This window comes from Sciurus vulgaris, assembly GCF_902686455.1.
Source record: "Sciurus vulgaris genome assembly, chromosome: 8".
Classification (NCBI taxonomy): domain Eukaryota; kingdom Metazoa; phylum Chordata; class Mammalia; order Rodentia; family Sciuridae; genus Sciurus; species Sciurus vulgaris.
In genome coordinates, this window is record NC_136468.1 from 58,018,029 (window position 1) to 58,090,117 (window position 72,089).

Here is a 72,089-nt window from a genome sequence, read left to right on the forward strand (position 1 = left end):
CAAGAACAGACATCTCTCACATATAATTAAGATATTTTCCTGATCCACTGCTAAGTTACTCACAAGTCTCCATCAAGCAGGCCTCATTAAATGTAGAATCAGAACCAAAATTTTACAATGTTTATAGTTTCCTGAATTTTTATCTAGTTTCTACTGGCTTACCATGACAGCTGTTTCCTTTGCATTTGATAACTTAAATGCTTTCATTTCTAGTACTTATAGACCCCTTTCATCCTCACTCCTCTGATTTCATCTAGAATCTAATTTTCAATACAACCTTCTTTATATGAGGTAATACTAACACTTCAATCAGTTAACCAGGAATAATTTTTTACATATTTTAATGTACTAAGCACATTACTAAGTGATACAGTAGACAGGATTGAGACATTTATAGTACTCATTGCCTTCCAGAATCAGAGTGTTAGATTATGAATCTGTTCGTGGACATTTCAGATGAGGCTGTAGGGTAGGCACTTTAAAGCTCCCTATATTTAAGGACAAAGATACGTGGCTACATGAAAAGAAATCAAACAATTAAATACCAATAATTTTATGGTATCTTATTACTTAATAATAAGAAACTAGATAACATAGCATTACTATGAAGTAATGAGAAATCAGAAGAGGAGAAGCTAAACGAAAGTAATATTTGAAGAGCAGGTACAATGTACCAAGTGAAGAAGGAACCTGAACAACAGGTCAAGGTATGAATAAATACGGCAAATGAATGAAAGGTGGATAATAATTTAACTGAAGTAGTATTCTTTTATTCTTTGTATTAATCAAAATGTTTATTGAGTGTCTACCGTACTAGGCATTGTTTTAAGCACTAGTTGCACATTAGAAAAAACAAAGAAATAAACTCCCATTTTAGTAAAAGTAAGAAGTAGTAGGAAAAGAAACTGGCAGAGATGTTGCTGAACATTCAACTTTAAGGCTGTAAAATACAGGCTGACAAACCTGGCCCTTTTCCAGTTCCTTTGCACATACTGTTCCCTATGCTTTGAGAGAAAGTGTTCTTATCTTCACTGTCTACTTTATTAGTTTATTGCTACTCAGTGTTAAATTCTCCCTATGAAAGTATTTTCTTATTTACCCGAATCAGTCAGATTATTTAGGTCTGACAAACCCCTTAATTTTCAAATTGGGAAGCAAGTAAATTTCAAAAATACTAAAGCTGTAATAGAATTATTTAGTGGTTTCCTAAGCATGTGGTTAATTAAGTCTTAGGAATGTTGGGAATGCTAGCAGCCATCATGAATTCACTAGGACCAATTCCTGTCAAGGTAGTCTCATTTCCTTTTATGTCTAAATTACTAGATTCTTAGATCAAATGATTACTGAAACCATAGGCCACAGTAGTTGTCAAAACCTCTCATTTTACCCTATGGGTAAGGAAGATAAATTTGTCTGAGTGACAGAATAATTAAGTGGTTTGGTACCCTGAAGAATGTATATAGGTGGATTCCAAACTAGATGAAGTTCTTCAATAAAAGGAGTTAAGTGTTTAGTTTTTACAGATCAGCATTTTGACTAGTAAGAAGAAAAGATAAATAGAAGGCAATTATATTACATTTGCAAATGGAAAACAATGATAGTGATAGGTTTTATACTGGATACAAAATATGATGAGCTGTGGTTTAAGAATACTTTTTATGAAAATTATGGAGGTATTAATTTGATAGCTTTCGTGGCGCATCTACAGGAAAATCAATTGGCAATAAAAGCAGCAAAAAGTGTGTTAAGAATCTAGGTGCTTGTTATGGTGTAGATATAAGGTGTCCCTCAAAAGTTCAAGTGTGAGACAATGGAGAAGGTTTATAGGTGAAATTAGTGGGTTATGAGCATCTTAATCCAAAAAATGAGTTAATCCTCTGATAAGGATTAACTGAGTGGTAACTGAAGGCAGGTAGGGTTCTATTAGAGGAGGTAGGTCACTGGAGCCAAATCTTTGGGGCATATATTTTGTATCTGGTGAGTGGAGTTTCTCTCTCTGTTTTCTGATGCTTGTGGCAGAGGAAAGCATCTCAGGCATGGAGTCAGCTGTCTATGAACTGAGACAACTGGAACTGTGAGCCTCCAAATAAACTTTTCCTCCTAAACTTGTTCTTTCAGGCCTTTTGGTTACAGCAGGGATAAAGCTAACTAAAACAGTTAGTTATTCATTTTATTCTCAGTTAGACTTCAGCTTCTAACCATGATGGTCTAGCAAGGATCAGACTTGGCCTTCTGCTGTTAATGCCTAGAACATGGAACAAACTATATGAAACAATGTTTTTAATTCTTTAGACAGAAAACAAACTGATCTTTATGAGAAAGAAAACAAAGTATGTACCTTATGACTTTGACTTTCTTTCAAGATCCAGTTTCTGAACTTTAAATACAGAGCAGGATAATTTAAACACAGCCTAGCAGCAATATTGATTTGAGGTGGTAGAAAAGTAGTTTGGAAAGTCTAACATGTCTATAAATTGCAACAAGGATTTTCAGGAAGAAATGATAAAAGCGTTAAAAGGAAATTCAATTTAAAAAAAAATTGCTCTCCTTGAGTTTTGCTATCATATTTCTCATTTGGAGACTAAAATCCTAAAATCCAAGAGAAAATGTCAAGGAACTTATAGAAAAAAATCTCAGCATGCAAAAAGGGTAGGGTGACATTTGAGCTCTCAAAACCAAAGTAGAGATCCCTTAGAGTTTACTCACAGTATACATAGGAGACCCAGAGAAGTCATGTCTTAATAGAGGAGATGAATTCTCTGGATTTAAATTTTCACTAAATTTCTCTAAGGGAGTTTAAAAACAGCCTTTCAAAGGACCAAACTGTTTAGAGAATAACTTAAATGCTTATGAAAACAAACTTCATCTTTCTAAAAAGAATGATATTGAAGTCCTGACAAGTACCATCATAAAACAATATTTAGGACCCAGCCCAAACAACTATACTTTCCAAAAAGTAAGCTGTGATTAATAATAATAGAAACAAAAACAATGATTTAATAATGAAAAAAGGATATTAAAATGTCTTTATAAATGTATATAAATAAAAAGTAAATGAGAATAGAAAATGTAAAAAATAGATATTTTCATTATGAGAAACAATTTTGAAAACAAAACACGGTTGTATTGGATTAACATTATCTTATACAGTGTAGTGGAAATTATCAATAATTTTGAAAACATAAGACTAGAAACTCTCTAAAGTGAAACACAGATAAAAGACTAGAAAAAAACTCCCTTATTTTCAGGTGGGATAATCTCAAACTATATGACAAATGTATACTTGTAATAAAGTTGAAGCAGGACAGAAAAAAATTATAGAAACAATGGCTTTTGTTTTAGTTTTATGAGAATTATAAATTTAGAATCCAAGAGTCTCAACAAATTCCAAAGAGAATAAACACCTATAAGCACCCAGACACAGTATATTATATCATAATCAAATTGTTGAACACCAGTATAAAGAAGAAAAAGTAGTCATAAAATGCAGCCTATGAAGAATTGAATGATGATAAGAATTACAACTGATGTTTTTTGGATATTATGCGAGCCAACAGACAATAGAACATCATTAAAATGCCAAAAGAAAAAAGAAAGATCAACTTATAGTTGTGATTTCAGAGAAAGAAATATATTTCAATGAAAGGAAATAAGATCTGTTTAGACAAATGTGAAGTGAATTCCTCTCCAAAAGAGCTACAGTATGTAATGTGTTAAAGGAAGTTGAAGGCAGAAGGTAAGTTATGGTTGGGTTTATGTAAAGGAATAAAGAACACTATATTATAGTTTAAATATGCAAAGTTCCCCCAATCTTAGAGTGAAAGCATGATCCCCAATGCAGCAAGTTTCAGAGTTGGAACATTTGGGTAGTGATTGGATCATGATGGCTCTGCACTCATCAGTGAACTAATTCATAATGGGGAGGTGGGGCATTATAGTTGGAGGAAGTTGGTCACTGGGAGTGTGCCTGTAAGTCTTTGTATTCTCCCTAGTCCCTTCCTCCTTTACTGCTTCCTTGTAGCATTACTTGAGCAGCTTTCCTCTGCCACATTCTCTGCCACAATATTTCCACAGTAGAGCTAGCTGGCTATGGACTAAAACCTCTGAAATTATCAGCCAAAAGAAATCTTTCCTCTTCTAAGTTGTTCTTGTTCAGTATTTTGGTCACAGTACACAAAGTTGACTAATATACACCAGATATGACAAATGTATGGGCAAATGAAGACATTCTTTTTTTTGTATAGTACAGAGGTTTGACCCCAAGGGTATAATACCACTGAACCATATTACCAGGCATTTGTTAATTTTATCTTGAGAGACAGGGTCTTGCTAAGTTGCCCAGGTTAGCCTTGAACTTGTAATTCTCCTGCCTCAGCCTCCTGATAATTTTCTATTTTTTCTTTATTAAAAGAGTAATGTTACCTTAAAGAAAAAATTATGAAGTTTTATAGAGAGTATATATGTAAAATACATGAAAATAATAGCACAAACAGTGGAATTAAGGGAATGGAAACCTATTTAACTTATAATCTAAGACTTTTAGATTTAAAAATGATCCATTACTGGAAGGTAGATGGTGATAAGTCAAAGATATATATTAAAATTTTAAGCAACTACTGAATAAACCAACTAAGAAAAATAACATTGAAAAATAATTCAATTCAATTCAGGAAAATTGAATGGAGTGTACTAAGAAGAAATCTGACATATAGAAAACAGATATAAGGATGGTAGATTTACACTGGAATAGATTAATAATACATTTCATATAAATGGTCTCCAATTACAATATGAAACTGAACCAGGAGGACATACACGATTTAAACAGATCAATATCAAGATCAATATCAATATTATCATGGGCTAAGAGAATGAACAGACACTTCACAGAAGAAGATGTACAAGCAATCAACAGATATATGAAAAAATGTTCAACATCTTTAGTAATAAGAGAAATGCAAATCAAAACTACACTAAGATTCCATCTCACCCCAATTAGAATGGCGATTATCAAGAACACAAGCAACAATAGGTATTGGTGAGGATGTGGGGAAAAAGGTACACTCATACATTGCTGGTGGGACTGCAAATTAGTGCAGCCACTTTGGAAAGCAGTGTGGAGATTCCTTAGAAAACTTGGAATGGACCTACCATTTGACCCAGCTATTCCACTCCTCGGCCTATACCCAAAGGACTTAAAATCAGCACACTACAGAGATACAGCCACATCAATGTTCATAGCGGCTCAATTCACAATAGCCAGACTATGGAACCAACCTAGATGCCCTTCAATTGATGAATGGATAAAGAAACTGTGGTATATATATATACAATGGAATATTACTCAGCTATAAAGAATAATAAAATTATGGCATTTGCAGGCAAATGGATGAAATTGGAGAATATCATGTTAAGTGAGATAAGTTAATCTCAAAAATCCAAAAGAGGAATGATCTCACTGATAAGCGGATGATGACACTTAATGGGGGGTGGGAGTGGGACAAGAATGGAGGAAGGAGGGACTGTATAGAGGGAAAAGAGAGGTGGGAGGGGTGGGGGGGAAGGGAAAAAATAATGGAATGAATCAAACATTACTCTATGTAAATTTATGAATATGCAAATGGTATGCTGTTACTCCATGTACAAACTGAAACAACATGTATCCCATTTGTTTACAATAAAAATAAATTAAAAAAAAAAAAGAAAGAAAGAAAGTAGCATGTGGCCTACCAGAAGTCAATCAGATGGCAGCTCCATGCTCTTGGACTTCCAGAACTGTGAACCAAAATAAAACTCTTTCTTTTATAAACTAAAAAAAAAAAAAAAAAGAAGAAGAAGAAAAGAAAGAAAACGTGACCCTTGGGGGAAAAAAAAAAAAGAAAATGCTGATATTTAATATATTAAACACTGAAATATATGCGTGCTATCAATAAGAAATTATCTTTAAATGCACATACACAAGTGCATTTTTAAATAATGGAAAAGATTATGCAAATACAAAAGAACAATTTTTGGAATTTCAAACTATTATCTGGCAAGGTATATTTCATTATTATATCTAGCAAGGTATATTTTTTAAAAAGACATGATTTTTGATAAGGAGAGATCATTCAGAATGGTAACGGAGTCAATAAATCAAGAAAACTGTATTTCCAAACATAGCAATCCAAATACCAAAGTTTTAAAGTTTGAAAATACAAACTGATTGAATGGAAAGTAAGAAACATAAATCCTCAATTATATTTGAGAACTTCTACTCAGCCTTATGAGCAAATGATGGAAGAAAAGGCAGAAAGGCACTGAAGACATAGAGTTCTTGAACAGCAATATTAACCAATATGATAAAATGTTGCATTTATAGAACCCAGCTCCCAAGAACAGAAGAATGAGCATTATTTGAAAACATATATATGTAACATTCACCAAGATAATTATCTCCTTGATCATAAAACAAAGTTCAACAGAAGTAGACTGAAATCATAGAGTTATATTCTCTGACCACAACAAATTAATGAGAGGATATCTCAAAATTATTTTAATATATCAAAAGTGTTTTAAAAATTGACTTAATACATCCCAACAAACTTTTTTTTTTTTTTTTCTAAACAAAAGACTATAAAGACATAAACCAAAACTGTGGAGTAATACAGATTAGGGTTTGAATTTCTCTTGTGATTATCTTTAGGCAAGTTAATTGTTCTCTTTTAACTTAAGTTTTTTTAATTTCAAGGCAGAGAAAATCATGGCATCTGGCTCTTAGGATTAATGGGAGGAACAAGTGAGACTGTATGTACAGGACATAGAATAATCACTGATATTCAAAATATGATAGTATATACTTTAAAAGGAATTGATTTATCACCAAGTTCACTTCCAACATAAAATAAATTCAGCATTTCTATTCATGGTTGGATAAAATTTGACTGATTCTAGGGCTTTATTTGTGTGCATTTTGAGACATTAAATATTATTCAAGGGAAGTGCCTGAGACATCCTAGGGAACTCCTCTCAGCAGATCTGTAGAGCTGCAAATTACTTTTGTGCACAAATGGAAACATGGCTGTGATAGGAAAAGAAAAACTTTCCCAATGGGTAGCAGAGTCAGACACAGAGGTTTGTAACTGTACTTGCTGGGAAGCTGCAGTACTAGGATGCAAGAATACTGTAGCAAGTACCCAAGAAGACAAAGGCCCATATAAATGGATGTGCTCTTGTAAAGTCAAAATCAGAAGTTAGGATAATAAAATCTTACTATCTCTAATAAAATTAACTAAAGATGTAGCCTTAATATGCCTAAAATGTATGCAGAGAAATTTTTTAAATGGAATTTTGTTGTGACTAGGTCTCATTTTGCTGTTTCTCTGCATTGTTAATATTGTTGGCTATTTTAAAACACTTATCTACGCAGAGGGAGGAAATGATTGATTCTGTGGTGACTGAAGAGTTCACATTTAAGGTTTGGTAACCTATTATTTATATACCCATGCTTCAAACATTCAATATTATGAAGAAGCGGCTGTCTTCTCATTCTTTATTGATATTTGGGGGTAACTGATCATTGGTTTAAATTTTATCTTAAAGCAGTGGTCATATAAAAATGGAATATAAATATAAATATAAACTGGAAATATTAATACCATAAGTTTGATCATATTTTGATGTGAGCAAATTTGATAGCTATTCAATTTTTCAAAGAAAAAACAAAAAAATGTTTTCTTGGTAATGGAAGGAAAATAATTGTAATTCTAGGGCATTTTTTACTTCTTAAATCAAGCAACTTCTAAACAAATATATCTCTTGTAAATAAATATTTCTGGAGACCTCTTAGGTAGAATGGCTGAACTCTACTTATTTGATGAGATTTAAGTTTTAGTATTCTCCATGAAATATCCAATGTACATACTAACAATTTCTTAAAATACAGACCTCTGAAGAGATTAATACATATCATGAATCTGATTATTTTTTAGCTCGATATAATATAATGAGAAGTTAATCAATTAAAAATCTAATAAAAGAGCAATAATAAAATTATGTCATGATATAATGACAGGTATGCAAGGAAAAAACTTTCTAAATATGTTATCTATTTGCTTAAAATGACTTTGACATGTATTATTTGTTTCCTCATAGAACTTTGTTTCAAATTATAGTGCTATGTAAACAAAATGAGATTAAAATATTTTTATTTCTTTTATAATTCTAAGACATTGATTAATAATGTATTTAATGCATTAACTACAAAATAAATTATACTTTTAAAAATCAAAATTGTTGCATTAAAATATATTAGTCAGATATAAAATGTTGATAGGAAATTTTTAAAAATTTGCCATAATAAACTAATGTCAAAAATCAAGGGAATGGAACAGTGAAGACATGCTAGAATGAATCTGTCTGATACCTCAGAAAAATTAGACTCTAGTTTATGCCTTTCTTTAGATTTAACATAGGATATTTGGTTCATTTGCTTTGTTTCTTGGGACTCTGACATCACTTACATAATTCATTATCCAATTCATTTGTCTGATTCTTTCTGCAAACTATAAATATCTATGTCTCTTACATTGAATGCATAAATTTGTAATCCCTCCAAAATAATTCTCTAGTGTTTTTCTTCCCTCTGAATTCGAATTTCCGTGATATTATTTTTTCTTAGGCTTAAATGAAGTGTTTGAAGAATGTAAATATTTATTTACATAAGTCTGTTGTAAAAAAATGATGTTGCTAAGTTTCAAGATAGTAATCGTTTATTTACTCACATTAATATTAGGAAGCCAAAGTGAATACTATGCTAGGCACATAGAATGTTATTTTGAGGAACTGGAGAATAACTTATCTGGCAGATCCTATTTGGAATGATTTCAGAATTTTTTTGTGTGCTAAGGGAAACTAATGTAGGATTTTCTTTTCCTTAAAAAATTTCTGGCATCGTAACATCTATGTGTCACAATTTTATAAATCTTTGATTTGAATTAGATCAAGCAGTTGATAGAATTGTTAAAATATTATGATTATAAAGAAAAACTATTAAAATCTAAACATACTATTTTCAGAATAATAGATATCAGAAAATGTAAGTATTTGCAATTAATAATGTATAAAAACTTTAGTTTTTATTCCACTGTATTAACATGTATTATAGCAATTTTTCTGTGTCATAACAATAAGGAATATATCATTACAACTTAAAATATATTAAACATTGGGTTTTAGAATGCTTTCAGAAAAAATCGGGGCTTCTTATAGAACACTCTATTATTTTCCTTCCTCTTACATTGAATTTTTTTCTTGAGAAATCTTGGATGCTTTCATCACAATTTTTGGTCTTGCAACCCTTTTCAGACATATAAAATAAGAGAACACACTTGGGGAAAAAAGGAATTTCTCAAACTCCCTAATGTTGCACATATTGGGTTACAGTACATGTATAAGTGCTCTTTAACTTCCTTTTCTGAGAAAAAAGGTATGAAGTAAGCAGGATAATTTTCTCTGAATTTATTTTACAAGAATCTAATCATCATGGTAAATTGTTAATGACTAATAGCTCTCTAACCTGCCTTCTGTCTGTACAGCGACAGGATCAGCTTCAGTTCAAGGAAAATTTCATGGTTTTAGCATTTAATATTAAAGTTGGCAGTGAAATAGGAATATTTTGAATGCTACTTTTGGATTGAAGAAAACACATCAGAGGAATTTTCTTGTCTTTAATTTCTAATTCATTCCACATCACCAGAATATAAACATTTTTAATGTTTCTCAAAGCTTTTCTATTGAAAGAAGGAACATTAGGTTTAAAAATTAATGTAATTTTTTTTTTCTACTGAAATAATGTACTTGAAGAAAATCACTAGAGATTAGCTGGATGATTCTGACTCATGACAAGTGCTGATCTTGACAGGAGTATGATGACCTATCCTCCCAAAACATCTTTAATGAGAAAAATGTGTACTTGATATCTGGGGAGAGAATAAAGCCTTAGAATAGGAATTATAAATTCAGACAAATCTGCTCTTTTCCTCTTTGGGACCAACTAAGACATCTTAACCACCATGATTTCTGAAGTACCCTAAGCTACAGTTGCATGTGTATTCAAACTGGCAGGAGCTCTAAATATAGAATCACTATTCTATAGTACTCTAGCAGTGAATTTCAGTCTATGTTTTTATTCCTCCAAATGTGTGGAATTCACGTCCTGACATTTCTATTTGTTATTTGGACTTAGAGTATCTGACCTGTGCAGAAAAGGATTTCAGGAGATTGAATAGCTGCTTAGGGAAAACAGTCTCATGCAGTAAGGCAAAAATTGAAAGAAATGACGACCAATCTCATAGTGATTTGATTTATAAGACTCCACCACTGCAGGGAAAAGTATATACATTTTTTATTTTTTATCCTTAGGAAACATTTTACTATTTTACAGTTTTCCACAAAGCTGATTGCCCTGTGAAATTTAAGAAATTCTCTATGTTTATACATTTCATTATGCTGGAAAATTGCAAATAACTCTTTGACCATTCAATAAAGCAAAGTTTTGTGTCATTATCAGGGCACATTTTCTCTTTTTAAAAAGCAAGAGATTCCTGGAAACATCATTTGTTTATGCTTTTCTGTCTGGATTAACACTGTTTCTATTTAATTGTTTCAGTGTTATTGTTCAAATATATTTCTTTGTGAGAACCCCATTTTTGCTTAAATATTGAATTCCATTAAGGGACTCTGTCTAAATAAATAGTGGGACAGTGGTCTGAATGTAATCCAGTTTGCAGATTGACTACAAAGATTCTGTTGCTTTGTATCATCAGAAGACTTTTACAAGGTGGAAATGTTTTCTGACTTCTCTTTCACTCATTAAAGCTTTTGTGAATCTAGTCTAAAGTTTTTTTACCAAAAGAGACAGTGCTTACAGAAAGATGACAGATACTGAGTAAAGTAGTCGTCTTGGAGAACTCTAAAATAGTTTCTTAACTTTTCAGTTAAAAATCCCTTTGCGTTATCACCTCAAACCAACGTAACCAATACCCATTCTTCAAAACACACACACACACACACACACACACACACACACACACACACACACACGGATGCTTTGCATGGGAGTCAGATCATTATGTATCATTTATTGTTACAGAAAAACATTGGTTAGATTGCAGCCTTTAAAAGATATAGTTCATAACATTCTAAGTCCTTCTCAATAAAGTAAGTTATAAACTTTAATATTCTGCTTATTTTTAAAACAGATTCTTAAAATAATCAAAATGATTTAAAGATTTCTGGCATTTATTATAAAAAGAACACAGCATATTTGGTGTTCTATTAGATTTTGGAGAAGGTATTATAAATCTCAAGAGGCTTCATGCAATAATTGTAGTAATTGTTCTAATTATTGTTTGTCTCTACCAGAGCAATAAAACAGCAGTCACAAACACAATAATTGGTATTGTTAATTATGGAACCAATATCACAAATATAATATCATAATAGAGACAAATACATAATATTTAGTGATTAAAAGGCAGAAATTCTTGAAGAATGACCTTAGTTTTTTACTCCAAACATCCACAAACAACACACTCTCCAAAATGATGTAAGTATTTACAGATAATGTCCTCATATACACTCTGCAATGAGTTGGAAACTCATTATAAAACATACTTTAAAAATATATGTATATCTTATTGTAGGAACTTAAAAATATCTATGTGGCACAAATGTTGTTGACCCTTGATCATGAGGACATGCTCTCAGCTGTTTTTCTAATAAAAGTGATGATTCTTTTTGCAAAAGCAACATATTTTCCTGGCTGGAATAAGGCATCCTTGGAACAGGAATAACTGCCATGTTTTCAACAACTGAGTTAAGTGAATAACAGAAATAAGACATAAAAATTTGCCAATTATTGATTTTTTTTTCTTTTACTTAAATGTTAAAGCTTCACTAGTGCTTTTTGATGGAGTTGGGGGATTTGTTGCAATCAGTATTTGAATTTAGATGTCATTGCCACAAATAGTTGTAGTAATGTCTAATGGTGAGATTTAGAGTCTTTTTCTATAAAGTCTCAAACTTCAGAATGGATTTGGATATTCTAACACTAGCAGGCAAAAGCAAAACAAAACAACACACCAAATATTGATGGAATGAATGAAATGGAAGAGAGCAAAAACTTTAGACACCATATGACTAAAGCCAAGGTTTAGCATAATAAAAGAGTTGGAGAGATTTCATAAGCAAGGAATTGGGGTTTGAGACTGAGTTGAATGAGAGAAAATGAGCATTTTTTTTGTAGTACCAGCTCTCTGATAGCAGAAGTATTGGACTAATAAATATGGTATGAGATTCCCTAGAGGTGTTCGAATTGATGTTGGAAGTTTTTCTCCCTTTGTAGTCATCAAATCACATAATAGTTAAAAGTATAGATTTTCTTACATACCAGTAAGTAGTTTATTATAGGATTTAGGTTAGTTACATACATATATTGAAAGAACAACTTCAATAATCTTTCAAGAATCTTTTACTACAAAAAAAATCAGCAAACCAAATTCAACAATACAAAGAAATTTTCACTATGAGTACATAGAATTTATACCAGAAAAATAAGTTTGGATTAGTACACAGCAATCAATTAATGTAATATATCATATATAGAGAAATAAAGGGCAAAAGAAACCCAAATAATCTTCTCAATAGATACAGAAAAAGCACTGAAAAAGACCAAAACCTGCTATTAAAAAAAATATTTAAATGAACTAAACCTGATAAAGGCCTTATACAAAGAACCCTATAGCTGGCATTATAAGATTGTGCTGTGTACAATCAAGGAGAAACAAGGATATACTCTCACTTCTATTCTGTGTAGTTCTGAAGGTTGCTGAGTGTGAAACCAGGTGTGAAAAAGAAATACAAGGCATTTAGTTTAGAAAAAAAAAGTAAGTCTGTCTTTATTCATAATGGCATGATCTTGTATATAAAAAAATTCTAATGAGCCCCTTCAAAATATATTAGAACTAATAAGCTACATTCAGCAAGTTTACAAGATGCATTTCAGTATACGATCAATGAACAATCCAACAATAAAATTGAGACTAAAATTTCATTCATGATACTATCGAAACAAAACCTTAATAATATATTTACCAAAAAAAAGTACAAGGTGAGCACACAGAAAATTTTAAAATGTTGTTGAAAGAAATTAAAGATAACCTAAATAAGTAGGAAAACAGTTCATGAAATGGAGAAATTATTTAATATTGTTAAGATATAATTCTCCCTAAATTAATCAATATATTTAATGTACTCCTTACCAAACTTCTAGCAGGCTTTATATTTTTCTTTCAGACATTGATATGTTCATTCTAAAATGCAGGAAATCCAAAAGACTTAAACTTATCAAAATAATTTTGAAAAATAAGAACAAAGAGAACTTTCACATCCCTATTTAAAAATTATTACAAAGTCTTATTTATGAAAAGCTGAGAGTCTAGAAATAAACCCTAAAATATATGGTTCATTCCTTTTCTGCTGAGGTGCCAAAGCAATTCAATGAAAAAAAGAACTATTTTTTCAACAAACTAAGGTTCCACAAGCAAAACAAAAATTAACTTTGACTATGGTCTTTTACAACACATAAAAATTGACTCAAAAGAATCATAGACTTACATATAAGAGGTAAAACAAAAATATCTTTTGACACCTTGTGTAGATATACATATACACATATATGTATACGTATGCAAAGATACAGACAATTCACCAAAGAGGGAATATTATTGATTAGTGAGCATGTAAAAAGAAGTGTAACATCATTAATCATTGAGAAAAAGCAAATTAAAATCAAAATGAGTTCTTACTCTCCTCAACTATCATGGTGGCCGTTCTTGGTTGAGGGCAATCCCACACCTATGGCAGAAAGATGATTGTCACAAAGAATGTGAAGGTATCACTAAAATTTGTCAACTCTAGGTTTAACTTGTTATGAAAATCAGAAAGTACATCCTTGAGTAGAAATAAATTCTAAAGTTAATCAGATGAGGCTAAGTAAATCTGATCATCCTTACCAAATCTGCCCGGCTTTGAGAAAATATGAAATGGAGTACTGCACCATGTTGACCAAAAGTGGTATCCATCACCACAGTGACAATAATATTGCCTTACCATGCAGAAAATTTTACAGAGTAGGCACACTGGCTATTATTGTTGCAGGTAATTCGGATATCATTAGAAGCATGCCAGGACATAGTGACAAAAAGGAAACCAGGCAATTTTTTTCTTTAAAAAAACTTGCCAGAGCTTGTTTTAAAAAATATAATCCAATCAAATTGCATTAAGATACATTTCATGTCTCCTATATGTTTATAATAAAAAAGAAAGATAATATATGTTAAGGCTCAGAAAAATAGGTGCTCTCATCTATTGCTGAGGTGAAGTAGGGTCACTTTTAAAACAGTTGGAAGTGTCTTAAAAGTCAAGTTTACCATTCGACTCCTTATAATACACTTTTAAGTATCTACTCAAAAGAAATTACATGGGCAAACAACAGACTTACACATAAATGTTCAGGATAGAAATATTCCTGATAGTCAAAATTGGAAGCAATAAGTTTGCAGTGAGTTTACAATAGAAGAGTAAACAAAATGGTGTATATCACAAAGTTCTCATCAATGTTAAAAAGGAACAAGCTACTGATAAGTGCTAAAACAGATGAAACTAAAAAAAACCAGTTAGTAAAATGTCAGTCATAAGGGACCACCTATTGTGTGATTCCATTTATATGAAATGAATACTCTGTTTAGATGATGGTTGCATAATTCAATAAATTTACTCAGAATCATTGAATTGCATATTTGAAATTAAGATATGTAAAACATTCTCAAAGTTAAAAAAATTAAAGAAGTCATTTTGTTAAACACCTAACTCTGATTTAAACCACACAGAAAAATAAGACTGACAACATAGTGGAAAGTTCATTAGACTTGATGTCAGAACATGATATGACTGGTACCAGCTTCTCCTTGCCAATAAAAATGTTGTGTTTGCAAGTTCCTTAACATTTCTGAACCTTAGTGGCTGCATCAGTTACAAGAAGAAGTTGGAAGAGGTGATTCCTAAATTCCCTATTTGGCTGTAAAGTTCCTTGAGTTGCCCATTTCTTAAAAATTATCAGAGGCATCTATAAAATCATAAAAATGAATATTGTACTCTGAAATACTATTACCAGACTTTCACCAATTCTCTTTCTTTAATATCCCTGTGATTTCAGTATTTGGAAATGTAATTTATATTTTATTAGAGCAATAGGGTTTTCCTGAGTATCCTCTATATCTACAGAAGAGCAAAAGATGCTATAGAAACAGGAAAAAATTTAAAATGTGTAAGACTTTAAATTGAATTCCACATCATGTACAATCACAAGGCTGGTGATTAATTAGATTAAGATGTACTCCATGTTTGTATAAATAAGTTAAAATATACTCTTACTGTCATGTGTAACTAAAAAGAACAAATAAAAAAATAAATGGATAATATAACTTAAAGACAAATGTAAAAAGTGATGATTCATATAAAAGGTACAAATAAAACACTAGAGGATTTCAGGGCCAGGAGAGATTGTTATGATTAGAATATTAAAAACTCCCTTCATGAAGGAAATATATGTTTAGTGGAATCTTGATAACAGGTAAGAAATAAATATGTGAAAATGTGAAGAAAGTACATCCAAATGGGGAAGAGTATGTGAGCAAAGAAAATTCAGAGAAAATATTCCAGTTTGGCTGTAGTATGGAAATGAAAAAGTGAGATAAAGAGATATAAATTTGGACCCTAGATTTGAGCCAGATTGTGGAGGATTTTCAATGTCTTTTGACCTCTTACTGATTGTTGACAGGGAATTCCCACTGACTTTTGACCTGCAGAATAAGTTCATAATACATTTGTTTTAAGAAAATTAATATGATTTCTCAGGAAAAGGGGAAATTAAAAGTTGTAAGATTGGTTAGAATACAAGAAAATAAAAATGTGAGCATGGTTAATTGTAGTCAGGACAGAGTTTGCAGTAGATGAATGAGGTTGCATGGGGAGCAATAATAAGACTTGTTATTGTTCATATATGATCAAAAGAGAATGAGTAATAATGGGCTCAATTCCAATTTTTCTTATCTATTATCTCATTGACTGCTCTGAATAGTCCAATTTGATAAGGACTGTTGTCTCCATTTCATAGATTAGAAAATAGCCCACAGGATAATCCAAGGCTCTAAATAGTAGTAGCAGAGTTGAACTAGACTCAGGCTATTGGAGCAGTTCTCACTTCTCCTCAGCCTCCGGAAATGTGGTTCCATGGCCACAAATAGGGTACACAATTTGAGTAGAGGTAATTTGGGAGGAAATAAGAAAAACTGAATTTAAGTAACTTCTTGTCTTCCTTCACTGGGTGAATGTGTGTCTGTGTATCTGTGTGTATGTATTATATATATGTAAGTGTATAAATTTATGTGAGTCTGCTCTGAATTCCAGGGTTCTTAAGTAATATTGCATAAAACTGAAATAATACAGAATCTATGAAATTTTAAGTCAAAATTCCTGTTGAAATTCTTGTGCTATAACCTCACAAAATCATTTAGTTCATGGTTATGATCTTTACACTGGAATTTTATGATAAGCAAAGCAGACTCCTAAAATGGGGCAATAACTTCTACCCATTTCAAGTGGTATATTCTGTAATATTAAAACAATGCAGAAAAATGATAATGTGAAAACTTCTTATATTTATTGTGGAAAAAGAAGTGGATGTTCCTGAACATTTATGTTTATAAACTGTGTACATAAACATAAAATCTACGTAAAGGGTATGTGTGTAGAAATCTTAACTTTGGTTATCTCCTAGTAGTGCGATTGTGCACATTTTTTTCTATCCATTTTGGGCTCTTGGATTTTTTTAATCTGACAAGTGTTTCTTTATCCATTTTTTGTAAAGAATTTTAAAATAATAACCTTAATTAGCATAATCATTTCAGGTTCTAATGAAGTTCTGAACTGCTTCCAGAGTTATTTTGTTTCTAATTAGAATTGAAAAGTCATCTTCAAGATTTATACCTCTTACCTTCCTATGATTTTTCATTTTATATAGCTTATTCTTCCCCTCATCATATTTTACTAATTATAATTTATCCCACTGTGCTGAGGACTGCATGTTGCCTACCCAACATCTATTCTGATCTTCTTCTCTGAAAACAAAACTTCAGTGGTTCCTTGAGAGTGATATGCCACCCAGTTAAAAATAAACAACACAAAACAAAAACAGCATGTCATCCTCCCTTTGAGATAAAGTGCATGTGAGACATGGTTCAGGCCATGTGATATGTGTGACACCAATTGATAGGAGCTTTTCAAGGAAGAGTCTTAGGGTGCAAACTCAACAGACACATGCCCTAAATCATACCTTTTCAACTCCACATTTCCATATGAAACTCAGCATAATGACTAGAGATAAAGTAGAAAAATGTTTTAGTCAGCTATTTCATTACTGCGACCAAAAGACCTGACACGAACAACATAGAGGAAGAAAAGTTTATTTTGGTTAATTTTCTCAAAGGTCTCAATCCATTAACAGCCCATTTCGTTGCTCTGGGCCCAAGGTGAAGCAGAACATCATAGTGGAAGAGTATGCCAGAGGAAATCACATTGTACCTGGAAACAGAGAAATCTCTGCGCACCAGGAACAAATATAAACCCCAAAGGTACACCACTAGTGACCCACCTCCTCCAACCACATCTTGCAGGCATACATTTACCACCGAGTTAATCCCTATCAGCGGGTTAATCCACTGACTAGGTTACAACTCTCAAAATATAATAATTTCACCTCTGAAATTCTTGCATTGTCTCACATTAGCTTTTGGGAGATACCTCATATCTAAACCATAACAATTTAATTATTTACTTGAAAAATTACTGGAAAATGCATTTATTTTCATTGTGCATTCTAGATTAATTTCACAGAACTTCTTAGAGGTCATACTTCTGCCAGCTCTTGTGTACACCAACATCATGTATCATGGGTAACCTTAAGCACATGATACAACCCAACTTATGAGCAGACTGAGCACTTAGATGGTGTGTTCTTACCATGAAAAAGTTATAGAGTGACAAGAAGAAGGATTTAATTTGGGCATAAAGGATGTTGAGGAGTCTTTTCAGTAACAATTAAATAGTCATTCTAATTCCTTCAAAATGATATTTTTGTTCAGATTGATCACTGTGTATCAGAGATGATAGTAACAACAACAACAACAACATAATAATAATAATAATAATAATAATAATAATAATAAAATTTATGGAGTACTTGATAGGATGTGAATTCTATGTTGGAAATATTAACTAATCACATCATTTAATTCTTACTCCTAATTTCTTCCAAGTAGTCATCTCTCTTTCCACATTTCACGAATAAACAGAAATAAACACAAATATAAGCTCTGTAACTTGCTGAAGATCTTACAACTAGGTTATAGTGAAGCCAGAACTAGAGCAGGGTTCTGATTTTGAAGATCAGCTAAAGTAAAGAACCCCTATGCTCATCTACTATATTTCCATTTCCTTGACCAGAGAATATTATTTCAGTTCATTTAAAGTACTGGTGATTTGTGTATAGTTTAAAGGAAGCTTAGTGACTGAATTCTAACTTTCACTTATTCCCATAGCATTTTGTCCAGTAAGAGATCACTACTGCTCAAGGTCTAGCTGAGGATCATACCCCAGCAAGAATACTTTTGGTTCTTCCTCTTAATACAGTGTGCCCATATATGGCCTAAAAAACCACAAACACACACAAGAAACCATGGAAAAATATTTGAGTTCTACATACATAAAATAAAATCACCCTAGTAATACATAGCTGAAACTATTTTTGAGCTGTATTCCATTATTGATTTCAAAAATTTGCCAAGTTACTGGTTGTTCATTCTGTTATCACTTCATCTTTTTATATCCTTTCTTATCAGTAAAGAGAATAAGCCTGGTTTGGCAGTAAATAATCTGAATTCCCTCAGCAGGGAATTTTTATGCATTCCATAAAAATTTGATAACAATGCAATAATAAAGAAGTGTATACACAGTTTACTTGGGAATAGATATATGATTGCCTTTCTAATCAGAGTCCGATTTGCATTTGTACCATCATGATTTGTCATTAGACACTGGTCATACTATAACACTTTCCTGAGCTTCAAGAAATCAGATCTGCTGTCATCAATAATAATGCAATTAAGTTTCTTAAACATACACTGCAACTACAGAGTACATACAACATTACAGCTTCTACAATAAAGAATTGAATGAAGGCATCGAACTTGCTGAATTATTTTTTTATAGTTTTGCAGCTTTCTTTTCTACCTAAATCCAAATACTAAGAAGTTGCTTTTTTAAATGCTGTTTTTGAAGAATTTCATGATCAGCAGTCTAGCATTCCACATCTGTGTAGAAAAGCCTACCCAGGGAGTTGCTTTAGCATTAGACACATGATTAGGCACTGATAGACGCATGGCATTTAGTAATACCATTAAAATATTCTCCACTATACAATGGCAACAGATGTCTTAAGTTCTAACAACTAATCAAAAAGTAAATCAAGCAACATAAAAAACACATCTGGAATCCTAGAAATGGAAGAATTTAGACATATATCATTCAGTATTATATCAAATTTGCTTAATTTGTGAAATGCTGTGCTGGATGTTTTTATGTAAATGAGGCCAAATAGACATTTTACTCTGTGATCTCCAGAATGATTTACTATAGAAAGCACTTTGTCAGGTTCCAAAGTGCTTCTTCCCGGGCCTGAGATAACTCAAGCTCTCTGAAATAATTCTCCTTATTAAAGCAATATGTTCAAAGTGAGCAAAGCAAGTCCACAGGGAATACTGCTGAGCAAGTAATGGTCTGATGGTGAGTTGATGGACTGCATTAATGGTCCTAGCCAATCCGGAAGGAGTACTGACAGCAACTCAATTTGTAATGCATTTCATATGTAGAGCACATTTAGAAAAGAGTCCTAAATAGTAGAACTGTGCATTGGCTAATTAAACTATGCAAATCATGTTATTACAACCAGGAATTAAACTTCGGCCTCTGGTCTTTAATCATTGGGAACATTCCCATCTACATATCAACAATAATCATAAAGTAAGATAGATTTACATAAAATATATTTTCAGTTTGTTTTTACTCACAATATTAACATAATCTGGGGCTCTGGAAATGCATTTCCTGGGAAGAAGCCTTCAGTATTTTTTTTTTTAATTCTGAAAAAAGATCTTAAAAAAAAAAAATTTGAAAGCCCTTACAGTCATTTTAAATGTTCTGCAGAATTTTTTACAGTGCCATTAGGAGTGAGTGAAATACTGTTTCAATAAAAACTATTACCATTCAAATGAGTGGTGATCGTATCACAATTTAGATTTTAGGCAAGATTGCAGTCCTAACAAACATTTGTTATTTAAAACTAACTTGTTATTTCTTTATCTTTTGGGCAAGTCTACCTGAAAATGTTGTTCACTCATATTTGTTTATTCCTTGTAGACTGGAGAGAATAAACAAAGATGATTGGTGTTTCTCTTTGGGATATTTGTGAATACAGTGAATAATTAGGTATCACAAATTGTTGCTTCTGATGATATAATTCATTAATATAGCAAATATAGCAAGAAAGTTGTAGTTATTAACTTACAATTTGCAAGTCCTTTAGTATATTGAATGGTCTTTGGGTACATTTTAAACTATGAATTCAACCTGAATGCTAGAGTGATTTTTCTTTTGAAGATAAACCTTTCAAGCTGCCTTTAACAAAACATACCAATAAGTTCTTCTGCTCTTTTTTGATGCCCAGAATTTCCCTTCACAGTGTTATATTATTTTCACTTGACAGGAAAGGTAAAGAACTATCTTTTCCCCTTAGCATGACATTTTTAGTTTTTTATCTTGTTCTGCCTCTCTCCTTTGGAGCATTTAGCCAAAGAGTATTCTGGAAATACCAAGAAATGTTCTGTAGCCTAAAATTTTCAATGTGCTGAAACACAAGCATAAACTGACATTGTTTCAAAACAAAAGTTAAGTCAGGAAGCTGATAATTGATTAAACTTTGCCTTTAAATACAGACAACTTACATCAGAGAGGGGAAATACATTTTCACTGAGACTATATACAAGTTTTCTGAATGGTCACATTTTTGGTATGTTTGTTGGGGGAAGAAGGAAAAACTGAGATAATATTGAACTATTAGACATGGGAACTTTATAGTCTTTGTACAATTATAGAAGCCTTAATGATCCCTTGATACTATTAATCCCTCTTATAATTTTCATAAACTTGTTAAATCCTGCAGTTTATCTCTCTTACAGTAATGACCTTGAACCTGAATGATGCCCTGATTTTTATTTCACAGCACTAATGAAAAGCTATGTCACAAGGGTGCTTAATAAAAATGAATGTGAGATTTTACTAGAGATAGGGGACTTGCCAGATCAAAGCATATGCACTTATGAATGTTATAAACTCTCAATAAATGAGTTGTCATGTGATGGCATGTTTATTTCAGGAATAGGAATGAAAAGATAATACTTTTAATTAAAAACAATAAAAACTTTCTCTCAGCAGGTGGGCAAGAGTGGTGGGGGCAATGGCTAACAGCTGGACATTGTTAAATATATATTAACTTGAGCACCTCATTGATGATTCTTTAATAAAGTTATCTGGTTTCTTTATTGCTAGTATAGAAGGGTCACATGTTTGCATCCATGGACAAAAAGATGTATTTCTTCTTTTAGTTTTCTTAATTGTCCTAATGGTTGACATAAACCTCCCACATTTTAGTTACTGAAAATCCATAAATTTGCCAGTGAGAGTAAAGTAGTCATTTTTAATTCAGCTTTCAATCACAGTAAAGTTTCTGTCTCTAAGGAATTCTTTCCCTCCTTCCCTCCTCCTTCCAAGATGCCTGCATGTTTGAAGATTCCTTAGTCCTTAGAATCCAGTAAAGAAGGGCTGGACTATGGCTGGTTCCCTGTTCATGTTTGTTCTGTGATCTGACTCTGAATGTCAGAGCTAACTGTGGACTCCATTATTCTTCTCCATTCCTGCTGTAATACATAGGCTCCAACACAAATTATACTGCTGAACTAATATCATCATATTTGATCTTCTGAGCTTTGTGTGATTGTTTCCAAGTTAGAATTTTGCTTTTATTTCCAAAATATGCTAGGTAAATATGGCCATCATATTAATCAATATATTGGAAATATGCTAGGTAAATATGGCCATCATAATAATCAATATGATTTGATTTCAAAAGTATAAAATTCAAAATGGTTTAAACAAACAAAAAGATGAAAGGATTAATTATCAGGTCAAATGGACAAATACTGAGAAGGTTAAGATCTAACTGAATGATTGAAGATTTGAAAATCTGAAGGACCTTCTACATTTTTGTGCTGCTCTTAGTGTATTGCTTTCATTCTCTCGAATAGCTTCTATGTAAAGTATGCAATTACTTTCTTGACTAGCTATGAAGATGTGGTATATACATAATGAACTCAAGGACAGAAGTAATTTTCACAAAATATCGGGGAAGCATTTCAATTGGTTCACTTGGAACCTTCCCCTGCTTCAAGGTTGGCAGGCAGTTTCCAATTCAGGGCCTCCAAAATTCACAACTTTTGAAGAACTAGGAGTAAGTAGGAGACAATGTTAAGGTAATAATAAAAGTACATGTCCCAAAGTGTGAGCAATTATTTTATATTGTAAGCTTTTTAAGAGAATGTATCCATTTTCCTTAATTTTTAACAGAATCTTTGAACTTTAACAGACTTACACCTAAGTAAAAATACTCATTTCTTAATTTTTAATAAATTATCACAAAAATCACCTCTCTCCAATTTAAAATAAACATGACTTGCCCCTACTTATTCTTCTAAACACATTCTACAACTATGTAGATTCTTTTTCATGTTTCTGAAAATAGGCAAACTCTTATCTATAGTCTTTTGACCATATATTTTTCCTCTTTATGGCATGATTTTTCTTCTATCTTCCATTTCTAAGATAAAATATTAAAGAGAGAAACCCCTACAATATTAATTACAGTTTTATTTGTGCGTCGATTTGTTCATTATTTGTCTTTTCCATTGGATAACAAAATTCACAAGTACAGAGGCCCCAGACCTCTGAACTACTGTCTTATCCCCAGAGAGTCTCATCAAGCCAGGCACATGGTAAGCTCTAAAAAGCCATTTGTCAACTTCATCAATTAATTGTTTAATCTATTTGACACTTTATAGACTTTACCCTAATCAGTTGCAGCACTTCCTTTTCATTAATCCTGACCTTCTTTGACCTCTGTATCAATAATCTCTGGCTTTTTGTCGCTATTCTAGCTCGTAGGAGTCTCATCCACCAGTCTTCCCACATGCCACAATTTTCCATTGATGCCCACAACTCACATATTCAGTCACGAGTATTCATTAAATTTCATTAATTTTGCCTTCCTGTAACTCTAAAATTTGCCCTTTCTACTATGTTTGTTCCTAACTTCTTACCTTATAGTATTTATTGCCCATGATGATCAATACTGTACATTGCCACCAAAATGGATGTTCTAAACGTGATTTCACAGGATTTCAATGTTTCAGTTGTTTCCATTTACCTTCAGAATCTTCATTATTTAAGCCATTTAAAATTCTTTCTAACCTATTTTCCACATAGTCACAAACATGCCTGGTATAAAAGCTATAACAAATCTTTAGCAATCTCTCCAACATTTTAAGTCTTTTACATTTCTGTGCCTTTTACACATTTTTCATCTGTCAGTAGGCTAACCTAAAAATCACCCATCCCAATTCAGTTATGGCTCACCTTTCCCTTAACATTTCCTGAGGATCACATTTCAAAATGAAGTGATGATTCTCCTCTTTATTTTCATAGCATTATATGTATATACCTATTATGGCACACATAACATTATATCACAATCATTAATTTGAGTCCTTCATGAGTCCTTTGAACTTTCATCTGATGAAAATCAACATTTACAATTCCAGGTGTCTGCTCAAGTTCTTCAATGAAATGGGTTCATCCCCATTTAAAAGAACAAAACTCATTCACAAAATCCAAGCAGAAAGGAAGCTTAATATTACTGAAACCCAGAAAAAACTCAGTAATTCAACATTGTAAAATTCACAAAGTTCATCAAATTCCTCACTTCTAAGACTTCAAAAAGCCTAAAATGTCCTCCATAATCTGTAAGAACTTTTGGAGTGAGAAGTGGGGAAAGGAGACATAAAATCCTTAAGGCCTTGGTTGACCCTAATTTCTTGAAGGAAGTTACCATATTGATGTAAACTTGAAATCTCACCTCTTCTTTATTGCCTTCCCCAAACACACAAACCGATACCTGATCTCTCTCACACAAAAAGGTCATCAGTCTGTGCCAAAGTGCTGGGGGAGAGGTTATATTGCGCTAAAAAAATTTTTACAATCTCTGTTTGAACTTTCTATTATTGAAAATCACTTTAAACTTCTCCACTGGGGATTTGGACTTTTTTATTTTGCTGCAGTCTTTAAACCTGCTTCCACTTGCTTCTCTGTTGACCACATCTTCCTCATTGGATTTCTGACCAGGTCCGAATTGCTTTTTCTGTTAACAAGAAGAGGTAAATTCAATCTAAGTTGCTTTTTCAAACTTACATACTCAACCCCAAGACATTGTTCTGTGTACTTTTGCAGAGATCAGTTCTCAATTCTTCTATGTTATAGTGAGTAGTCTCTGGCAAGTTACCTAAGCTCTCTGTAACTTGGTTTCCTCATCTGTACGACAGGGCTAATAGTAGTAAGAATCTGATATGTTTGTCATGATGATTAAATTGGTCAATACTAGTATATTTAAAAAGATCCTGGCAGAAGCTTAATAAAACTTCATCATTATAATTGTGTTTATTGTTCACATGCCTTAGAACCATCTGTGATTACATAGACATTTTTCTTGTTCTAATTTTGTTTCTTCTTTTTGCTCTTTATTCTCTTAATTTATTTAACTATTAAATGAAGGTAGCAGGGAATCTCATGGAATTCAATAACTGGAGAAGTCCCTGAGTCATATGACAATGAGTGCTATGCTGTCCTCTTCTGTCCTTCAAATTCATGCATTGGAATCATACCCCTCAAGAGTTAGAGTTCGCATTAAATGAAACTAGTATGAGGTCCAAACGAAACTCCTTGCCCCCTCCCACCTAAGGACACAGTGAGAAGTCTGTAATTGGGTCCTTTGAAAACTCTGCCATTTTGGTACTTTGATTTTGGATGTCCAGTTTCCAGGGTATTTCTTAATTTCTGTGGTGAGAAATAAATTTCTGTTATTTATAAGCCACCAGATTTATGGTATTTTTCTAGAGCTGCCCAAATGAACTAAGGCAACAAAAAAGCAGAAAGTAACTTTTTTTTTTCTTTTCTTGATTTCTGAATGAATTTGGTCCCTCTTTTTTTACGTGCTTTAATAATTCTTTTGCACACGCTATATGAAGCATACATAATGACCACTCTGAAATAATGTTTGATGATCCCAAATGTATCCATTCATTTTAAGTTGCTGGCAGATAAAACCTAGTTTGTCCATAGGTCAAAGGTCCACCATAGTCCCATTATCCGTGTTGAGATTAGTAGGTTTTCTAAACAACAAACAAACAAAAAAAGATAGACTTCATTAAAAGAATTTCCTCTATATTTTGTGTACTTGGTCTTTGAAATTTTTCTCTGTTTTCTCTTTTATTCCTAGCATTCTGCACAATCTTGGTCTAGAGAAGATATTCATTAAATTTACTGGGAGATTTAAACAAGGATTTGCTTTGTGCTAAATTTCTCATACTGGCAACTTTTGTTAAACTAATATTCTTGGTTTACTAATGTACTGTTCTTGCATAAATAAATGATATACTGATAATTTAATATGAAATAAAAATTGCTTATTGAAAAAAATGCAAAAGCAATCAAAGATAAAGTCTTTAACAAGAATAGAAAATGTGAGAGCAATGAAGGACAATAATATGTCATTAGAAATATATATAAAACAATAACATGGCCATTAGTGGTTCTTTAAATAATAATGATAATTTTAAAAATTTATTTTCACATATGCAACTTGAAAATAATTTTTAGATATTCTTCCAATAGTATTTAAAACCTGTCTACTTCTTCCTTTTTTCTATATATCAAAATCTTGTTTTTAATTCTATGTTTCAAAATATTTTAGTAATTTCATTTTTCTAGGATTTTGTTTTGAAGTCATCTATAGAAAGTGGCATATTAATTTGAGAAAATTTGTTTATAAAGCTCTTATAATTAAACATGTATTGTTGTAATTCAATGCATCTAATTTTATAATTGCCTGAATAGTGAGTAGGACAATAATCAGAAAAAACAGTGAGAAGAAATTAAATATACATATAATTGATTTTTTTCAGTGATGTTTGTTACTATCTAGAAGTGGCCAGATCTTTTTCTTTTTTTCTAGCACATCTCATTTCTATTTCTAGTTAGATCTCAGTGTAATTGAAGAACCTACCCTCTACAAGTACAGCTATTGAACTTGTTTCATGTTTCTTATAGTCTGTTCATCATAATTTAGACTTTCTGCATCATGAATCTTTTGTTGTTGTTGTTTGTTGTTGTTCTTTTTAGGTACACATGACAGTAGAGTATATTTGACATATTATACATACATGGAATATAACTTTTCATTCTTGTGGTTTTACAAAATGTGGAGTTACACTGGTGGTGTATTCATGTCTGAACATAGGAAAGTTATAACCAGTTCATTCTACTGTCTTTCCCATCCCCCACCTTCCCTTCATTCCCCTATGTGTAATCCAGTGTATTTCTGTTCTCTCCCATCCCACACTGTGACTTAGCATCATATATGAAAGAGAACATTCAGCCTTTGGTTTTTTGGGGTTGACTTATTTCACTTAGCATGATAGTCTCCAGCTCTAGCCATTTGCCAGCAAATGCCATTGTTTCATTCTTCCTTATGGCTGAGTAATATTCCATTGTGTATCTATACCACATTTTCTTTATCCATTCATCTGTTGAAGGGCACCTAGGTTGGTTCCATAGTTTATCTATTATGAATTGAGCTGCTATAAACATTGATGTGGCTGTGTCACTATAGTATGCTGATTTTAAGTCCTTAATGCTAAGGAAATGGATAACTGGTGGTTCTATTCCAAGTTTTCTGAGGAATTTCCATGCTGCTTTCCATAGTGGTTGCACTGATTTACAGTCCCACCAGCAATGATTGAGTGTAATTTTTTCCCCACATCCTGGCCAACATTTATTGTTACTTGTGTTCTTGATCATTGCCATTCTGACTGGAGTGAGTGAAATTGAAATCTTAGTGTAGTTTTAAATTTGCATTTCTCTAATTGCTAGAGATGTTGAACATTTTTTTCATATATTCATTGACTGCTCTTATTTCTTCTGTGAAGTGCCTATTCAGTTCCTTAGCCCATTTATTAATTGGGTTGTGTTTTTGGTGTTAAGATTTTTGAGTTCTTTGTATACCCTAGAGATTCATGCTCTATCTGAGGTGCAGGTGAAAAAGATTTTCTCCCATTCTGTAAGCTCTTCATGTTCTTGTTTGTTTGCTTTGCTGTGAAAAAGCTTTTTAGTTTGATATCATCCCATTTATTGATTCTTGATTTTACTTCTTGTGCTTCAGGAATCTTGTTGAGGAATTTGTTTCCTAAGCCAACATGATGGAGATTTTGGCCTACTTTTTCTTTTAGGTTCAGGGTCTTTGGTCTAATGCCTAGGTCCTTGATTCACTTTCAGTTGAGTTTTGTGCAGGGTAAGAGATAGGGGCTCAACCTCAATCTACTACATATGGATTTCCATTTTTCCCAGCACCATTTGTTGAAGATGCTATCTTTTCTCCAAAGTATATTTATGGCACCTTTATCTAGTATGAGATAACTATATTTATGTGGGATTTTCTCTGTGTCTTCTGTTCTGTATCATTGATCTTCATGTTTGTTTTAATGCCAGTACCATGCTGTTTTTGTTACTATAGCTCGGTAGTATAATTTAAGGTCTGGTATTGTGATTCCTCTTTCTTCACTTTTCTCAATAAGAATAATTGTGGCCATTCTGAACCTCTTATTTTTCCAAATGAATTTTATGGCTAACTTTTCTATTTCTATGAAGAAAATCCTTGGAATTTTAATAGGAATTGCATTAAATCTGTATAGAGCTTAATTATTCAAGCATATTCTAAAAGGAAAAATTAGGCCAGCAGCAGTGAAACTGGAGAACAGTGGTAGCTTCTAGGGAACTAAAATTTCATTACAGGAAATGAATGCCATTCCATTTTGATTTTACCTATAGCTAACTGAAAAGATTCTTGGTGTTTTGGAAAACCTGAGTTCCCCTTTTATATTCATTGTCTGTTTCTTACATGAAGACCTGATGATCAAAACCTAGGCAATAATCTTGAAATCTACCTAACATCAAATATGTTTACAGATTTTCTGGGAAGTTTCTCAAATGTTCATTCTCACATGTATTAGTGTATGTGTGTGTGTGTGTCTACACATTTGTTTTATATATATGTATATATATATATATGCATACCATATATCATAGTGTTTTGTTATACTATAAGCAATGTTATCTTTATTATAAATATATGAGTTGATGTAAAATATTAGTATATTAAATATATGAGTAGGTGTAGTATATGAGAGTTTATGTGTGTGGGGTGTGTGTGGGTGTGCCTTTCTAAACATTTCCAGGTGGTTGGAAACCTTTCTCTATTGTTTTTGGCAACTGAGAAACCTACTTTTATTTGATAAGAGTACACAGTAAACAAAAATAAAATAAACAAAAAGTCTTTCACATTTTTCTTTTCCAAAAAGACACATAGAAATTTCCCAGGGAAACTGAGCTTCTTTACATTTAAAACAGTGTGAAATCCAAAGAACTAGTTAAATTTTTATTTACAAGCTTAGCTGAAATTTTAAATAGTTTGTCATAACATTAATATAGCAACGGTAAGCACTAATATAGGCAAGTTTGCCTGATGAGATGCTGTTGACTTTTAACAATCTAAACACTTACTGTTTGTTGATCTTTCTTTTGTGAGAATTTCAAATTTCCTAGTGTCCAAATAGAAGACTTTGGGGAAAGGTTCCCTACTTGACATTTTATGCCTCACATGTCTTCTCAAAAATACATCTGACTGTTACTCCAGTATTTTTATGCCAAGATTATTTTCTTGTTGAAATATTTTGTTTCCATGTTTCTAAATAAAGGGATGTAAATGACTTGCCCATGAAATAGTGTGCATTCTAGAGTCACTCTTTGATGGCCAAAAGGAAGTATAGAGCAATTCCTTTCTTTGTTTAGAGTATTTGATAGATGTGTCAAATTCAATATCATTTACAGCAAAAGTCATTCGTACATTATTATTCTCTCCTGTCTTTATTGCTTCTCATCCCCAGAGTTGGGGCTTTCTTTTTTGCTGCATCGCCCCCACCAAACACACACTGTTAATCCATTTCTTCGATCTTACCACTTACTTTATTATTGATTCTTCTCCTATTTGGTTTATTTTTCTTTCTGCTTCAATTTTTTCCTGCTAAAAGTGTATCCTTAGTCTTTTTTTTTTTTTTTTTTTTTTTTTTTTTCTACAATGGCATGTTCCTGCACTCAGTTCTGGCTCAAATTTCCTTTCTAAGTTGGAGTCTGATGATACATTATACAATGGGCATATTAAATGGTTGCTTGGCACTACCACCTGAGTATCAGTAGCACCCACAAAGTCACTGCCAGGTAATGTTAGTTAAATTATCAATTTCTAAATACCTATCCTTCAATTCTCCAACATTTAACTTCTTTTGGGAGGGGGGGGATGTGGAGGGGTACCCCGGATTGATCTCAGAGGCACTCTACCACTGTGTCACATCCCCAGCTCTATTTTGTATTTTATTTAGAGACAGAGTCTCACTGAGTTACTTAGGGCCTCGCTTTTGCTGAGGCTGGCTTTGAATTCTCGATCCTCCTGCCTTGGTCTCCCCAGCCGCTGGGATTACAGGCATGAGCACACCCGGCTAACCTTTATCTTTTAATAAACAATTTCTAATTACTATAGATGAATTCTACTAAATAAATTTCATTTTTATTCTCTCTTCCCCTGAAGTGCATACCCATTCATTAAAGTTTTACATATTTTTATTTTTAAGTTTCTCCACAAACACCCTGTCAGCTCTCAGATTTACCTCTTCAAATAAGACTCAGTGCTGCAGGTATATATTATTAAACACACCATACCAGCTCACTGAATGCACATTTTTTAAAACTAAAAAGAAAAACAAATTTGCCTAACTTCAACTCTATCCTTTTGTAAATTTCCCATAACCAAGATACTCAATGCCATTAAACACCCCAAAGGGGGTATAGAGCCTTTAATCTTGACTAATACATTAAAATAAAATTAAATCTTTGGCACTTAGAAATTGACATGACAAAATGGGTACTATGGACACTTATTTAAAAAATAGTTCATATGTCCCAGTATAAGTTAAAATGGGGATTTCAAGAATGGAAACATTATGTAAGGTGTAATTAGCTTTTCCATTTGACAGTTTTACCTGTTCCTAAATGTGGAAATAAATACATGATACTTCAAATGGATCACTGCAACCTTAATGCTGTGGCCCCATCTGTTAAGGGGAACTAGTTATCAATATAATGGAAATTACTAATGGTATCCAATACTCAATATTACTGAAATTAATAATGACATCCAATCATCAGCTTGTAAATATTATTAGAGTTGTGACTAATATATTATATATTCAGTACTTATCTTGGAGTCTTTCAGCTGCAGTCTTTTACCTTTACTACTGAAGGTATCTTCCCTAGCTTACCCATGGGGTACCTCAGCAGTTCAATAACTTTTACTTTACAGACAAGAGTTTGACTTCTTCCAACTTTCTTCTGAAATACCCTCTTCCAAGTAGATTTGTTTGACACACTCATAAGGGAATACAAGCTCAATATCATTTTAGTCCTTTTTGAGTTCAGGAGGCAACATATTCTTCACTTACAAATTTTAATCTCACTGCTGCTACTTCTTACAAATCAGCCCACTTTAAGTGGATCCCCCTCCAAACATGCTCTAGAATCAGTCTAAATTAAAATAAATAGACACTTCCATTGGTGCCATTGGTTAAAGCCTTTATTATAGAGGCTTTAACAGTGTCCTCTCAAGCCCCACAGAGTTCTGGACACCTATGATTGCCATAGTTATTCATAAACTTCCAATATAAGAAATGCCTTTCTCAACCCTTACCATGAAAGTGGCAGTTGCTGGCCACATACTAGGAACTCTTGGAAATATAGGGCCTCACAGACTCTAATCCTGTAGCCCTACATAGCATCCTTCTGATTATGACCTGTATCATGAAATCAAAATCCCACACATTAGACATGGCTCCAGAGTCCCCTCAATACAGGACTGAACCTGAACCTTCTGACATATTACATTTACAGAAGGAAATAGTCTTGTCAGTCCTTAGTCCCTTGCCAGATGTCATGGTTCTGGATACCCAGCTCCTTGGGTACCTGCTCATTACGTGGGATTAACTGAGTGAACAGCCATCAGCATTCACAGTCCGAACAGATGGTGTTGAAACCATCATGAATGGTGGAGATCAGTGAAATATTTCCTTTTTTGTGCTTATCTAGGAACTCTCTGATAAAGGATAGATCTCAAGTGTCAGTAGAATTAACCGAACATCAGAGAGTCATTTTAGCACTGAATCCTCAAACCAAAAAATATGGCCCCATCTGCACATTTTTACAGACTTGTTGACCAGTGCCTAAGAACTGTCCCTTTCAGTGTAAAGAATTCTGGGATATTTTGCCTCACAGAAATCCTAAGTATAAATCAAACATTCACAGATCTTTACACATAGCAAGACACAACACAAGACCTCATCAGGACCCTCCTTATTCCCCTCAGATTTCCAGACATGACTGATAGTGACCAAGGCACACATTTCATTTCTCAGAATACACAATGAATGGCTCTTAGAAAAAGCATTCAGTGAAACATTTATCTCTGCTATAGGCCTCAGGCAGATGGTTTGAGATGCTTAATGAGCTTCTCAAAGAACTTCCATTTAAGATACAAAATGACAGATAGGCTCCACTCGGTTCCTTCTTTTGCTCCAGAACTTAATCTCTCTTAATTACAAAACTTTTGCTTGACCAACTCACACCTCATACAAACTTCATAAAAACCTTCTCATTGCCATTTCCCATATGTAAAGGTGGATATGTTTCACCTCCATGTACATGAATACCTCTTATTTATGAGCTCCTTTAATAATGTCTCTTCCTTCCTTTATAGATTTTCAATCCTGCCCCCAACCCATAAAAGATGGAAGCCATATGGACAACACATACTCTTCTGGGATCCATTAGCTGTAGACTGTCCCATGGGCCAAGCACCTGACCATCTGGTGTAGGACCCAATTGAACTGAACTTCCATTACCCCAAACCCTTTCCTCAGTGTTTGGGTTATACAGGGTAGATAATTAATCTAGGATCTCCTTCTCATCCCTTCAGGAAATTAAAATTAGTCCTCCAAGACCAATCTTACAGAAAATGTAGACTACCAAGAAGTAGTAAGTGAAAATCATATTCAGAGATAACACTGGAATCAACACTTTATTCCATAATGATGAAACCAGACGTCATTTTTTCTGACATATCAACATCAAGCAAAACCCAAAAAATCCTGTCAAGTGTAGCAGCACACCATTCTGCAGGCTATTGGTCTCAATACTATCAGTTTAGAAACTTTTGTTGGCTTGCAATCTGGAGGATTAGACTCTGTAAGTAAGCCATCATTTCAAACAAACATAGAAAAGGTTGAGATTGGTAATACAGTTCAATATCTCACCAGCTTGTCCTTCAGCAATGAAGACTAACAACTGATGCCTAAGGGAGAAAATGTAATTTCTTTTCTTATTCATGGCTAAGTTCATGGTTGAGACTCCTGCAACAAAAGAGATTAACGAGAGGAAAGCATACTCATTTATTTAATATAAGTTTTACATGACATGGGAACCTCCAGAAATGAAAACTCAAGGAAACAAGAAAGCTCTGTAGATATTATGCTAAGTCTGAGGAAGACGTGTTTTGGAGAAACATGATTGAATAAAAAGGTATAATGTAATGGTAATAAATTGGATGGTACTTACCAAGGCCTCTTGTTCAGATTGTTTTCAGTATCTCTCTGTCTTCAGATATAAAAGCATTTCTTCCCTCTGGGTATAAAAAAGAACCTTCTGGAATGAGGGTATTATGAGCTATTTTCAGACAAAGTATAGCTGGGTTTTATGGCCTGCTTTAGGGGAGGAACAAGTTTAAAGACCTGCTTCTGCTATTTCCTCAAAATGTCAATGTGCCATATTTTAGGGTAGCATGCTCTGAGCCCTATTTTATACAAAGGGTCAATAGTAATTAAATTGAAGGGCCTGCCTACAGACCAATGCAAGAACTCTAACCTCAGACACAGATATTGTAACTGGCAAACAACTTCGTACCACGTTAGCCATAGGAACTCAAATCAGGCCTTTTAGTTTGAAACCTATTTGCAGCAGAACCCACTCATCACCCTTCTGAGAAAACCTTTGGCTGTTGTGGGTCTTTAGCTTCATCTACCATCAACTGGGGCTTTAATTGTGCTGGTCATGTCTAGACTGTGGTTCAGTGTGGCAATATCACATATGCTGGCATCACCTTTGCTAGTTGTGCATCTAAAAGCCCCTTGACTTAAAAGATGTTTGCAAGTTGACCAAGGCTTAATTTTGCCTTCAAAGTCCATAAGTGGTTCAGTCTAAATATGCCACTTGAGTGGTGTCCACTTGGAACTGGGTGTACACCCGTTCCACCTAGACGACATCCAGGAGCTTGCTGGCAGAGATGACCTTACTCTAGACACTGAGACCACTGTCTCAGTGATGCATCTCTGAAGACACAGATTCTTCATGTGATATTAGGATTTTAAAATACTCCTGAGCTCACCATTTCCTTAGTCCATGATCCCTGCATTATGCCATAACATACAACCCTATACTTCCAGGCCTAATAGGTAGTCTCATAGAAGCTATTACTATCTGTGCCTTCATAGAGATTACTGCTTTCTCCAGGAGCCCTCTTCCATGTATCAGTCCACACTTCAACCCCACTGGGAAAGGGTTCCTGCTCCCCAGCCCCTGGTCTTACTCCCCTACTACATCTTTCCACCATGACCTTCCCCACTGCATCTCAGACGATGGGCACCACCACTGTCCCCTTCCCCTTGGTTACACTAAATTTTGATATACCTTCCTGAATATCAGTTCATGTTGTTCAACACCCTAAATGCTGAATTTGCTGTCTTGACTCAATAATACATCAAGGTATTATTGTCATGAAAACATAACTGATACTTTTAACATACTTTGTAATACCATCAAGATATTGTTAGACATGTCAGAAATTTCAGATCTGCTTTTAGCTAATACCATATAGGTAAGAAACATTGATTATGATTAAGCCTATAAAGACTCTTTAGAGGACTTCTTGTTCTCTTCCTTTGTGCTGTTTCAATATTTTAATATCAAGTATTTTCTGCAGCATTTAGGGCAATGCATGTCCTGCTCTCTAGAGAACTTTACTATTTGAACCATTTAGAAACCTAAAATAATTGATGTCAAAACTGATATCAAGACACCAAGAGGTCAATTATAATATAGATTTATTTTGTGCTGGTTTTTAAAAATTCATTTTTAAATTTGTTCTAATTAGTTATTCATGTCAGTAGAATACCTTTTGACACATTGTACATAAATGGAGCACAACTTCTCATTCCTCTGGCTGTACATGGGCAAAGTTGCACCTGTCATGTAATCATACACGTATGATAGGGTAATAATGTCTCTCATTCCACCATCCTCTCACCCTCACACCCCCTCACCTTCCCTCATTCCCCTCTGCCCAATCCAAAGTTCCTTCATTTTTTCCTATCCATCTCCTCATTATGAATCAGCATTCACTTATCAATCATTCAGCCTTTAGTTTTTTGGTTGTGACTTATTTCACTCAGCATGATATTCTCCAGCTCCATCCATTTACCTGCAAATGCCATAATTTCATTCTTCTTTAGGGCTGAGTAATATTCTGTTGTATATGCCACATTTTCTTTTTTTTAATTTATTTTTATTTTAAACAAATGGAATACATCTTGTTTCTCTGTACATGAAGTAGAGGCATACCATTTGTGTAATCATACATTTACATAGGGTAATAGTTTTTGATTCATTCTGTTATTTTTTTCCTTCCCCCCACCTCTCCCATCCCTCTTTTCCCTCTATACAGTCCCTTCCTTCCTCCATTCTTGCTCTCCTGCCACCCCCCCATTATGTGTCATCATCTGCTTATCAGTGAGATCATCCGTCCTTTGGTTTTTTGAGATTGGCTTATTTCACTTAGCATGATATTCTACAATTTCATCCATTTGCCTGCAAATGCCATAATTTTATTATTCTTTATGGTTGAGTAATATTCCATTGTATATATATACCACAGTTTCTTTATCCATTCATCAACTGAAGGGCATCTAGATTGGTTCCACAGTCTGGCTATTGTGAATTGAGCAGCTATGAACATTGATGTGTCTACATCTCTATAGTATGCTGATTTGAAGTCCTTTGGGTATAAACCGAGGAGTGGGGTAGCTGGGTCAAAAGATGGTTGCATTCCAAGATTTCTGAGGAATCTTACTACTGGTTTCACTCAGTTCTGAAGCCTTGTCTAGAGGCAGAGTCAGTTATCTTTGTGAGCAGCTGATTAAATCCATATCCCAAACATTTCCCCTGCAAGATTCTTAGACTTACAGGCCACTATGAACTTATCCTTATTGGCAAGGGTATCAGGTATTGAAGGACAGTTCTCATCCCCTGAACCTGCACAATAATTCAAGTTAGCCAATCTACGGCGAGCTCAGGAAACCTAGCTAATGACACCCCACCTACCATAGGTCAACTGCCCTCTAACTTGAGCTTGCTGCTAGCCTGATCCTAGGCACAACTCCCTGTGTGGTACATGTGGCAGCCATCTTTGTTAATAACTATGAATAACAAAGAACTCTGCCTTTCATCAATCAAAGCATCATTGCGTTGTGTTGGCCTTCAAAAGAATTCTTGAATCTTATAAAATGATTGTATATAACTCATGTGTCCTGATATATTATGCTATCAAGTTAGGCCATCTTTATTTAAAGAATGAAAGTAAATAAATATAAGGTAACCTCCACAAGTATTGGAAAGTGCATGCTTTTCTTTCTTAGTTATTGTTTTTGTCCCAAAAATTACACTTTCAGATTTCTTCAATTAGAACAGATTACATATTTTTGCATACCTATTGCCCAGAGTAGCAATGATATCTGGGTTCATATATGATTTGGTCATAGCCAGGTGTGGTGGTGCACATTTGTAATCCCAGTAGCTCAGAAGTCTAAGGCAGGAGAATCCCAAGTTCAAAGATAGCCTCAATAATATAGCAAGACTCTAAGCAACTTAGAGACCCTGTCTCAAAATAAAAAAATAAAAAGGGCTGGGGATGTTGCTCAGTGGTTAGCAACCCTGGATTTAATCCCTGGCACCAAAAATATAAAAATTAGTCATGATATATGGAAATGGAAATTCATTTTTAAAAATCTTTCTCTGATGACACTTGATAGTTTATAGTTTTTATTGTTTTGTATATTCTTTTCATTCAATTTAGTAAACTACCACATGTAGCCTATAAATGATTATCTTACTGAACTTGTTGCTTAATTTATAACACGGCTTACATTATGAAAGGTTATAGGAATCTACATAACAGTATAAGTGTTTGGGAAGGAACTCAAATTTCATATTGAAAATTTTTAATTTTTTTGTTTGAAAGCTAAACAAAAAAGTAAACAAAAATACTGTGTCAGTATGAACTATATAGATTATTAGAACAAAGAATGAATAAACAAAAAAAATATGAAGCTTAAGAGAAGTACAAAATTATACATATCACTGTCTTAAAAATTCAGGTAAATTTGACTTGGAAAATAGTTTTTAAGTTGGCACATAAAATAAGGCTTGCTATTTTTAGGAGGGACATGGATAAGAGAAAATAACTTAAACCCAAGGGAAAGGTTTCACCCTGAATATATATATACCACAAAAGCCACTATAAAACCCACAAAATTACAGGGTTTTGGAGGGACCCAGTATTCTATTTAGCTTTAATAAACACCAGTAAGGCATTCTGGCAAAATGACAACTCCATTGGAATAGTGACTAAATAGCCCTCTACTTCCAGTAAGTTTGATGTTTCTAAACCCCTATTTTTCAGAGTTAAGACAGATAGTTCTTTGTTTAAATTTGACAATAGTATGTCAAAATTGAAATCTAAAAACATAGCTTTTAACATGTACTATGTTACTTTCTTATGGACAACATAAAAATATATTTGACCAATACAGAATGTGTTCAATAATAACATTGTATTTTTTAGAGGAAAATTTAATAGAAGTAAACAGATAGGAAGCATCATTATTGCATTCATATGTTGCCTTAAGATTATGTACGAAAGTTATTTCATATCAATAACATTTATTCTATTCCACTGGTCTTTTATTAATCTTTCTCTTGAGAAATCTCTTTTACTTCATTTGCTGCATATGCCAGATATTTTCTAATAATAAATACTTTTGGCAAACGGATCTAACTTATATAAAAAAATATCCAGGCCAGAAAAAAAAAAAAAAAGAGCAAATTATAGACCACAGGGCATGTCTGGCTTTCACCTACTTTATTTTTTAAAACGTCTTATTGGAACAGTCACACTCATTTCTTAACAAATTGTCCATGGTGGATTTCATAGCACAACAACAGAGCTAAGTAGTTGAGTGGTTGTTGCAGACCAATTGACTTGTAGAGTCTAACATGCTTTCTCTCTATGGTCTTTTAAATAAAATGTTTGTTGATCCCTGATTTAGATCAAAGCTGTCCAATAGAATATTCTGTGATAATGGAAAAATTGTAACTGTGTTTATCCAAATAGGTAGCCACTAGTCACATGTAGCTATTGAGCAAATGTGGCTACAATTGTTTCTGAGGAAAAAAACTAAATATACCCTCTAGCTCCACATGCTCTTAGTTGACTTAAAAAGAAAATCACTTATTTTGGAAGTGACACAGCTGAGTAATACATTATTGGTCTCCCACGAGTTTTGCTGTAGAACAGACCTTTGCCATGTGGGTTATGATGATAACAGTTGCCTAGGTAGTTTTTAGGGAAATGAGAACACTGGCTCTTCACTTGGGCCTGCAGATGTCCGATGGGCTTGGCTTCTCTGCTGTACTTTTTCTGTTTCCTTTGCTGCCTTAACCTTTGGATCAGGTTCTACTCAGCTCTGCTCATAGACATGTTGAGAGATATTTTGCTCAGAACTATAATATAGAGTTAACTTGACCTAGACATGCCTGTCTGCCTTCAAGTCCAGTGATACTTACTAGCTGCCATGACTGGAAATACCACACCATGGAAGAAGTAGAAAGAAGATCTTTGCCAATTCCAAGAGAAGACATGAATTTTCCTCCCCTTTTTTGGCCTTTCCGTATCCATCACTATTCCTAATATTTATACATAACCACTCATCTCCCTGGAATAGAGAAGCTGACTTAAGTGAGGGTAGAGCTCCCACTTCTCTGTTCTTTGTCTAATGAATGAAGGTCCTTCTCCTATTACTTTGTCTTTTCTATCATTTCCTTCAAAAGCAGCATCAGAATTGGATGTTTTCTCAGATACATGATAAAGGAAACTTTTTATTTTATTTCAATAGTTTTTAATGGCTCCATATGGTTAGTGGCTACAGTATTGGACAACACAAAGCTAAACTCTAATTTTGAACACGAATTTGAATGTATTACACATTCTCTTTTTCCAAGGTTACCTTTCAAATATATAACTGCTTGGTAGCATATACCTGTTGAGAACTGGTGTTTTTGTGAGAGCAATACATAGAAAAATCAAAATCCTGCACACGTATATACAACAAAGTTTCATTTTAATATTCTGAATATTGAGAGATAAATTACAATAATATCTTATATTTTCATACTTTCTACACTGATATATATATAAGTGATTTTTTAGATATAAATTAAATCCAATGTGAAGGGATCCTAGTACTCTGGGGCCTAAATGTCTTCAAGATAAGTTATTAGAAAGAAGGTAATTTTCTGAAAAATGATCAAATTAATCTAAAAGACAACTGTGCCATGATTTATATCACCTTGCCTAAAAGACACTGTTAAGTAAAATTATTATGGTTGAATGCTTTTAATTGACATTTTTATCTCAAAGTTATCATTCCATACAAGGGTTGTAGAAATAAATCCCTACTCTTTCTGGATCACTTGAACTAATTCAACTGAGAAATTTGGGAATTAGTGTTTGAAGCAAGATTAATAGCTTGCAAATGAAATTAATGCCAAATATGGACTGTTAGAACAGAAAGTTTTCTTTTTAGTTAATTTATTTAAGATCAAATCAAAGAGTATGACATATTTAAATCATTACTGAAAACTAAAGGAAGACAGTGACATTCAGCAGAGTATTCCTTTCTTGTTCATTCATTGTAAAATAACATCTATAAGCAACACCACCTTGTATACTTTTTCTGTGTAGATGTATATTTGTGAATAATGAAGTTTAGATTAAAAAATGACTTCCAAGAAATTAAATGAATGCTAGGTTGAAAATTACTTCTAAGAACTTAAATAGCTTTTATCTTTGGAAATAAACTTTAGAACTTATATTGGATAAAACACTATGTGAAATACTATTTCTTTTATCCCTCAAAAAATTACACTTGCTTTGAAAATATATCCCAACATCCCAAGATTTTATATTGAAGTACCTCTTATAATATCAGTAACTATGTAAAAACTTGGATTTGTAAGAAATATCTTCAGTAATATTTTAAAACCATATATAATACAGTGGCTAAAACACATTAGGTCTATTACCAAATCATTATGATTATTTTTCAATATGGCAGAATTTTTCTAAATCAAGACTTCTATTTAAATGAGCATCAATTATGAAAAATACTTTATGAAGTTTATTAAATTATATCTAAAATGGTCTCCCAAGTCCAGTCCGTAGGATGCTTTCTGATAAAAGGCTTCCTTATTAAGTTGGGATGACATTGAGTACTGTATTATCCTCCAATTCATTTGTGATTGCATAAAAATCTTGAAGGCTCTGAGAAGTTTAGCCTCCTCACACCTACCTATTTTTCATTTTATCTAATAACCCCAAGAAAATCTGAAACATTCTGGTCTAGCAATGTAATTTTGTAGATAAGAATAAATTTCTTTTGTATTACTGAAATAATTATTGTTGCTGAAATTATGAAAGCTGTATTATTTGTAACTCTGCTTATGAATACTAGATTTCTGAAGACTACTTCACACTTTTCCTCTTTCAAATCTCCATAGCTTTCCTTCTTTCTCTATCCTTTCAGCTTCTAATCTCATCTTTTAATTCACTGAGAAAATAAAAGGATGGAAACAACATCATTATTCCGCCCTCACATGGCAATTGTTTACCTGATAGAATCAGGAATGTGCCTTATGGTTGTTTAAAAATACATGCACTATCACACTCATTTCCCAGCACATTCTTTGACAGTGTGACCCTTTGAGGGACCCAGCATTGCTCATGTAGTCTCCTATACAACTTGACACCTTTTCCTCTCTCTTCAAACTGTCAACAACTTTTTGTGCCCCTCAGTCCCACTAATGCTCTTGCTCACACCACTGATAAAAAGGAAGAAAATCTACAAACACCACTCATGTCTATACTTACACATCAAATCTTCCTTCCTATTCCTGTGCCTAAAATGTCACTATTTATATTGAAGACTAATTCCTTCACAGCATTGCTAGATCCTATCCATTAAAATCCTCAAGGCTTTGTTCCCTGAAGTATCCATTATGTTTCTCCTACATAACCAGTTTTCACTGTCCTGGATCATTCCCATCACCGTTCAACTATGTTTTTAAAACTTTCTCTGGAACCTACATTTTCTGATTACCACTCTACTTTTCTCTCTCTTTATAGCAACATTCTTTGAAGTAATTAAAAATTCCCTTTTTTATTACTTATTTCAATATGTGCTCTGAAAGTTGTCCTGTAGTTATTAATAATCACCATCTAGCCAAATTCTCAGTCCTCATCTTATTTCTCACTAACTGTATTTGGTCAGTTAGCCCTATTTTAAGTATTCCTACTTCATTAGCTACTTTTTTCTTAATCTGACTCCTTCTTTGCTGCCATATGTCTAAATTAGTAAGGACTTCAAGGCTATCATTGTCCCTTTCTTCTCTGTCTTTATTCTCTTCCAACAGAATCTCATTCAGTATGAGGACCTTAGATATCATCTCTACTTTTAATTTCCAAATGTATATCTACCGCCCTAACTTCTTGATCATAGTCCTCTGGATCTCACTGTCTACTTCATGCTTCCACTTGTCTGTGTAATAGGGCTATCGAACACACACAAACACACACACCTCATACCCCAATCTTCTTTTCCTCCCCATCATAGTAGATAGAACCAACATTCACTTAGTGTGTGTCAGGCAAGAGGCATAGAAGTCATTCTTAGTTTCTTTTGGTTTTTTGTAATTTTAAATTCTTTATTACATAAAGTCCATTAGGTGGGTACTTTCCTCTAGCTCCCAAATTAAGAATAGTGGTTGGCATGCTATAGACAATTAGTAAAAGCAGCAGCAAAACTTTTTTTTAATGTAAGATAAATAAATCTTTTCTTTATTTAATACCAAAGATGAGAGGCTTTCAGAAAAAATGAGATTTAACATTGCTTTTATGTGCTTACATAAAAAAACTTTAGAAATAGTCAATCATGATTATGATTATTTGCATTTTAAATCAATATTCCATTGGCTTAATGATGTACTCTTTACTTTTTCAGGTGTGTTATTTTTGGCTTCCTTCCTCTGTAGATTTCCTGATATTTTAAGCTATTTCCACATCTTCCAATTTAAATGTATAATTTAAGAAAAATTAGCCATTTGTGGAAAACAGATAGTCCCTAGTGACATTCAAGTGTATCCAGAAAAAGAAAAGAGCACACATAATTATTCAAGATGGATTTATAGTACTTCTGACAGTTCAGGTTAAATAAATAGTTAACAAATTCAAAACAGATCAATCCAAATCCGTCATTAGAAATCTTCAGTACTATGTTTGTCTAGTGAAGAAGCATATTTGTGTTTGGAGTATGTATGGACTATTCTAAATAGTGAAAGGACATTATACTTTTTTATGTGAAAAAAATTCCCCTACTTTTGTAGGGCCCAAGATCCTTTAAACATCCATTCTTGATTCTCCTACTTAAAATATACATATCTGTTGTTTTTATCTTCCTGGCATTCTTTTCATCTAAAGAGGCAGCTCCTTCTCACACCTGGTGGAGCCTGTAGTCACCTGGTTTCACTTTCTCAATTTCATGGTGAGTATAAAAGAAAGAGTCCAGTCAATTTACTTTTCTAAGATTGATATAAATCTTGGGAAAGAGATGCTATGCACTTTCCTCTGGCATTGCTAGATGTAAGCATAATCCAAACTGTATCTGATGATGGCAAGGAGACAAACTTCTTGAGCAGGAAACCATCAGAAGGTGAAATTGAACAGAAAAAGGGCACAAGAAAGAGACAGATTATATCATGTTTGATTTTATTATTTGAGTTTCTGGATCTGGCTATGCCTAAATGATCACTGGATTTTAATGTTTCTGAGCTGATGTATTCTAACATGTATTGACTTCTTCTCAGTTATAACCAAAAGTGTGCACACACAATGAAAAATCGAGTTTTATGTAAATATATACCTAATTTTTAATAGTTTGTAATTAAAGTATGTCAGCATACTTTTAAGAGTACCTAAGTACCACTGAAACCAGAAAATATTAATATTTAGAATCTTTGGGTTTTACTTGGAATGATTAAATAGCAATGGATCAAAAAATTAGCTAAAATGGTATAACCTAAATATAATTCTGATACTGCCAATGTACTACTAGGAATTTCAGAATTCTATAATTGATTAGATTACTAAGTGAACATTATTTTCTGTCCTTGTCTTTGCTGTTTCTTGGTCTTTGAGGGTCCCTTTCTCCATGCTATTTTTAAAAAATCTTTATACTTTCTCTGTATTATTTTATACACTTTTTTAAAATTTTCAGCCCTGACCCACATGCTGAGGACTTCTAAAATTATATCTTTTTCCCTGATTTTCAGATTTCTGTATGCAACTCCTGCTCAACATGTTTTCTTCCATAAAAGTATAATTTTGTCCCATTATTTCCTAGTCTCATGTGAAATCATAATTAACATTATTGGATAAATATCAAGAGAGAGGAAATATGAGGAAGCAGCAGCTTTAAAACCTATTAGTGTACAAAATGGTGTACACTAGGGGTTAGGAACCCCTACTATGTGCTTTCCTAATAACCTAAATAGCAACTCAGAGGAGATTGGGCATATAAATTAACTATTCTCCCCTTGGTCCTTTACTGATCTACTTATGGTAGGTAATTAACTGTAACATAAATGGAATAGGCCTTAGGTGGCATGCCAACTCATTTCCTATTTCCTCTTCTCAATGTTTTTCTTGTCTTGCAGAAGCCATCTAAATCAGTAGCCCCCTTACTCAAATTCTGGGAGTCATAAATTTGTTCATTTCCCCACATCCTGTCAGTTAATTTCCCGCCTAAATGTTTCTCCAGTCTGTTGTTCATACCTTATTCTCCTATGCTTCTTCTATTTTGTGTAAAAGCTGAAGCAGCCTTGCATTGATCAATAACACCTTATCACTAATGACTTCACTGTACCTTCCCTAGGGTGGAATAGGAACCCCTTGAGTGTTTCTAGTAATATGTGTGGAATTAGTATCATTACATATAACATTTATCATTTTAATTTTATCTGTGTGTCTAAGGAGAAATTTACCTTATTATTATTTAACATGAAAAAGGTGGGAAATCTTGAGTCCCTTCAAAATATCACAAAGAGCATTTGCATATTCCAATTGCACCCAGGATTAAGAATTTCCTTCATGATCTTTAGCCATTTATAAATGTGTTCTTAAGCCAATGGTGATGTCATGTTCTTCAAATTCTGTGCCTCCGCAACATGCTCAAAGTAATGTTTAATCTTCTGGATTATGAGAGCTGTAATAAACCTAATGCTTTTCTTTTTGAACTTTATCTGTTTTCAAATTTCAGAACCTGTGTACAAGTTGAGACATTCTCACTGACTAAACATCCTTCCCCAAACATCCTTGTCATTTTGCTGTCTGCTGAAATATGAATTTTCCGGAAAGGCCTTCCCAGATCATACTTGCAAAGCACCCACCAACACTCTCAGTCCTTTCCACCTTTACTCTGAGTCTTTCTACTGTATTACATTTTCCCCAAAATAACAATAATTACCTGACATCATTTTATTTTCTATTTGTTTATTTGCTTATTTCCTTCTCCACTACTAAACGATAAACACTTAAAGTCACACATTTTGCTTTATTTACCATTTTATTTTCATAGTACTGAATATAAAATGGAATATGATAGGCCCACCATGGCTAATAATAAAATAAGAAACAATAGGTATATAAATTTTGTTACTTTCTCCTTTATTTTTCATGAATATTATGAATAGTTTTTTATGTTTATATTATTAATCATGAAAGTTATTTACCTCCTTCACAATTTCAAATATATATTAATGAGGTTATTCTTTTACCACTTCATATACACGTATGTGTCCCCTTCCTTATCCTTGGATCCAGCATTTGAGATGCAACAAACTACAGCACAAAAATATTAAGAAAAATAATTGTCTTTTAAAATTTTTTCCTAAACAATACAATATCACAAGCCTTTACATAACATTTACATTATAGTAGGCATCATAAGTAACTGGGGATAATTTAAAGTATACAGGAGGATGTATGTTGGCTACATGCAAATACTATACTTTATATAAAGGACCTGAGTATTTGTGGATTTTTATATTACCAGGGTCCTGAAACCAATCCCTCATGGATACTGAGGAACAGCTATGTAATCATCATGCCTATTTACATTCCATTTTGTTTTCCTTGCTATTGTCTGAAACATCAAGTATCCTTAATGGTTTCCTTCTATAATTCATGAACTATATATTCTTTTACTTGTGTCTTATTTTTTATATATCCAGTTTTGATATCTCCTCAAATTTCTAGTTTCATATTATATATTTTAGTTAGGATTGTGAAGAATTTGAAAATTATTTCCTCATTAGTTGTAAGAGTATGGGGATATAATATTCTAGTAAAATATTATATTTTGTTAAGAACAGTGCACTCTCTTAGGTTCAGCTTCCAAGATTAGTCTGGTGGGAGTGGTGACTAGCAACTTCATATTTTAAATTACACTGTCTAAGAATGGCAGGTAAAAACGCAGCAGAGAATGTGTATAATGGCTGTGGAATGACATCCACAATTCACAATTCATTCATAAACAAACAGAAACTCTCTGTGCAGACTAGAATTGAGCACAGTACTTTAAAATGATTGGTTAGCCACATAAAAGGTGATGAACAGGTGTTGAAGAGGCAGTGACACACCCTAATTCAGACTTCATGGGCATTCCATTCATCGACCATTCTTTTTGACTAATGTCAAGCCCACTATACTTTTATTTTACTTACTAAAATGACACTATAGTGGAACAAATTAATATATCCATCTCCTTCCATAGTTCCCAGCCCCCACACCATGACAAGAGCAGATAACATCTATTCATTTAATCAAAATCCTGTGACACTATACTAAGCAAAATAAGCCAGACAAAGAACAAAAAATATTGCATGGTTTTGTTTATTTATGGAGTCTACAAAGTATGTATATAAAGTCAAACTTTTAGAGATAAAGAATAAAACGGTGGTTACTAAGGGTAGGTAGGTTTGAGGAGGAAATGGGGAGATATATTCAAGGAGACAAAGTCACAAATATGTAAGATGCTCAAAGCTTTCAAATCTCCCAGGAACTTGAAGTTTCAATTGTGGTAAAACAAGTAAACTCATGAAATATTTTCTGCTCACATTCTTGATAATTGTCATATTTGTGTACTTTATATCAAGGTTCACAAATGAATCATAAAATCTACCAACTATTAAATCTTTCTTAAACTGTGGTTTCTTAATTTACCTATATGTTCATTTCCTTCCTAAGTAGTAGAAAAATGTGTGTACCTGTTTTAGCAGTTTGGAAAGAAAAAAACACGAGAGTAGTAATGACATTTGGAATAGATACATTTTTTAAAAATGAAATTTAACTCTAACACCAATATTTTTAGTGTTCTTGCTATTTGTCAAGAATTTGAGATGAGAAGGTGACATTTTGAAATGTTATGTATATATGTATATAGACACATATGTACAAATTTGGAACCAGCTTTGTTGAAAAATAAGTATTTTTTAGTGTGTAGTTAGTTTAGGGCAAGGATCCCAAAAATATATTTATTATGCAAAAATTCTTGTTCTGTTTACTGACTGCGAGACATTTGGAATGCTGTTGACTCTGTGCTGTTTTCTATTCCCAAATTATAATAATTATAATAATGGTACTTTAAAATAGTGTGGATGGATTAAAAACATGTTAACAGTTAAAATAGGGAATAATACATTAGGTCATTCCATAGTGGTAAACTATTTATATAAGAGAAAAATAACTTCGGTGTTTTTAGGACAAATAAAAGCTAAGCAAGCCATATATAAAACAAAATTATCAATTTAATATCACGAATGAAAGGGTAAGTTTTCAAATTTATGCCAGATGGAAGCCAAAATGATTTATAGGATGCTTAAACTATTTATAGAACAGTATCTTTTATAAAATTTTAATATATACCATAAAGTTTAAATTAATTATTCTCCCCCCAAAAGAACAACTTAATTGGCCTCAAGTGATGGTAATTTCTTTAAAAATTGATCAAGTAGGGAAAAAAATACCAGTTGAATTGAATTCTTTAAAGATTAGTGGCTTCATGAAAAATAAATTCAAGGTAAAATTTGACTTTGTCAAGGGAAGAAGTCTCTTCTCATTAATTTACATGATCAAATACTGATATTAATACAGGCAGTGGAAACAGTTTTAAAACTTATTTTTACTTGAAATACTGAAGTTATTTTTTAGGAAGTTGTCCAGGATAATATAAAATGTTACAAATACATATCTTTGGGACCTGAAGATCCAACTGGATAAAAGTATAAAAATATGTCAAGTACGGTTTATAAATCCAAGTCTCAAGAGAGAATGTGTCTTAGACAGAAGTCATCCATGATTAGAAATATCTAAAAAATTAGAGTGGAATATATTTACTTATTCATTTGTTTATTGAATAGTATTGTTACAATGGGGTGTGTGTTAAGAATTTTTTAATTAATTAATTTTCGAAATTTAAGCACCTGCCACTTAATCGTAGCACTTTTTTCTTTGTGGTAACTTTGGTATTCCGTCTCTTGTGTTTTCACTTGCACCCTTGAATAAAGAGAATTGGTTTTCTGGTTATTTTTTCTTGTTTTTCATCCCCCTCCTGGGGTGATCTATACTCCAGGAAACACAGAATAAAGACTTCCTTAACTATGTAGCAAGTTTCTGACAAGTTGGATATGAGTAGAAGTGCCTTGTGGAACATTCAAGAAGTGTTCAAAGCAAACATTTACTTGAGCGTGGAAAAGAATATAGAATCTATATATTGGCATCAACTGGCAAGAAAAAGCTGGAGTCCCTGATAATGAGGAGTCTGAGACCAGTCCTAGGCTGATTATAACTAAATGAGAAAGAAATTTCTGAACTATTTAAGCCACTGTTGTCCTGGATTTTCTTCCCCAGCTTAATTTTTCTTCCAAAGTAAATGTCAGTTCACAAAGTTGAAAGTATGGTCCAAATTAGTCATATTGATAAACAAATATCATTGAGAAAATAAAGAGAAAACAAAATCTTCCATAAGAATCTATTACCTCAGAAATTAGTCCGGGACTTTTGCCTGGTTCATGCATGTGGATTTACTCATTCCACATATGCAGGTCTTTTCCTTTGATTGTAGAAAAACTTGACAATGGAAAACTTAGTACAGAGCAGAGACTAAAGTGGAAGAGAAAATGGGATCTAAGAGAACTCCAAAGTGATAATCATTTCTTATTCAAGTTCAGATATCCAAAAATCATTCTTCATCTGAGTAAATTTAAAATACTTCCTTCAATAGTACTTCTTTGAACAAAGGAGATGTGATCTAAGTTTTGTGATTTCTCAAGCTTAAACAACCTTGTTATCCTGTTTAAGGGGAGAAAAAGACAAAATTATAGATGCAACTTTGTGTGCCTAAGAGAAAACAACAATAGTCACAGCACAAATATTTAAAAGCTTTAAGTCTATAAATATCATCTTGATAGGGAAGAGAAAATGATCATAACCAATCATAGTTGATTGTAGTTTTTTTTTTTTACTACTAAGATAGAAATGTTTATTTCAGTGCACAATGTTTTTATTGTGTAATAGAATAGTCATGACCGTCTTTTTCATTTGAACCCAGAGTCTCCCATATGCTAGGCAAACAGTGAGTTATATCCCCAGTACGTGAATGTTCGTACTAAGAAGTATGGGTTTCTACTATCTTCCAATGTATTTTGCATCTAATTGCCAATAAAAATATTTTTAAACTATATTGAAGTTTTACCCTTGTTCATTAATTAGATTCTCAAAAATCCAAGAGCCTATTTATCACTTTGAAATTTATGTGTCCTTAATGAATTACATTTGATATTATCTATAAAAGAAAAAGTTACAATATTTTGTCTTCATCTTTATGACTTTTATATCATATTCCACTAATATTTTATCTGTTTTTCCTCACTTCTTCAATAAATGCCTTTTAAATAATAAAAGAAAACAAGATACAAAAAAGAAATACAGCTAAAGAAGTGACTAAGGTAGTTAAATTAAATGCAGCCGTTTGCCCTTCACAAAATTATCTGTTTTGATAAGATAAAAACAAAAATATGTGATGTGTAAAATTTGTAAGGTCATAAAATGATGTTTACTCTTTCAAATTTAAATTCAAAAGTTTATTTATGAAGGTTTAGAATGAAAAACTATTCAGTTTGGACTAACTTTATATTTATTTGGCTTTAAAAGACATAGTAGTCAATATATTTAACTGTTTAATGCTAATAATTTCCTTCATTTTATGAATGAATTACTGTAATGAAAATATAATAACACTGATCAAAAAGTAGTGCTGTGGTCATGAGATAAATGTTTAGTGAGCAAATTTATATATAAACTCTGAGAGAACATAACAAAAATGTTCTTTATTTACCTTTAAAAAGTATTACACTTGTGAGGCAAGGTGTACACCTGTAATCCCAGCAGCTTGGGAGGCTGAGACAGGAGGATTGGAAGTTCAAAGCCAGCCTCAGCAAGAAAACAAGGCGCTAAGCAACTCAGTAAGACCTTGTCTCTAAATAAAATACAAAATAGGGCTGGGAATGTTGCTCAGTGGTCAGCTGAGTGCCCCTGAGTTCAATCCCCAGTACACCCCTTCCAAAAGAAGTATTACTCTTATTAAACTTCAAAGTATAGCTTTATTCTTAGATTGAATAAAGAAGTACATTAGACATGATAGTGTTTTTCTTAGTCCTCTGTAGTCCTCTTTATCTTGGTCCTAGATAAACATTGAAAGATTGATTCTAATCTGTACTGGGGAAGTATGATTTTATAATGAGGGTGAACATTTTGATAATTCCATTACATTCAACTGATATAATTAACTTAAATTCAGAAAATTAAAAAGTTTGATTGGCCCAAAGGAGTTTTTGTTTTTGTTTTTGTTTTTTTAAATCAGACCTTTAACCTCTGTTTTACTGTTTTGAATCCAAACCAGATTAAAAGTAACCAAAAATTGTAACACATGATGCTACTTGATAGCTTATTGGAAATTTGTTGGTGGTCTAAACTTAGTCCCATAGACAGGTATTCACATAATTAAAAAGTTCATCAGAGTTTGTAATAATTTAGCCTTATATGTAGGCTCCAAAGCAACATGGGTATTTAAAAACAAAAACAAAAACAAAAAAAAAAAAAAAACACTCTTAAGAACCAAATGACTGTTGTTAAAATAGGTTCCAAAAATATTTTTTAATTATCTTTTTATTTTTATAGACTGCATTTTGATTACAATAAAACTCTTTTGTAAGTGATATGTGAAACATTAAAGAAACTCTAAGGTAAATAATGTGTTTCCTTTGATCAATTATTCATTTCAAATAATATAGTCCTTTGTATATGTCAGTTTTTTGGAATAATGGGAAAATTGGGTCATAGATTTTGGGCAAAATTATTACAAAATCTCTTGTATGTATATGTATTAATGAATAGACTTCTCCCCAAATGTCTACAAATTTTTCCAAGTCACCCACCAAAGAATTAAACATAATATTGGCTTTTTCATCTAAATGCAATTTTAAGTACTATAAAATAAAGTTCAAAATATCTATTTTATGGTATATGTCAATTTAATAAAAAAGTTTAACATTAGTAAATGGAACTTTTTTCTATAAATAAAAATAGACCTGAAATTGAAGTACAAAATATACTTCAATTAGAATTTAATTTAAGTCAGTTCATATAAACTCAAACCAGAGAATCTGAAAGTCTCATATTGAAAATATTTTTTTGTTATTTCCTCATGCAATGTCCCTTCTTTCCTGATACTTGCATTTTTTTCTTTAACTTGTGATCATGTTTTCTCTACTTTAATCCCATTAGGACTGGAGAAATTGTTTTTTATAAAATTTCATTTTTATATAATTATTTTTTATCAAATTTCATTTTGAGTTTGCTTTAGTGAGGGTTTTTCAGTGTATTTCATTAAAAATATAGATCCCAATCACATTCATCCATAGGTCCTACTTTTACCTTTTGTGGCGATATCTGAAAAAGTATACAATCTTTTCCCCCAACGTAACATTTTAAGTAACCACTTTTCAAATATCCTCAGCTACTTCCCATGACTACAGAGCAAACAATTATAGAGAACAATAAACCCTGGCTTGCCACCTTCCCCAAGACCTGTGCACTTACCCATAACATACTGCATTCACACTGCTATGAGAAAAAGAATTGTGGTTTATAAAGTAGAAAGAAATAATTAAGCACATGTTGCAGAAATACAATGAAGACACTATGGCAGATGTTTAAAGAGACAAGGTTTGTGCAAGGAAATTTATTAGGAAACAGCAGTAGGTTGGACCGGGCATGGTATGAGTAATGTACAAATCACATAACTGGTTGGATATTGCAAGATCAAAGAGGGAGAGGAAGCTAAAGGAACCCCCAGATTCCTAGTTTATCATATTGTATCAGTGTAGTTCAATCAGCCACAGGAGGAAGGGCAGATTGCCTATCTTGATGGAGACAACTCTTCCTTTCATACCATTACCCAAAGGAGAGGGAGAGCCTGTTTTCAAGATAAAACAGAAAAGTGTGGGGGAGGAGGGGGGGTATCAGAGAGTTATGTTGTAGTTTAATAATTCGAAATCTTAGGCAATTGGAAAAGATTTAGAATTAAATTCCAAGTAAAATTTAACGTAGTCAGATGAACATGTGAAGTTATGTCTAACGAATAAGTCAGCATTCCACCTATAAAGCAACAGTGGGTTCAGAACTTAAGATTTTCTTACAACGTTGTATTATTATAAAACATTTGGGTTGTGACCATGGATTTCTAATGTGCTATTTAAAATTTGAATTTCTAATGTGCTATGGAATTTTACTGGAGTTTTTAAATAAATACTATTGTGATGGGCTGGCAGATCTGGCTCCATGAGAATGTTATAGGTCAGACTCTAAGGGAAATGACTAAACAGACTCCATTTTGCTCTGAGACTCCATGTTATGTAGGAAATAATTTTCTCCCAAGGGAACACCCTGCCTCTGTGCCCATCATCAGTTACTTAGTGTGACATGTTTAATAATATACAATGGCAACTCCTATGTAGTAACCAATGTACCATGTAAACGGTAATTGTGTGGATGTTAGCAACCATTCTTTAGTTTGTACCTAGGTTAGGGTCAGTTTGACCCACTTCCCCCTCTGTCGATGATCTCATGATGTTAGTTTGTAATTTTGAATCATAGCAACAGACACTTATGATTGATGTGATTTTTGGTATAAAAACCCCTACAACCCTGTGGCCGGGGCTGTTCTCCCAATAGCCATTTTTTGGGGCATTGTGTGAGATAGTCAGCTGGCCAGTTTAATAAAGACTCTCAAATTCGGACTTCTCAGTGGTGATCGGTCTGTTCTTAAGTTGCGCCCCATAACACTATGAGTCTTTAAAGATCATATATGGAACTGTGGAGATACTATGACAAATTAAGAAGTTGAGGGCTGCAGAAATTGAGATTTGTCCACAAATTCAGAGCTAGTCAATGGCAAAGCTAGAAACCAAATCCAGAAAGGTGGAAAGGAGCAAATCTGAAACATTTTAAACCAATGATTTCTTGCTAGTAAGTCTCAGATGCTCCAGTTTTCATTCAAAGCCTCACATCCTCATGTCTGTTAAAGGATTCTCTTCCTGCTTTTCTTTGTAATAAATACCCTTTTCAAAGATCAAAGCACTTTTGATACAAACAACATAGTGTAATTGATAGTTTTTGGTTTTTTTTAATCCATTAAATAACAACCTACGTCCATAGGATCAGCACTTTAGGAAAAAACTAAACCTTGGGACATATAACAGTATTGAGCAATCCAATTCATGTGGAAGTTATACCTGACAATAAACACAATGACATTATTAAAAATATTTATTTTTTCAGGAGATGTAGAATTTACAGCATAATATCAATTGCACAGAACATCAAAATATCAGGTCTCTTACAGGTTACTTTACCTCATACAGGAGCCAACAGTTATCTCTGATCAGTAAAATAAGAAATAAGCTTGGTAGGAACAAGAGGGAGTGGGGAAATGTGGCAAACTAAAGATGTCATGTCAGAACTCAGTTCCAGCCATGTGAGAATCTAAACATAGTGTTGGTAGATCTTTTGGTTGGTTGGTTGGTTTTTTCCCAAGGACCAACTGGAAATTCAAGGATTTTGTTTTTTCTTTTAGGTGAAGGGAGGTGGGGTGGAAAATATATTACCTTTAAAGCTTGATAGCACATAGACTTTAAAAAACCTCTTGTTAGCACACTAAAACACAGTTGTAAACTACATTTAATCTGGAATTCTTCAAGTTTCAATCTCTGATGTAATTATATCAAATACTTTTCTCCCTTGTATTGGATCAGATATTTTTAAAGTAATAGAAAATAGTGGCAAAGAAAAAATACATATTTAAAAAAATCTTATGGGGAAAATGCTGAAAATTGTGAAGAATTTATAAGAAAAATTTTCTGTATAAGGTGAACTTATTCAATTTTATTATATGAGAATACCCAATATGTTATAAACTCATGAGGTTAATAAATATGGTGATTGCAAACGTTTGTTTCTTCCCATATGATTGATATACAGGAATCTGCCAATGGTAGTTCACGTTCGCAGCAGTTGTCTGGGGAAGGCGTCTTCCTCAATGAAAAGCCGGGACTCTTCTTGAGCATTTGGGGACTGAGATTGAGTATCTGTGCCTCCACATTGGTGGTAAACTGCTGTGTCTTGGGTATTTGATAGAAGGTTAAGACCCAGAGTCAGAAAAGTAAAACTGAATTATCTATCAGGATTAGGAGTCAAATTACCAGAATGTGCTTAGAAATGTAGTGATCCAGGTTACATGGTGAAACAGATGCAGCACAATGAAGGTGAGATTAAACCATAGTAGCTTATGTCAGACTGCACAATGCAGATGAGACACAGTGGAGGTCAAATGGAGGAGAAAAAGGAAAAATATTGGGCTTACACTCAGAGACTGAAAGAATTTATAGGCAGATCATCAAAAGACAACAGACTATCTGGAAGGCCTGAATACCTGGCAGGATTCAGTGGCGAATCCCCCACTAAGTCTGGTTCACATTAAGATGAGTATTTCAGCTTGCACATTTCCATCCCTGGCCAGGCAGGACAATCTGCATCTACAACAGAGGTTAACACATGGCAGTGGTTTAATACTGTCTCTTAATACTGGGTCTGAGAAACAGACAACAATAAGAATCTACAAATAGAACTCTAGTTCAGAGGCCAAGGACTGTTTTCTGTCTGCTCACTCTTACTTTTTAGTCCCTTTATCATCAGAATATTTTTTCCTCTAAGGACCTTTTCAAAAACCAATATATCTCTTTTCTAGTTATGATATTGAGAAAAGAGAATCATAGTCCAGCCTGTTGAATGGTTTTATGTGTCTTGTTTAGGAACCCTTAATATTTTGAGTGTAAACCTTACTTGATGGAATAATCTGGTTAAAATTCTAAAATGTTATGGCAATTGTAGTTTTATCATTCTTTGAAAACACCTATGTGCCTATTCTGTGTGTCCTATACCATTATAAGATCCTGAGATGAAGAAGCCACCCATGGTTCCAGCCCTCTCAGATCATAAAATAGGAGAGACAGACCCAAAGAAAATGATCATAAAATAATGTTATAAACCACTATTAACACAGATATGAAATAAGTGCCCTGAGGATCTTAAAGAGTAAGCTAATAATAACCTAACAATTATGGAAATTTTACATTTTTATTTAAAAGTAATCCTTCAAAATTATAACATTTCATTTTTCTCCTCCCACAAATCATATTTTTCTCATTTATTATTTGATCTTGATTGACTACAGTGAATTTTGTTGCATTCATTTGCTGGTAGGATCATTAAAAAAGTCTCCTAAATCAAGTCATATAAACAACACAATTCTGGAGGCTGGTAATTCAAGATCAGGTTGTTCATAAGGTTGCAATCCCTCAAAGATCTGTTCCAAGCCCCTCCTAGCTTCTGGTTACTTCTTGGATTATAGAAGCAAAACTCCAGTATTCACATAGAGTTTTCCCTGTATGCATGTCTGTGCCCAAATATTCCTATTTTAAACACCACCAGTCATATTGAATTTTGACCCACTCTACTCCAGTGTGACCTCAGCTTAACTCTTTACATCTGCTGTGACTCCCTATTTTCAAATAAGGCCACGTTTTTGGATTAGGACTTGAACATATGAATTTGGGGGCAGTACAATTCAACCAGAACATTGGCCTAAAACGTTTAATTTTGTAAAAGGACTGAGTTCTCTCAAAGGATAGAATACTCTGAATATGAATTTAGATGCAAATATTAACAGATGTGTACAGAGCCAGGTGTATTTAACTCTAAGCGCTTGGGACATATTGACAATGAGGTCTGTAAGTGATCTGGCAATCTGAATGATCCATGTAAGAGAATTAAATGACAATAAGGTGTTCTGAGATCAAGTTCAGGGAAAATTTCCCTAGTAACAGCCAAACATGTGCTGGATTTACTATTTTTCACAAAGTTCCTTTAACATTTTGCTGAAAGATTTGTATGTTTTTTAGTTATACTAGGAATTTGGTGGTTCTTCCCCAGTTTCATGCAAAAGATGATCTGTGGTAATACAATACCGTTCAGTTAGATTTATTCAATCTGGAAGGAGTAAGAATAAGTTCACCACACTCAGTTGGGTTTGTCTGACACTAGAAGTTATATTGAAATGGTTAGAAAAGTTAGAGAGACATATTTTTTTGTTTATAAAGAGAGGGGCAAACTATAGTTACTACACAAAACTGTTGGTAGATTATCACAGAGTGATTGGCATATGTTAATAAGAAACCTATGTTTCCTTGTGATTGATTTATCATATTGAAATATAGGACATAAGCTTTGCATTACAACAAAGGCATGCTATAAAGAGCATGGAACAGTAGTGAAAGTTAGGGAGTATGAGGTTGGTAGGTGGCAAGACTTGGTTATTCTGGTTATTTTGACATGAGTGGTTCATTCAAAATATAGCATAACTATTAATGAGATTTGTACATTGTTAAAAGCTATCATGAAATTTGTCTTATCATACAAGCTTTTTAGACTTTTTTTTTTTTACATACAGGTACCCTATGTAGGCACATAGAGAGGTTGGCATAGCTTCTGTCACTGCTGATTCAGTGGTCTGAGAGTAAAGATGATAAACTAAAAATTAACAGTAGCAGTGGCATAATCAGTTTGACATTTTCATGGAGAACATTACATCAAACATTTGGATACTCAAATTTTTGAAAGGATAGTTAACAAGCAACAACAACAAAAACAATGAGATTAGATGGGAAGTTTCCAAAGGAAAAAGGTAGGAAATAAAAATCCACAAAAACAGCATAGAGCCTGACTGAGATACATTTCAGACTCATGAATACTGAGGAAAGTAAAATAAGATGTTGGAGCTTGGGAAGGAGGAAAGGAAATGATTAGACTATGACACTGATCTTTAGGGTTAAAATAAAAAATAAAAATATGTTAAAAATAGAAAAAAAATCTCAATAAAACAATTCCCATGAAATAAGTTGCATCAGAAATGCAAAATCCACTAGAGATTGGCTTGCTGTATTAGACTATGCAGGAACGAAGCAATCTGGAGATTACAAAGAATGCAGAGGAACTAAAGGGATGCTTTGTGCCTGGTCTTTTCTTCAGGATGATGAAGAATTATCTACCCTGGAGTTACTCTGTACAGAGAAAGGTGAGGAACTGTCAGAGAAATCAAAACAAAGACCTGATTGAAAAAATATGAGAAATTAAATGGCCATAAATCACTAAGTTCAAATAGTCTTCATCTAAAACTTCTGAAGGAGTTAAAGAACAATGTAGCTAAGCTACCACCAAAAATGTATCAACACCTTCCATCAAAGAGCAGGGTGATGAATGCCCATCCATCCTTAAGAATAGTTCAATGTTACTTGTAAAGTTAGGTTGTAATAAAAAACACAGTCTTGTCTAGAATTATTCATGCCTTAGAAAAAGAGTGCATTTTTCCCCTTGGGAAAAAGAAATGTGTACTTTCTCATTTAGTTTATTGTCTCTGGAGGATATTTTTCCACGTGTAGGTTTTCTTTCCTGTTTTGTGTGGTTGTGTTGTATTTTATTTCTGAATATGATTCTCCACGAGTCTACTACCCTGAATGTTATTCAACACTGCTTATTAGATACACACCAATGGGTTACCAAGGAGAAGATTGTAATCCAGCCTGAAATAACTCATGGCAGTGTTTGTTGGTTGTCAGCTTGGTCTGGTCGATAAGCAATAACTTTATTGTTACAGCATGTGGTGGAGCTTTGGAGACTAAAAGCACCATGCTGAGAATAGTACAATAAAACCTGCTTGGTAAACTTGATTTCCCAGAGTAATGCATGCATCTCTTTTTGCTTGAGAATATTTTCACCTTTTAGTTGGTTTTTTGTTTTGTTTTGTTTTTAAGTTAGGGCAATTCCATAATTTTCAAACTAACACAAATTAATAAATGGTTTAAGAACTCATTAGAGTTTTTGTTGATGAATTCAGGACTGCCTATTAAAAACAGGCCAGTGATAGCTCAGGAGACTCAGGAGACTCAGGAGACTGCAACCCTCTAATTCCTGGCAGGTGGGCACAGTCCAGGACTTCCCATCTTGCATTGCAGGTGAACCTCAAAGGTGAACTCTCCAGGGAAAGAAAGAGAAATCGTTGGCAATGTTTATTTTATAGCGAATCTTTTTACATGAAGACTTCTAACTCTGCTGAATTGTTTTTAGTTAAGAGTGTGAGATGTGGGGTATAACTGATATTTTTAGTCTCGTGAACAATTATTTCATTTTTAACTTCCAGAAAGCTTCAAAGCCATTACCATAACTTAGGGTTAGAGTTAGGGTTAGGGAGGGGGACAAGTATGGAGGAAGGAACTACTGTATAGAGGGTAAAGAGGGGTGGGAGGGGTGGGGGGAAGGGAAAAAATAACAGAATGAATCAAACAACATTACTCTATGTAAATTTATGATTACACAAATGGTATGCCTTTACGCCATGTACAAACAGAGAAACAACATGTATCCCATTTGTTTACAATAAATAAATAAATAAATAAATAAAAAAAAAAGAATAAACTCATTTGAAATACTGGTGAGATTGAATTTATTTCTTAATGGGATTTCCTAAAGGGTTTGATATTTGAAAGCTTAAGGATGAGAAGGGATAGGATTCAAAGCACTCTTCTTTTACTGCACCATTCTTGGCATTTCCAGTGTGATGATTCCAAATATTCATAGGTACTACTTCCTCAACCCAACTGTTTCATCCAAGTCATCAAAAATCAGCGTTGCTCCCCTTTTTCTCCCCCTCCACCTTCTCCTCCTCCTTTACTGTTTAACTGAATGGAACAATTACCTCAGGGCAATTATGGTCATTCTTTTTTCCCTTCTGAATCATGTTTGTCTTTCTAAATCATGGCACATTTAAAAAGATACACATCTGCTATCTGTCCTTGGGTGGGAGGCAAGGATCAACATTGTAAGAGAAAAAGGCTGCATGAAATGGTGAGAAGGAAAAATGTTTCAGAGGATAGTTAAGACATTTGAAGAGGGGACTGGCTCTCAATCTTTTTAGATAAACATCCACTTTGAAATCTAACAAAAATCTATAGACTCATTCATCAGAAAAAGGTAGATGTAAACATTTAGCTATGCAGTTTCAGTTATTCATAAACCTACCAACAGTCATCTCCAGATTAAGGTCTTTGACTAGCTAATACATTGACTGCAATAAACTACTATCACTTTTAAAATGTGGCAAACAATAGGCACTTTAGACTCCTCAACTTACAGTGATATGTAGTTTACTTTTAAATATGCTGATTACTTTTCTATCAAGTGGAAATAGAAGAGTCTCTTTATGCATGAGATATAGTGAACTATTACTAGATTGATAATTAGGAGAGCTAAATCTATCTCTAATTATAACTTTAATTAACTTATTATACATTATAGTTTTCTTAATTCTCAGAGCAATAGTTTCTTTTTTAATACATTGAAGAGATTGGGTTACTTTTTCTCTAAGGTCCTGCACAACCTGAAAATTATGTGACTTCCTATATTTTGCAGGAAAAAGTTTCTGCTTTCATTTACTGATGACTTTATAAAAAAGAAGTCTTATATCAGTGAATAAATATGCAAATTGGGGCTGGGGCTTTAGCTCAGTGGCAGAGTGCTTGCCTCACATGTGTGAGTTACTGGGTTCAATCCTCAACACCACATAAAAACAAACAAATAAAGATATGTTGTCCATCTACAACTATAAAAAAATTAAAAAAAAATACACAAGTGGTGGTTATGTGAAATTAGCTATCTGGTTCTTTAAAAAGCAATTGAAAACCATTATTTAATTATATAGTCACAAATTTTAGGTCTCTGTTTATATGTGCTATTTGATTTTGTCTTTTTTCCATTTTTATTTCATAATTACTAATATGTATATATACCTTATTTTCCTATAGTTTTAAAATATATTACCTTTTAAATGCTTAGTGACAACTGTAGAAAATATATCTTGGAAAGTCAGAATGAATTTATTAAATTTTATAATTTGATTTTTATGACTTATAGGAAAAATATTTCTTTTCTAAATTTTTACCTTATTAGGGAGGCAGAATATACTTGACAGGAAGAGCCAGTCACATGATTTAAACTGCCTAGTTCAAATCCTGACTTGTCTCCTAACTGGATGCTTTTTGAGTTTCTCCCCTTTAAATTGAAACTAATAATAATAGTGCCCATTATAGAGGATATTGAGAGACTTAGATGAGATGCATACATCCTGGTAAAGTGTCATATGGCCAGAGGTGGTCGAGAAAGTTAACTGTTAATTCTAATTCAGTTTTGTTATTGCTTACTTAAAAATTATTTTTTAAAAGGATTGTGAGAATAAAACTATATCCATTACAATTGTTTGGCTCTGAGTAATAGAAAACCCTAATGTACACATGTATCCTCTCTCCAGTCAAAGAAGTCTAGGGTACTGTGCCATGGGTGCGTGCTATTCAGTGGGTTCCGGGTCTTGGGTTCCTCTGTGTTTTCCTCTGCTATCTCCAGCTTTCAGTTTTCTCTGAACTGATCAGGAAGACTCTACCAGGTCTAGCCATGTCCATATTCTTGCCACCTGGAAGGAGAAAGTTGTGGAGAAGGATATTTGGCTGTTCTTTAAAGACAGACTTCTGCTTATATCCTATACTCCAGAACTTGATCACAAGTGTCATGCCAGATCTTTTGCCTAACTAATATTTGAAATTCCCTTTTCTGAGGCGAAAGAGAATGTATACTTAGGATCAATTAACAGTCCTGTGACACAAGGTAAATAAATCATTTTCTTAATGGTCAAGTTTCACTAAACCCATTTAAAATAAAAGATGGTTTCTTCACAGCTTAGTAATATAAAAAAGAAGCCTTTGTTTTCCCAATACATATTAATTCCTCTAATCTCTTAATTACTTTGTGAATTTTTTATATTATGTCATTCTCATTATTCCCTTCATTTCTTAGGTATAATTGAAATAGTTCATTTCTTTGGGAATCCTCCATCTTTTTAGATATTGTTCCTCCCTGTAATTCAATATATCCCATATCATACTTTACCCATAGCACTTATGACAAAATAATCATTAATTACATGCCTATATCCCTTATTAGAATATTCCCTGAGGGAAAGCACTACCTCTGACATGTTTTTGTAACCTCAGACTCTAGCACATTCCTGAAACATAGTGCATTCAATCACTAGTTGTCAAAAAAAAAAAAAAAAAAAGTGTGTGAGGTAATTTATGTGCAGTAGAATATAGAACATGTCAGCAATTATTTAATGCATGTAAATTAGAAATCAACTACCAGATATGACACATATATTTATTTTAAACTATCTAGCCATATAACAGGTCTATGAATTATTGCTCTAATATAATGTAACAAAAAATAAATAGATTAAAAATTCCCCCTTTTCCTCCTTCTCCTCATGCCCACATCAGGAAATAAGAAGATGAGAATCCTGAGCTATGATTTCAATTTCCTATAAAGAATAATCCCAAAATTATGTATCCATGTTCTTGTAGCTGGGAGAGTGGACAATCAGCCTCTCATTATTCAGTTCCTTTCTCATTCCACACATATCTGAAGGGTTCACTCTGAACTCACTGATAAAGGAAAGGAACTGACATTCTTCTGACCTTGCTGCCAAAGTGAAGTGTTGCCCCAGAGGGAGGAGACCTCATTGTGAGACAGTTAAGAAATATTCATTATGCATTTACTTATTTATTTATATTTTATAGTTATAAGAATTATAAACATGCAATATTTCATAACATTTTTTTCAGCATACAATACAATATCAAGTATAGGCACAGTACTACACAACACATCCCTGAAACTGATTCATCTTACATCTCTGAAACTTGATGCCCATTGATATACACCTTCCCATATCCTATTTCCTTTCCAGACCCTCACTACCATCATTGTGACTTTTGCTTCTTTAATTTGACTATTCTATATATTGATTATAAGTGGAATCACATAGTACAGTTTCTCTGTGACATGCTTATTTTGCTTCCCTTAATGTTTGCAGAGAAACTTGTCATATATGGTTGGATTTTCTTCTTTTTTAAGGTTGAAAAATATTCCACTGTATGTATGTACATTTTATTTGTTTATTCATCTGTTGATGGATGTATAGGTTTTATTTGTATGTCTTGGCTCATGTGAATCATATTGCTGTATCTTTCAGATTTTAATTTCAGTTCTGTTGGATAAATACCCCAGAAGTGGGATTCCCTGAAAATATGATAATCCTCTTTTTATATTTTTGAGGAGCCTTTTTAGTGTTTTCCATAGTAGCTACATGAATTTACATTCCCACCAAAAGTTTACAGGGGTTCTATTTCTCTATATTCTTGTCAACATTTTTTAGCTTTAAAAAATTATTATTAGGTTTGTAAAGTCCATCCTCATAGGTGAGGAGTGATAACTCATAGTGACATTAATTTGTATTCTGTCGATCATTAATTATCTTGAGCATCTTTTTAAATGCCTGCTAGTCATTTGTGTGATTTCCTTTATTCCAAGTTTTGTTGTTGTTTTGTGAAGGTGTCAGGGTTTTCTGTATCTGAGATCTTATCATCTGATGACAAGGACAATTTGACTTTTTCCTCCCTTCTTCTCTCTTTTCCAGTTCATTTTCCTTGCCTAATTTTCCAGGTCAAATTTTCAATACTGTGGCAAAAGTTGCAACAGTGGACATCCTTGTCTCGTTTTTTTTTTGATTTACAAGGAAAGTTCTCAGTTTTTCACCATTAAGTTTGACATTAATTGTGCACTCTGAATATGTATCCTTGATTTTGTTGAGGCAATTTTCTTCTGTGCCTAGTTTATTGTGAGCTTTTATCATGAAAGTTTGGTAAATTTTGTCAACTTTTTTTGCATCTATTTAGATGTTTGTAAGATTCAAATTTGTTATTTTCTTAATGTAGGCATCATATTAATTAAAATTAATTAATTAATTTGTTAAAACATCATTAATTCCAAGGGATAAATCCCACTTGTTCATTGTGTATGATCCTTTTAATGAGCTGTTAGATTCAGTTTGCTAGTATTTTTTAAGGTTACATGGATAAAGGCCTCATAAGATGAGTTTGGGAGTGTTCCCACCTCTTAATTATTTTAGGAAGAGTTTGAGAAGGGTTGGCCTTAAAGCTTTAAATGCTGTTAGAATTCATAGGTGAAATCATCTTATTTGAGGCTTTTCTTTATTGATGAATTTTCACTAATGTCATCACATATAATTGCCAATATTGTCACTTGAGAATAGTGTTCTACAGTTTAGTTTGGTCTAACTATAGCCACTTCTGCTCTCTTGTGACTACCATTTGCATGGAATATTTTTTTCCAACCCCCTTTTATGTCTGTCAATGTATGTCTTTAAATCTAAAGTGATTTTCTTGTAGATAACATATAGTTGGGTCTTATTTTTTAATACGTTCAGCCACTTAGAGAGCAGGGATGGCTATACTTAAATAGAACATAACAGAGTATATGTCAAAGAGTATCACAAGAAACAGTAAAGGATGTTATATAATGACATAAATAAAAACATACCAGGAAAATTTGCCAATTACAAATACATATACACCCAACAGCAGAGTACCTAAATATATAAAGCAATCATTGACAGAACCAAAGGAAGACATAAACTATAATATAATAATGAGTCTTCAATATCCCACTTTATTATTGTTTTGTTTAAATGGTGTTTCCCTGTTGGTTCATTTACTTGACCCTGTCTTTCTTCACTGTTTCTTTTTACAATCTCTTTTCCTTTACTGTAAACATATATAAATATATATATATATATATAGTGATTACTATACTGCTTACATAAAACATCTTATGTCAGTCTATTTTAAACTGACAATAAATTTCAACAGCCAAGTACAATGGTTCACACATGTAATCCTGTAATCCAGCAACTATGAAGGCTGAGGCTGGAGGATTTCAAGTTCAAAGCCAGTCTCAGCAACTTAGTGAGGCCCTAAGCAACTTAGCAAAACCCTGTCTCAAAATAAAATATCAAAAGAGCTGAGAATGTAGCTCAGTGGCAAAGTACCTCTGGGTTAAATCCCCAGTGCCTAAAATAAATAAACATAAATAAATGAATTTCAACTGTATGCATTTATTTCTTCCTCCTTCACACATTCTAATATTTTTTGTCAAAAATATTATCTATTTGTATTGTATATCCATCAATATATTAATTAGTTATCACCATTTTATATTTTATATTTTTGTCTTTTATCTTTTATATTAGAATTAAAAGTGATTTATCACCACCGGTCTGTATTTGTCTGTACTTTTACCTTTACCAGTAAGGTTTATACTTTTCTATGCCATCATGCTGTGGTTTAGCATCCTTTCACTTCAACTTGAAGAATTTTCTTTAGCATTTCTTATAATGCACATATTGTGTTGACAAAATCTCTCAGTGTTTTTTTGTTTGTTTTGCTTTGCTTTTTTGGCTGGGAAAGCCTTTTTTTTTCTACTTCAGTTTTTGAAGGACAGTTTTGATTGGCAAAATATTCTTGGTCATTTATGTTTTCTGTCTGCCTGCCTTCCTTCATACTTTCTTTCCTTCCTTCTTCCTTTTTTATCATTTCTTTTCTTCTAGACTTCGAATGTCATCTTTCTAACTTCTGGCCTTCAAGTTTTATAGCAAACTATCTGCTGACAGTCTAATAGAGGTTCTTTTGTACATGTATGCCTCTCTTCTCTTACTACTTTTAAAATTCTCTTTGGCTTTTGATAATTTGACTCTAATATGTCTTGGTGTGCATGTCTATGGGTGACCCTTTGGACTTCCCACACCTACATGTCCATTTCCTTTCCTCAATTTTGGAAGTTTTCAGCCATCATTCCTTTGAGTAATTTTTTGGTCTTCTCTATCTGTATTCTTCTTCTAGAACTTCCATTAGCATATATTGATCCTCTTGATGATATCCCATATATCATTTATCTTTTTTCACTTATTGTAATTTATTTTTATTTTTGTTCTTCTGACTAGATAATAAATGAAACTCTTCAAGTTTATAATTCTCCTGCTTACTCTAGTCTGTTGTTGAATCTCCTACATTAAATTTAGTAAGTTATATTCTTCAGCTTCACAATTCAGTTTGGTTCCTTTTAAAACTTCTGTTTGCTGAAATTTTATTGTTGTGCTAATTACTATACTGAGCTAATATGATGGCTATTTCAGATTTTCTTTCACATAATTTACATATCTCTGTATTATTAATTTTGATTTCTAGGGCTTTACCTTGTTGTTTGTTTGACTCATATTTCCTTGTTTCTTTATTTCTTTGACTCATTGGGTTAATGTCAACACGTGTATAAGCCATTTTCTAGTCTTCACAAATTAACTTTGTATAGGGGAAAATCTTCACCAGCCAATCCAACCACCTTATTTGTAATCCTCTCAAATCTTTGTGGGAGTCTATAAAACCATTTTTTCTTAGCAAATTCTCAGATATCTAGGGTATGCCAGGCCTGTCACTGTTCCAACCCAGGTGAGCAGAAGCTTGTATCACAGAAGGCACCTGGAGAGTTGGGATGCTGAAGAGGTTTCGGCTCATCTCTTTCCTTCCCCAGAGGGAAGCTGAAAGCTGCATATTTTTCAACCCACTTACTCTGCACTGGATAGGGGTGGGAAGCCCTATGGAGATTGTATGTATACTTGTTCAAACATTTCCTTCTTCTTTGTGGCTACCAGTATTCTAGACTATGCTGTGTCTTGTCAGTGCTCAGAGATAAGTAAGATAGAAGCCAGAACCTTGAGCAGCCCCTGGAAAATTTGAAACCTTAGATGTGTAGCCAACTCTTTCCTCCCCAGCGAGAAGCTGGGAGTTGTGGTTTTCACCCATTGCTCTGTGTAGAATCAGGGGTATGAGCTATGGAGAGTGGCCAAACACTAAGTCAAACCACCTCTTGGTTTTCTGTAGCCCTTAAGGGTCTAGTGTATGCTGGATGCTGTCAGTGTTCCTAGACAGGTGATACAAAAGCCTGTCCCTCAGGCAGTACTTGGGAAAATTGGAAAGTTTTATGCACAGTCCAGCATTTGTACTTCCACAGAGAGATCCTGGGAACTAAGATGGTATTGGACCAGGGCTAGGGACTGCAGTGAAAGCATGCATTACCTATGGTATACAAAAGAACTTAAATGTGTGGGTGACTTCACAGTTGGGTCACATTTACCAGAGATTGACTAGACTCATGACCTTGATCATCATATCTCAGAAAAATTACATGCACACTATAGTTTATTAGCATTCATATCACACACACACACACACACAAACACACACACACACTTTGTCAATTTACCTACTTATTTCCCTTCATTTTTAGTTCTTAAGATCGTATTACAAAACTCTGACTTAAAACTATCGCTGGTTTCCAACTCTGGGTCAGCCATAGAAATCCTCAATCCTCTCCTAGATCTCAACACCCACTCTACAATGCTGCCTTCATAATTCTTGCTAAACTACCAGAACCTTAGGAAAGACTCAACCCTAGAACTCCCCTGACTGACTTCACTTTCATCTCCTTCCTCAACCTTATCTTTCCTCTCAACTCCATGAATCCTTCCTTTTGCAACCCCACATTAACCATATCCCTCATCCTCATATTTATACTTCAACATTAAATGCCTAAATCCTATTTTCCATGCTTTTGTCCCCTAAGTGTGCCCCAGTGTTTCCCTTCCCTTGTTGGAAGTCACCTTCTTTCAGATTGGATGATCAATTCTCCAGGATTCCCTACCCTTCTTATCCTCACGCTTCTTCTGCCTACAACAAGAGGCCCAGATCTTCTCAGTGCCCTCTTATGGTACTTCTGTCTTCATCAGGTATGATGGGTCTGATACTTGTATTTTGGGATCTTATAGCTGTTTATGTCTCTCTCCAACTAGATTTCTCTAGAAAGTGAACCCTATTGTGCAGGAGCATCCTTGTTGATATCCATTCCCATTATTGCCCTTCTAAGGTCTTTTCCTGGTACCACAGAGAAAGAAAACTGAAGAACAAGGTTTCACATCCAGTCTGGACAGAAACTTATACAAAATCTGTAAGGTAAAGAGAAGACATTGTTCTCTGACCATAGAGCCCATCTGGATTGTAGGAATCATCATGCAGCAATCAGGGGGGGTTCTGAGAATCCCCCACTTCAAAAGATCCATCTATTGGTTCCTCCCTCTTTCTAACCTTTTCTACTCACAGACTTCTTGAAAGTAGTCTTCCTAACTTGCTCCTCCAGTATTGATCTCATTGTATAAACTTGAATTTTTACTTTTGTGTTTCTTTCCCTCAAAGTACCTAAAAAATCTTGATGATTCATAACTTAAGTAAAACAATGGGTAAGTGTTAATCGATATATTAAAATAGCAAAGGATATATATGTATCTCTGTGTGTGTGTATATATATATATATATACATATATGTATATATGTATATATGGTTAGCACTTGGAAAGCAGCATTTCAGAAATAAGAAAAATAGGCAAAATTACCACTTGGGTTGGTGGATAATCTCAATGTGGATTGGATTTTGAGTCCATTATAGTCATGGACTGGCTGGAATCTTGATTAACCAGTTGATGACATTTGGAGTATTTCTCTAAACAATACTCCCTTCAGGGGCAGCAGGTAACAAAAATAAATAAAAACAGATAGAGAGATAGTGGCAGTTCTAGGACAAAAGAGATTGTATTTTCCTTCTGAGGGGGTAGCCATTCCCCTCTATCTGCTAATTGTTTCCATGTGGAAATATAGAGTCTGGCCTTCTAAATTTTTCGACTTATTAAAAGAAACTAAGACTCTTCCTTTGTGGTAAAATCTTCAAAATTTAAATATTTACCTATTGACTCAAAAATTTTTAAATGTTATATTGGTTCACAAAACTCAGCTACAGGTTGTTTCTCTGCCACAGGGTGATATTTTCTGACCTCAGGTTTAAACCGAATGATTCCAATATGGGAAAAATATATCAGTGGAGGGAATAGAAAGGTTCTTGGTCAAAATGAACTACTATAAAGGGTTGAGATTATTGAGTGTTAGGTCATGATCTGAAGCAGAAATATGAAGAGTCATTTTTCAAAGTACGTTGCACAAACTTGGGATCAAAGAAATTGGGATATAACTGCAAGAGAGAACATGTTCCTTTAGGCAGTTAGAAGAATGGACAATTTCATATACCACTGGAGGTCATGAAAAATATACTATCTAGGAAAAGTGATATTGGTCATTTTTTTTTCCTATTACAACATATTCAAGAAAATTGGACTGAATAGTCAAGACTCATTAAGTCTCAGAGGCAGGTACTCTATTGTGTATCTTGTTACTGTCTGCATTTTTCTGATTGTTTGATCAATTTCATAGGAAAAAGATAAATAAGTCCTAAGAAAAAAAGACATATTGGACCTATAAGACATAAGGACAAAGATATAATTTAGATAATATGGTTTGGACAGTTCTCTCTATGGCTTTAACATTTGAATTGATACTTTAATCATTTAGAAAGGCATAACTGAGACAAAAATCTTCCAGTACAGAGGAGAAGATGGCAGACTAGAGGGAGGCTGCGTTCCTTGTTGCTCTGTAACTCTGGTTTCAAGCACGGGATATCTGTTTCTTGGTAAGGCAGTTTTTGATGCTTATCGATCCCCTGCTGTTTACCCCCATTTGTCTGCTGTGATCACCTGCAGTCTACCAGCATATGGATGCATTTTTTGAGTGCAGATTGCTCACTGTCAGGCACCTATCATCCACCATTTGCCTGCCTCTCACTTGTCCATCGCCTGTCTTACACCTATCCATCACCCAATGCACGAGGTTCACCTCCTGATCGTCCAACACCAGTCAGCAAACTGATCGCCGACCACCAGTGGAGCACCTTCTGCCTGCTGTTGTCTGGAAGTTCACTGTTACAGTACCTGCAGGTCTGATTACACGTGGCTGCCGCCATTTTGAGACAACAGCCAGGCCCTGTAGGACCCCTGGTGGGACTGACTGAGCCCCGTCTCCAGGATCACTCAGCCCCACCCATCAATCCCTGCCTCTGGGGCCCTCACATCGACTGGCTGCTCCCTGCCGCCAGGACTCCCAGACCAACTGACTGACTGAGCCCTATCACCTGGACCCCAGACCAGCTGATTGCAACTGGCCTCCAGGATCCCACAACCACACCAAACACACCTAACCTCCAGGACCCCTGCCTGACCAACCATGACCTGCTTCCAGGACCTCCTGCTGACCACGGCCACACCCTGAGCTGCAGCTCCCATTCGCCAACACATTTTGAAGCCAGAGTGGCCATCTTGGATAATACTGGAAGACGTAGCTCTGATCTTCAGGTGGAGCAAATCCCACCCTGAGACGCCTGCTGGAGGCTTGAAGCTCATTGTCAGGTACCTCTCATGTATCAGGCTACTGAACATTGGGAAGTTTCATTACTATATGACTGTTATACTGTAGATTTTTTTTTCTCCTTATTGAAAAATTTTAAGTTTTCATTTCTTTACTCTTCTTGCTCTCTTTTCCTTTTGCTTGCCTGTTCCCTCAGAGTCTCTTTCTCCTTTTTTGCATGCTAACATCCAATTTCTTTGATTACACTTTCACACTTTCTATTATCTAGAACTTCTGTATATTCTTTTCTTATCCCATTAACAGACACATTCTACATCCCTCTGCATCCTCTTTGTCCTCCATTTGAAACTGCAGACCTTATTGCAAATCTGTTTGTTTTACTGAAGATAATATTTGAACTCATTCTGTTTATTATGACAATTTTGTTATTGTCCTCATAGGGGCTATTTGGTCTAGGATTGCATAGTGTCTGAATTGGGCACTGCTAATATTGGTCTCCACTTAAAGAAAGGGTTTTGGGAACCTTATAGGGCCACTATAAGCCTATAGGGGGAAATCTGCAATACCCCAGATCTGCACTGCTAGAGGGGAAGATACATGAACAACATGAAAAAACAAGGAAAGAAAATGATCCAAACAAATCTAGATTCTTCATTAATAGAATCCAATGACAGTATGTCAGAAGAAATGTCAGAAAAGGACTTCAGATTATACATGATTAAGATGATTCGTGAAGCAAAGGATGAGATAAGAGAGCAAATGCAGGCAATGAATGATAATACCAATAAGCTGAAAGAGCAAGTGCAGGAATCAAAAGATCATTTCAACAAAGAGATAGAGATTCTCAAAAAAAAAAAAAAAAAAAAAAAAAGCAAATGGAAATCCTTGAAATGAAGGAAACAATAAACCAAATAAAAAACTCAATGGAAAGCATCACCAAAAGACTAGACCACTTGGAAGACAGAACCTCAGACAATGAAGATAAAATATTTAATCTTGATAATAAAGTTGCCCAAACAGAGAAGATGGTAAGAAATCATGAACAGAATCTCCAAGAACTATGGGACATCATGAAAAGACCAAATTTAAGAATTATTGGGATTGAGGAAGGCACAGATATACAAACCAAAGGAATGAATAACCTATTCAATGAAATAATATCAGAAAATTTCCCAAACCTGAAGAATGAAATGGAAAATCAAATATATAAGAGGCTTGCAGAACACCAAATGCACAAAATCACAACAGGTCCACACCAAGGCACATTATAATGAAAATGCCTAACCTTTAAAATAAAGATAGGATTTTGAAGGCCATGAGAGAAAAGCATCAGCAGCACATGGAATCTTCTCGAAAATAGACCATATATTATGCCACAAAGCAGCCCTTAGGAAATGCAAAAATGTAGAGATACTGCCTTGTGTTCTATCAGATCATAATGGACTAAGAATACAAATCAATGACAAAATAAAAAACAGAAATTACTCCAACACCTGGAGACTAAATAATATGCTATTGAATGAAACATGGATAACAAAAAACATCAGGGAGGAGATGAAAAAAAATTCTTAGAGGTCAATGAGGATGACGATACAACATATCAAAATCTCTGGGACACTATGAAAGTGATACTAAGAGGAAAATTCTTTGCATGGAGCGCATTCCAGAAAAGAATGAAAAGTCAACAACTAAATGACCTAACACTACAGCTCAAAGCTCTAGAAAAAGAAGAACGGAATAACAGCAAAAGTAGTAGAAGACAGGAAATAATTAAAATCAGAGCTGAAATCAATGAAATTGAAACAAGAGAAACAATTCAAAAAATTGACAAAACAAAAAGTTGGTTCTTTGAAAAAGTAAACAAACCCTTAGCCACACTAACAAAGAGAAGGAGAGAGAAAACTCAAATTACTAAAATTCGTGATGAAAAATGAAATAACACAACAGACACCACTGAGATACAGAACATAATGAGAAGCTACTTTGAAAATCTATATTCCAACAAAATAGAAACTACCAAAGACATTGACAAATTTCCAGAGACATATGCTCCTCCCAAACTGAACCAGGAGGACATACACAATTTAAACAGATCAATAACAAGCAATGAAATAGAAGAAGCCATTAAAAATATACCATCCAAGAAAAGCCCAGGACCAGATGGATTCTCAGCCGAGTTCTACAAGACCTTCACAGAAGAACTCATTCCAATACTTCTCAATGTATTCAGGAAATAGAAAAGGAGGGTACCCTACCAAACTCATTCTATGAAGCTAATATCACACTCATACCCAAACCAGGAAAAGACATATCAAGGAAAGAAAATTTTAGACCAATATCCTTGATGAATATAGATGCAAAAATCCTTAACAAAATATTGGCAAACTGTATCCAAAAACATATTAAGAAAATCATGCACCAGGATCAAGTGAGTTCATCCCTGGAATGCAAGGATGGTTTAACATCTGTAAATCAATAAACGTAATCCATCATGTGAATAGACTTAAGGATAAGAATCATATGGTTATTTCAATTGATGCAGAAAAAGCGTTCGACCAAATACAACACTCCCTCATGCTCAAAACACTAGAAAAAATAGGGATAGTAGGAATATACCTGAATATTGTAAAGGCTATTTATGCTAAGACCATGGCCAACATCATTCTTAATGGAGAAAAACTGAAACCATTCCCTTTAAAAACGGGAACAAGACAGGGATGTCCTCTTTCACCACTTCTATTCAACATTGTCCTCGAAACTCTAGCCAGAGCAATTAGACCAACTAAAGAAATTAAAGGGATACCAATAGGAAAAGAGGAACTTAAGCTGTCACTATTAGCTGATGACATGATTCTATATTTAGAGGATCCAAAAACATCCTCCAGAGAACTTCTAGACCTCATCAATGAATT